The sequence below is a fragment of the Scyliorhinus canicula genome, chromosome 18 (assembly GCF_902713615.1).
Source record: "Scyliorhinus canicula chromosome 18, sScyCan1.1, whole genome shotgun sequence".
Taxonomy (NCBI): domain Eukaryota; kingdom Metazoa; phylum Chordata; class Chondrichthyes; order Carcharhiniformes; family Scyliorhinidae; genus Scyliorhinus; species Scyliorhinus canicula.
The window spans coordinates 105,445,463-105,512,085 of record NC_052163.1 but is presented as its reverse complement, the minus strand read 5'-3'; the positions used below and the strand labels follow the sequence as shown (position 1 = coordinate 105,512,085).

The following is a 66,623-nucleotide window of genomic DNA, read 5'->3' as shown; positions in this document are numbered from 1 at the left end:
CTCCATCTAGACCTCTGACACTAAGTGTATCCCAGTCAATGTTGGGAAAATTAAAATCTATCACCACCACCCTGTTGCTCCTACATCTTTCCATAATCTGTTTACATATTTGTACCTCTATCTCACGCTCGCTGTTGGGAGTTCTGTAGTACAGCCCCAACATTGTTACCACACCCTTCCTATTTCTGAGCTCTGCCCATATTGTCTCACTACTTGGGTCCTCCATAGTGCCCTCCTTCAGCACAGCTGTGATATCCTCTCTGAACAGTAATGCAACTCCTGCACCCCTTTTACCTCCCTCTCTATCCCGACTGAAGCATCGATATCCTGGGATATTTAGTTGCCAATCATGCTCTTCCCTCAACCAAGTCTCAGTAATAGCAATAAGATCATACTCCCAGGTACTAATCCAAGCCCTAAGTTCATCTGCCTTACCTGCTGTACTTCTTGCATTAAAACAAATGCACCACAGACCACCAGTCCCTTTGCGTTTATCATCTGCTCCCTGCCTACTCTTCCCCTTAGTCACAAAGACTTCATGATCTAGTTCCTTACAGGCTTCAGTTACTACCTCCTTACTGTCCACCAACCTCCTCATTTTGTTCCCATCCCCCTGCCACGTTAGTTCAAACCCTCCCCAACAGGGTTAGCAAAAGTACCCCCAAGGACATTGGTTCCAGTCCAGCCTAGGTGTACACCGTCCAATATGTAGTAGTCCCACCTCCCCCAGAACCGGTCCCAATGTCCCAAAAATCTGAACCCCTCCCTCATGCACCATCTCTCAAGCCACACATTCATCCTGCCTATTCTTTCATTTCTATTCTGACTACCACGTGGCACTGGTCACAATCCTGAGGTTACTACCTCAGAGGACCGACTTTTTAAACTCAGCTCCTAACTCCCTAAATTCTACTTGTAGGACCTCATCCTGTTTTTTACCTATATCATTGGTGCCAGTATGCAGCATGTCAAGTGGCTGTTCACCCTCCCCCTTCAGAATGTTCTGCAGCCGATCGGAGACATCCCTGACCCGTGCACCTGGGAGGCAACATTCCATTCAGGAGTCTTGTTTTCGACCACAGAACCGCCTATCTACTCCCCTTACAATTTAATCCCCTATGACTATAGCCCTTCCACTCTTTTTCCCGCGCTTCTGTACAGCAGAGCCAGTCACAGTGCCATGAAACTGGCTACTGCTGCCTTCCCCTGGTGAGCCATCTCCTGCACTGCCTTCCTGCTTTTTCTCTGCCTTTTGGTCACCCATTCCCTTTCTCCCTCAGCAATCCTAATCTGTGGTGTGACCAATCGCTAAACGTGCTATCCACAACCTCCTCAGCATCTCGGATGCTCCAAAGTGAGTCCATCCGCAGCTCCAGAGCTGTCATGCGGTCTAACAAGAGCTGCAGCTGGACACAATTCCCGCACGTGAAGGAGCCAGGGACATCAGCCACGCCCCTGAGCACCCACATTGAGCAAGAGGAGCATAACACGGGTCTGAGATCTCCTGCCATTTTTAATCTTAAGCTTAACTTGTTGAACTATAATATCAAATAATAGGTAAATGAAAAAAGAAAAATTGTTACCAATCACACGATTAAAAAAAAAAGAAAAAACCTTACCTTATCAACACACCTCCGGGAAAAGAAAAACTACTTACCAGTCACCAGCCAATCATTTACCTGCTGGCTGTGACATCACGGTTCAACTTCTTTCTACTTCTACCTGCCCTCAACTCTCCCTCTTGATCTTTACTTGGCTGGGATCCTTACAGTGATTGCTTTTTTTTTGGTTAGAGGAGGAGGTAGGGAGGGAAACACTGAAGAATTATTTGGGGTTTAACTGTCATTTGACAACAGTTCCTCCACAAACCACCTTCTGGATACAGTGACTGCAATGCACTAATGCAAATTTTCCCCGCAACAGCCAATCAGCGGCTCCGCTCTGCTGCCCTCTGCTGGATGCTTGCCTTCACTTGAACACGGAGGGTGTCTTGCTCAGGTGCACCTTCTGGATACAGCGACCACAATGCACTGATGCAAATTTTCCCCGCAACAGTCAATCAGCAGCTCCACTCTGCTGCCCTCTGTTGGATGCTTGCCTTCAGTTGAACAAGGAGAGTGTCTTGCTCTAGACTTTGGAGTGGTCCCGGCGGATTGGAAATTATCAAACATGACACCATTGTTTAAAAGAGGAGGTAGGCAGAAAGTGGGTAATTATAGGCCAGTGAGCTTAACTTCGGTAGTAGGGAAGATGCTGGAATCTATCATCAAAGAAGAAATAGCGAGGTATCTGGATGGAAATTGTCCCATTGGGCAGACGCACCATGGGTTCATAAAGGGCAGGCCGTGCCTAACTAACGTAGTGGAATTTTTTGAGGACATTACCAGAGCGGCAGATAACGGGGAGCCAATGGATGTGGTATATCTGGATTTCCAGAAAGCCTTTGACAAGGTGCCACACAAAAGATTGCTGCATAAGATAAAGATGCATGGCATTAAGGGTAAAGTAGTAGCATGGATAGAGGATTGGTTAATTAATAGAAAGCAAAGAGTGGGGATAAATGGGTGTTTCTCTGGTTGGCAATCATTAGCTAGTGGTGTCCCTCAGGGATCAGTGTTGGGCCCACAATTGTTCACAATTTACATAGATGATTTGGAGTTGGGGACCAAGGGCAATGTGTCCAGGTTTGCAGATGACACCAAGATGAGTGGTAAAGCAAAAAGTGCAGACGATACTGGAAGTCTACAGAGGGATTTGGATAGGTTATGTGAATGTGCTAGGGTCTGGCAGATGGAATACAATGTTGACAAATGTGAAGTTATCCATTTTGGTAGGAATAACAGCAAAAGGGATTATTATTTAAATGATAAAATATTAAAACATGCTGCTGTGCAGCGAGACCTGGGTGTGCTCGTGCATGAGTCGCAAAAAGATGGTTTACAGGTGCAACAGGTGATTAAGAAAGCGAATGGAATGTTGTCCTTCATTGCTAGAGGGATGGAGTTTAAGACTAGGGAGGTTATGCTGCAATTGTATCAGGTGTTAGTGAGGCCACACCTGGAGTATTGTGTTCAGTTTTGGTCTCCTTACCTGAGAAAGGGCGTACTGGCACTAGAGGGTGTGCAGAGGAGATTCACTAGGTTAATCCAGAGCTGAAGGGGTTGGATTACGAGGAAATGTTGAGTAGACTGGGACTGTACTCATTAGCATTCAGAAGGGTGAGGGGGGATCTTATAGAAACATATAAAATTATGAAGGGAATAGATAGGATAGGTGCAGGCAGGTTGTTTCCACTGGTGGGTGAAAGCAGAACTAGGGGGCATAGCCTCAAAGTAAGGGGAAGTAGATATAGAACTGCGTTTAGGAGGATCGTCTTCACCCAAAGGGTTGTGAATCTATGGAATTCCTTGCCCAGTGAAGCAGTTGAGGCTCCTTCATTAAATGTTTTTAAGATAAAGATAGATAGGTTTTTGAAGAATAAAGGGATTAAGGGTTATGGTGTTCGGGCCGGAAAGTGGAGCTGAGTCCACAAAAGATCAGCCATGATCTCATTGAATGGTGGAGCAAGCTCAAGGGACCATATGGCCTACTCCTGATCCTAGTTCTCATGCTCTTATGTACACCTTCTGGATACAGTGACCGCAATGCTCTGATGCAAATTTTCCCCGCAACAGCCAATCAGCATTTCTGCTCTGCTACCCTCTGCTGGATGCTTGCCTTCACTTGAACACAGAGGGTGTCTTGCTGAGGTACACCTTCTGGATACAGTGACTGCAATGCACTGATGTAAGTTTTCTCTGCAACAGCCAATCAGCGGCTCCTCTCTGCTGCCCTCTGATGGATGGTTGCCTTCACTTGAACACGGAGGGTGTCTTGCTCAGGTACACCTTCTGGATACAGTGACCGCAATGCACTGATGCAAATTTTGACCGCAACAGCCAATTAGCGGCTCCTCTCTGCTGCCCTCTGCTGGGTGACATTTTATGTCCCTCTAACTAATCTATCTGGGAGTGCCATGGTTTGCTGTCTCTTTGTCGGCTCTGTTGAGAAGGATGACAGACAGTTCACAATATTTGTGACTCGTTTGATCATTTATTCCGTAACTGCACCTGACCTGAAATGCACAGATAACGCACTGATGTAAGAAGTGAACGACACCCATAGAAATTTATCGTGGCCAATCCACCTAACCTGCACATCTTTGGACCGTGGGAGGAAACCGGAGCACCCGAGGAAACCCATGCACACACAGGGAGGATGTGCAGACTCCGCACAGACAGCGACCCAAGCTGAAATCGAACCTGGGACCCTGGAGCTGTGAAGCAATTGCGCTATCCGCAATGTTACCATGCTGCCCAGTAAATGTTTCCAGTCTGGATGGTTCTTTGACAACGAGTGTTGTGGCCAGCTGACCACATGCTGCTTTCCCCTTTTGAGGATCGCCACACCTCAGGTGAAGAGCAAGGTTGAAGGGGGGGAGGGGGGATGTTCATGAACATTACAGCCTCCCGGTCTTAACTTTGAGTTCAACAACTCTAGACTGTGAACTCTCTCCTCCGCCTTCACCCCATTTTTATTTCTATCTATTTATTTTTATTTCTTCCATTGATCTGTTTTTTCCCTCACCCCCATCCACACCACTCGACTCCTGGTCAACCTGGCTCAACTTTGTTTTGCCATTCACACATTCTAATCTCTTTATGTGCCACCACCAATACCCTTCTTAGTCTTAATCAACCCGATTTACATTCCTTTTGTGTTCTGTCCTCGACATCTTTGTCTATCTCCAGCTGCCCCTCCTATGCAGCCCCACCCCTCACTACAGTTCTCGCTAGCTTTGACAAAGTCATCCAGACTCCAAACGTGAGCTCCCTTTCTCCCCAGATGCTGTTAGACCTGCTGAGAGTGCCTAGCATTTTCTGTTTTTGTTTCAGTAATTTCCGCAGTAATTTGCTTTTACCTTCAATAACCTCAGGGGTACTGGAATTGAACCAACGCTGTTGACTTCGCTCTGCATCACGAAACAGCTGCCCAGCCAACTGAACTAAACCGGCCCCCAGAAATAGTCAGATGTCTAAAGGGCACTCCCCTTGGTTTAGAAATCCAAATCTCGTGTATGTGTGTGTGTGTAAAGCGGGCAGGGCACCTCAGTACACTGGGATATGAATGTTCAACATCACAACGTTGAGGGTCAGTGGCTGTGTTCTCAGTCTTGCAGAAGGGAATGAAGAGAAGTTCTTCTCGAGGAAACTGCTGCGGGGCAAACTCAGAGGGACGATGATTCACCATGGCCACTGTTTTATTAGATGGTTTATAACATTCTTGGCAGAAACCTAAAAAGCAAGGGCTACAAACCCAGACATTCCCGTGGGAGGCCGGGCAAGTCGAGGCGGTGGGGCAACATGCCTGCAGACCAAGACTGCAACTGCTGAGGCCAGGCCTCTGGGACAAGTTGCGCAAACGCACACGGCTCGCACTGCATAGCGAGGCAGATGTTATTGGCGTGTCGAGCCTTGCCTGTGCGGCGGGTTCAGCCCCCAGCTGAAATAACACTGCTTCTCGCTGCACACCACCTGGCAACCTCACTCTTTCGCATCACAGTCAGCTTCAGCAAAACACCAACGCACGCAGTCATACAGCGCAAACGCATTGGCGCTGACCGCAGGCTGGGAAATAACGAACACCAAAAAGTTTAACCTTTTCAGCAGGGTTTACTTTTGGGTTGTTTGTACGGGGGGGGGGGGGGGGGGGAGGAGACATGGCACGAGTTCCATAAATCTCTTTCAGCCTTTGTACAAGTCTGCAATGGTCAGAACACACCCAGTCGCTGGCTTTCACATCCACAAGCAGTGCACGATACCTATGCAGCAAATGCGCCCTCTGCTGTTCTGGCATTGTCGAATTAATATTATACTTAAACATTGTAAAATCCAGATAATGTAATTTTTATAGATTTACAGAATATTGCGCCATTGTCGCTTGTATGCACTGCTCGCCGTGCTGAAACTGCTTCTGCTGTAATTTCCACGCCTGCTTAATACGAGTCGAACTGCTCCATCACACGAAGATAAAATGCTCTGTTGATTATAGAGCAGTTTTCCTCCAAAATGTATACTCAAAATGGCCAAAATAAAAGGTGTGTTTTTGACTTACATGCATCTTGAGGTATCGGGATGGACTGATGTTGCAATTCAGAGGGCTGGAAGCACGCCTTGCTTTGGAAAGTTACTCCCAATCGGTTGGGGAAGGTGAATCCGCCTCTGCTTTCGAGAACTAATTTTTTTTAAATGTTGCATTAATTCCGGGTTTTCGCCCCTGGCAACATGGTTCTAAAGATCTGTAAACTGGCGAAGGGTCCAGTCTTCTTGTAATCATTCAAGTAAAATAATGTCTATTTGGGACTGTGAAAGACCACAATACAAATCAAATCACAATTAACTACAGTAATGGCTACAGGACCACAGTATATTTGACTTTGTCTGTCCACGTTCCTAAACTCCGAGAGAACGCCCATTTCCGAAAACAGCACCCCATAAGGATTTAACCCTATGAGCCGAATCCAGAAAAGTTACCACACATGATTTGTGCATTTATCTTAGGAAGCCTTTGTTCTAATTCAGTGTAGAATCTTTGAGGGTTTCAAACCAGCAGGTTCTCAGCAGTCTGCTTTCGGGAGAGTTTGTGTTTCCAGCAGGGCATGGTTATGATCCTGGTTGCTCAACACGGTACTTCTCTCTCCAGGTTAGAACTAACCGTGCCACTGATATATTGTTTATTCCTTTTGATCTTATCTAAGCAACTTCTTAGAAGTCAGTGCGACATGCAGTCTCATCTCTTTATTGTTCATCACTTCATATAAGCAAATATGTTTACCGTGCTGCTAACTAATTTGAAATGAAAATCGCTTATTGTCACGAGTAGGCTTCAATGAAGTTACTGTGAAAAACCCCTAATCGCCACATTCCGGCGCCTGTTCGGGGAGGCTGTTACGGGAGGCGAGGTTATTAATTTGCAGAGCTACCCCCACCCCCAAGCAGTTGAACCCTGGTCAATTCCCTTTTATCCAATTATTTAACCTCCATTTGATCCAAGCTCCCTGACAAAAAGCAAAGGGTTCTCCACGCATCTTAGTCAATCTTGGACTCTCAATTAACACTACCTCATTTGCTATTTGTGAGATCATGCTGTATGCAAATATTCCTTTTGCCACAAAGTAACAGGGACATTTCAAAAGTAACGTATTACTTTCTCAACTTCACACAATTTTAAAAGTGCAAAATAAATCGACCCTCTTACGCACCACGAATAAGCTCTCAAAGCTCTGCATAGTAAAGAGAGCACACCCATCCGTATTTCGGATCTGGTCATGCAAAACATCTTTCTCATATCCCAAGAATAAATCAAACTGACGTAACTAAAATTGTTCTGCATTTAATACTAGCGTTAGTGATTGATGAAGCAATTTGTTGAAAGAGAGGGAATTAAAAGCATATGGGGACAAAACACTCAAGGGATTGAGTCTCCCGCACACGTGGAGATTAGCATGAGCTGGCTGGCCCCAAATGTCCTTTTTCTCCTGTTGTAATTTTTATCTAATTATCTTAATCACCAAGGCTGCAGTCACTAATAAGGTTACCGATGTCTCATTTCTCATGTCACACACATTTCCCAGTTTATCAACCTTCCACGCTGGAAAAATATTCTCGCTATCTCTCAACTCTCTTTCAAATTACCCAAATCTCTCTCCTCTGGTCCTCCGCCAATCACAGTATCTCTAACACGGTTGACCTGTTCAATTGTTTCCAGGTCTCTACCTTTACCAATCTAGTCATGCACTAAAACCACGTCTGAAATTTCCCAATATAGTTCACACCTTCACTCACATATGTCCAATGGCTAAAAATAATGAACCTACCTGGTGCATTCCATTTGATGCCAGCTCAAGCTTGACCATGTTAAGCACTACCATGCCTCCTGCTCCTTAGGCAAAGCCTCTATTACTTAGTTTATTTTGGTGCAAGGAAGAGAGTCGGCATCTCAGTTCAAGTCTCCTCAAACCCCTTTCCCTCACCCCATCTACTCTCACCTCCAACACCATGGAAGTCATGAGTTCCCTTGTTTCAAAGATTGAGACCACTTGTATAACTGCCTTTTCTGCCAACTCTTGCTGCCCAACTATATCACAAATTCCCCATCATGACCCCATCCAGGGAGGAGACATCAGAAATGATCATCTTCCTAGATGCAGAGAAGGCCTTTGACAGAGTCTAATGGAGATACCTGATGTAGGTGTTGGGAGTTTCGGTTTGGGCCTGGGTTCACCTCGTGGATGAAACTACTGTACAGTACTCCCATGACTAGCATACGGATAAACACCACCAGCTCTAAATACGTCAGGCTGCACAGAGGCACGAGGCAGGGATGCCCACTGTCCACGCTATTTGCCCTGGCACTTGAGCCAGTGGCTATCTCTCTCAGGTAGTCGAAGGGGTAGAAGGCTATTCAAAGGGGAAACAGAGAGCACAGAGTCTCACTCTATGTCAATGACCTACTCCTCTACCATGCCTCCTGCTCCTTAGGCAAAGCCTCTAATACTTAGTATATTTTGGTGCAAGGAAGAGAGTCGGCATCTCAGTTCAAGTCTCCTCAAACCCCTTTCCCTCACCCCATCTACTCTCACCTCCAACACCTCAAACCCCCTAGTTAGCATGGTAGGATAATGGAACTCCCAAGTGAGTTTGGAGCCTTCTCAGGTTACAAGACTAACCTGAGCAAAAGCGAAATCATTACCGTGAACCACGGGGGGGGGGGGGGGGGGGGGGGGGATTAGAGCTGGAGAAGCTGCCATTCAAGCTAGCCCAAACCAAATTCCAATACCTGGGGATCCAAATAGCCCATGATTGGACAGAGATCCATAAGTGGAACCCATCAAGCCTAGTGGAAGAGATAAAGAGAGACTTGCGGAGGTGGGACTCGCTCCCATTCTCCCTGGCATGAAGAGTGCAGACAATAAAAATTAATGTGCGGCCAAAATTCCTTTTCCTATTCAAATCTCTTTCTATCTTCATCCCCAAACCTTCTTCATCAAGGTAGATAAACTAATTATGGTGTTTGTATGGGTGGAAAATAACCCCAGGATCTGTAAAAGCGGCTTGCGAAGGAGGAATATGGGGGGGGGGGGGGGGGGGGGGGGGGGGGGCTGACTCTGCCAAACCCCTTATACCACAGCCAATGCCGAAAGGGTGCGAGGGTGAATGAAACAGCCAGAGGCAGAATAGGTGTGAATGGAGGAAATCTCCTGTATAGAAACATCCCTCCGAGCACTGGCCACGGCCCCACTCCCATTTCACCCAGCCAAGTACTCAAGAAACCTGGTGGTGGAGGCCATGCTGAGGACTCAGAACCAGCACAGGCACCATTTGAATATTGCTGCAAATACTCACTATGGTCTCCATCTGCAAAACCCATAAATACACCCCGGCGACAATAAATGCCTCCTTTAAAACGTGGAAACAGGATGAAGGGGTACGACAGTAGAGGACCTGCACATAGAGTAGAGTAGCGACCCTCGGGGAACAAACAGAAAAGCTCCAGCTCTGAAAAGGGAACAAGCTTCAATGCCTGCAACGGAGGAACTTCCTCCACAAGGAGACCGCAATGTTCCACCAGCTACCCGGACCACCTTTCTGAAGCCATGCTCAGGGTTGTGGGAGTGAGGGTGAAGCCATGTCCGCTAGTGGCAGTCTTTGGGGTGCCATAACATCCAGAGCTCTTTACTGGGAGAGGGCCAGATGCCCTAGCCTTTGCCTCCCCGAGACCCTGGTTCGATTCCAAACTTGTGCCTGCATGGGTTTCCTCCAGGTGCTCCAGTTTCCTCCCTCCCACAGTTCAAAGATGTGCAAGTTAGGTTATGCTAAATTGTCCCTAGGTGGGGTTACAGGGATAAGGTACTCTTTCAGGGGGCCGATGCAATCTCGATTCTATGATTTTATAGAATGATGGCAGTAGGGAAGCAGCTGTTCTTGAGTCGGTTGGTACGTGATCTCAAACTTTGGTATCTTTTTCCTGACGGAAGAAGGTGGAAGAGAGCATGTGGAAGGTGGAAGGGTGCGTGGGGTCCTTAATTATGCTGGCTGCCTTTCTGAGGCAGCAGGAATTATAGATACGAGTCAATGGATGGGAGGCTGGTTTGCTTGATGGACTGGGCTAAATTCACGACCTTTAGTAGTTTCCTGCGGTCTTCGGCAGAGTTCAGTCTGCAGTTTGAAAGAGAGAAGGCAAAATCGGATGTAATGGTGTTACAGTTAAATAAAGGTAATTACGAGGGCATGAGAGAGGAACTGGCGAAAATCGACTGGAAGCAGACCCTAGTGGGGAAGACAGTAGAGCAAAAATGGCAGGAGTTTGTATGCATAATTGAGGACACTGTACAGAGGTTCATCCCCAAGAAAAGAAAGATTATCCGGGGAGGGATTAGACAGCCATGGCTGACAAAGGAGGTCAGGAAATGTATCAAAGAAAAAGAGAGATCCTATAAAGTGGCCAAAAGCACTGGGAAATCAGAAGATTGGGAAGGCTACAAAAACAAACAGAGGTTAACAAAGAGACAAATAAGGAAGGAGAGGATCAAATATGAAGGCAGGCTAGCCAGTAATATAAGAATAATAGTAAAAGTTTCTTTCAATACATAAGAAACAAACGACAGGCCAAAGTCGACATTGGGTTAATTCAAACTGATTCTGGAAGACTAGTGATGGGAGACGAGGAAATGGCTGGAGAACTTAATAAGTACTTTGCGTCTGTCTTCACAGTGGAAGACATGAGTAATATCCCAAAAATTATAAAGGGTCAGGGGGCTGAGTTGAGTATGGTTGCCATTACAAAAGAGATGGTGCTAAAAAAGCTAAAAGGTCTTAAAATTGACAAATCTCCTGACCCCGATGGGCTACATCCTAGAGTTCTGAGGGAGGTGGCTGAAGAAATAGCAGAAGCGTTGGTTGAGATCTTTCAAAAATCACTGGTGTCAGGGAAAGTCCCGGACGATTGGAAGATCGCTGTTGTAACCCCCTTGTTCAAGAAAGGATCAAGACAAAAGATGGAAAATTATAGGCCAATTAGCCTAACCTCGGTTGTTGGTAAAATTCTAGAATTGATCGTTAAGGATGAGATTTCTAAATTCTTGGAAGAGCAGGGCCAGATTAGAACAAGTCAACATGGATTTAGTAAGGGGAGGTCGTGCCTGACGAACCTGTTAGAATTCTTTGAGGAGGTGACAAGTAGGTTAGACCAGGGAAACCCAGTGGATGTGGTCTATCTGGATTTCCAAAAGGCCTTTGATAAGGTGCCACACAGGAGGCTGCTGAGTAAGGTGAGGGCCCATGGTGTTCGAGGTGAGCTACTGGCATGGGTTGAGGATTGGCTGTCTGACAGAAGGCAGAGAGTTGGGATAAAAGGTTCTTTTTCGGAATGGCAGCCGGTGACCAGCGGTGTCCCACAGGGTTCAGTGTTGGGGCCGCAGCTGTTCACCATATATATTAATGATCTGGATGAAGGGACTGGGGGCATTCTAGCGAAGTTTGCCGATGATACGAAGTTAGGTGGTCAGGCAGGTAGTGCTGAGGAAGTGGGGAGGCTGCAGAAAGATCTAGACAGTTTGGGAGAGTGGTGCAGGAAATGGCTGATGCAATTCAACATGAGAAAATGTGAGATCTTGCACTTTGGAAAAAAGAATCCAAGCATAGACTACTTTCTAAACGGTGAGAAAATTCATAATGCCAAAGTACAAAGGGATCTGGGAGTGCTAGTCGAGGATTCCCTAAAGGTAAACATGCAGGTTGAATCCGTGATTAAGAAAGCAAATGCAATGTTGTCATTTATCTCAAGAGGGTTGGAATATAAAAGCAGCGATGTGCTACTGAGCCTTTATAAGGCTCTGGTTAGGCCCCATTTGGAGTACTGTGTCCAGTTTTGGGCCCCACATCTCAGGAAGGACATACTGGCACTGGGGCGTGTCCAGCGGAGATTCACACGGATGATCCCTGGAATGGCGGGTCTAACATATGAGGAACGGCTGAGGATCCTGGGATTGTATTCATTGGAGTTTAGAAGGTTAAGGGGAGATCTAATAGAAACTTACAAGATAATACATGGCTTAGAAAGGGTGGACGCAAAGAAACTGTTTCCGTTAGGCGAGGAGACAAGGACCCGTGGGCACAGCCTTAGAATTAGAGGGGGTAAATTCAGAACAGAAATGCAGAGACATTTCTTCAGCCCGAGAGTGGTGGGCCTGTGGAATTCATTGCCGCGGAGTGCAGTGGAGGCCGGGACGCTAAATGGCTTCAAGGCAGAGATAGATAGATTCTTGATGTCGCGAGGAATTAAGGGCTACGGGGAGAATGCTGGTAGGTGGAGTTGAAATGCCCATCAGCCATGATTGAATGGCGGAGTGGACTCGATGGGCCGAATGGCCTTACTTCCACTCCTATGTCTTATGGTCTTATGGCTCCATACCAAGTTGTGATACAGCCAGAACTAATGCTTTCTATGGTGCATCTGTAGAAGTTGGTGAGGGTCGCAGCTAACATGCCAAATTTCCTTAGTCTTCTGAGAAAGTACAGTCGTTGATGCTTTCTTAACTATAGTGTCGACATGGGGGGATTAGGGCAGGCTTTTGGTGATCTTTACACTTAAAAACCTGAAGCTCTCGACCCTTTCTAATTCATTCCCATTGATGTAGACAGGGGCACTATGCTTCCTGAAGTCGATGAAAATCTCCTTCGTTCTGTTGACATTGAGGGAGAGATTATTATCGTCGCCCCAGTTCACCAGATTCTCTATCTCATTCCTGTACTCTGTCTCATCACTGTTTGAAATCCAACCCACTACGGTGGTGTCATCAGCAAATTTGAAAATAGAGTTGGAGGGGAATTTGGCCACACAGTCATAGGTGTATAAGGAGTATAGTAGGGGGCTGAGGCCACAGCCTTGTGGGGCACCGGTGTTGAGGATGATCATGGAGGAGACTGTACTTTCAGACAGAGGACAGGTAGCCTAGTTTTTAGTTTCATTAAACAGGATCTAGCCCACTATATTTCCTGCAACAAACACTATGCCTTTAAGAAGAACACTCTGAATGAACAGGGCACAAAGTCAATATTGTAGTTGTCTGGCTAATGAGACATTATGCTTACATAGAATTATATAGAAAGTACAACACAAAAAACTGGCATTTGTCCCAGTTAGTTCACTATCTATATAGCAGAAGCCAGTACCTTCAGTAAGAGAGAATTCTAATTTTAAATTATTTAGTGTTGTCAAAATGATAGTAGCAAACTTGTCAACTTTGGATAATGTCGCTATTGGAAACGGCTATTCGTATAATTATTCAAGTCATCAATGTCAACTGTAGAATTATAATGGCATTTTGCCATGAATGTTATGCCTGGATAAGAAATTGTACATAATTGCTCCAATTGTACAATACATTAAGTGCTTTAAACTGATAGAAGCCTTATCTGATTAATGGGTGCAGCCCTTCGAACTTAAATGCAAATGCCACTTTGATCTGGTGGAAAACACCATCTCGAATTTGTTAGAAAATCAGTGAAATAAATCCACAAGAGACATTGAAGGAGAAACACCCTATTCCATACACGTCACTCATCCCTTTTTTCACTTGGACAGTCAGCATATATAGGTCAGTTTCTACTTGTCGACATTCACAGATGAAAATCACTACTGCTCCCAAGTTCAAACCTGAAATATTTGCGTTGATTCTGCAAGATTAGGGCTTCTCTCCCATAGCATTTGCTAGAGAGGAAACTGTGGTGACAGTGAAGGGCTAGGGGAGAGAGTACCAGCATGAACTGGCCAGAGAGGGGGGAAAAAAGAACCAACTTAAACTAAGCAGGAGGCAGGCAAGCATGAATTGGGGAGGGAGGGCAACACCAGGATGACTTGAGAGGAGTGGAGAATTACAGTATGAATTAGGGAATGTGGGGCAAGAAGAACATCTCAATTAAATAGGGGAATAGGGCCAAAAAATGCCATACATATTCATAGTGGTCAACAAATTCTTTGCACAAAATGAGGGAATATAATGACATAAGTATATCTTCAGTTTAAATCCTGACAAGACCGGGCCCCATTGCATTTTCAGTGTTAACTACATGTCACAGACTAATACCCAGAGATGTTTTTCATAGAATCTTTACACTGCAGAAGGAGGCCATTCAGCCCATCGAGTTTATACCAACCCTCGGAAGAGACCCTACCCAGGCCCACTTGCTGCCATATCCCTGTAACCCCACTTAACCTGTACAGTTTAGACTGTGGGAGGAAACTGGAGCACCTGGAGGAAACCCAGCCACGGGGAGAATGTGCTAACTCCACACAGTCACCCAAGACCAGATCGAACCTGGGTCCCTGGTGCTGTGAGGCATCAGTGCTAACCACCGAGCCATGAGTGGTTAGCTTCTCAAATCTGTCAATTAGCCTAACAAATCACTCAATTCAAGTGTAATTAAGGATGGGAAACAAATGTTGGCCTTGCCAGCAACACCCACATCGTATGAAAGAATAAAGAAAAAAATGATTTTTTTTTTTTAAAACTGTTAATCAGTTTCCAAAACTTTTACTGTAACTTTGGAAGATTGGAAGAATCCCGATAGAAATTCTAACCTAGTTTCTAGTGTAAATATAGGTAATTTATTAGAATGAGCATAATTGTGGTTTAACTTAATAGAGTGCACAGGATTGGCTAGAAAATGAGAAAAATCATTCCTTTCATGGCACGCAGTGGCTGAAAATGAATATAAAAATACATGGTGTGACGCGAGGAAAAAATACAAGAACCAACAAGGTCTATACACATCGCCAGAGGATTCAACATTATTGCTTTCTCATTTTTCCTGTAACCATTGCTTAAATCCAAGTACATAAAACTTTGTATTCCTTGATTCAAGAAGTTTAAATTGTCATGCACTTAACAATTGTCCTCTCCCCCTAATTTTCTTAACTAGGTTGTGAAACATCTGATCTCTCTAATTGAGCAATTGAAACCAAGTTCCTTCAAGAAAACATTTTGAAAAAACAAACAATCTGAATAATTGTCTATTATTTTCCATCTGCCAATACCCATTTCTGCTTCTGATGTTATGCTCTTTCTCCAATACAATTATGTGTAAAACATTGAGCTTTAGATTCACAAATACAATTATTTGTACCTTCTAATTCTACAAGCCAACATTTATAAAGTAGACACAAATAAATTGTTTCATGCAATCACAAACTTCGTAAGCAAGGCACATTGGCTCAAATTCTAAAAACAGAAAGCAGAAAGGAAAACTACAGAAAAAATATTCTTGGCCCATTTTCCTCCAGCTATTTTCAGTGCAGGTTGCCTTCCATCTACTCTGAGTTCCTGATTAAAGGAAGGAGTAACATTTCTGAAAAAGGCACCTTAATCCTAAATTGAAGTGTAAAATGTATATTTAATTAAATATGTTATGATCTCAGTTCATGATATAACTGGATGGGAAGATCCAGAATGGAACCCTGGCTCAAAAGACCACAGTTTTTGTATGTTTTAATAACACCCGGAGGAACAGAGTTACAGGACCGCTAGTTAGTTTTAATGAGAACATTTTTTTTGTGAAAAAAAACATCAAAATATTTTTGCACTCCGCCCCCCCCCCATCTTAACAATGACAACAGATTTTAAGATTAACATGGACTACAAAGTACATCTCAAGCTACAATTGTCTCATTAACACAAAGAATCTTTAAGCACAGATTGGCTGTGGTCAAATACAGACTTTGCTCTGAACCCCATTAGTGTCATTGGCTTCTCCTTAGAATCGCATCAAAGGATTGTCACATGATAAGTTTGCCCAAATTCCACTCACAAAACCATGTTTTAAAATTTTCTCATTATAATGCTTTTCCCTTAGCACAGTAAGAAGTCTTACAACACCAGGTTAAAGTCCAACAGGTTTGTTTCAAACACGAGCTTTCGGAGCACGGCTCCTTCTTCAGGTGAATCCTGAATCCTGAAGGAGCCGTGCTCCGAAAGCTCGTGTTTGAAACAAACCTGTTGGACTTTAACCTGGTGTTGTAAGACTTCTTACTGTGCTCACCCCAGTCCAACGCCGGCATCTCCACATCATGGTTTCCCTTAGCAGTTTGCACAGAATCATAGAATCCCTAGTGCAGAAAGAGGCTATTCAGTCCATCGAGTCTGCACTGATCCATCGATAACCCTATTTAAGCCCAATCTCCCTCCCTGTAAACCCAGTCTAAAGGGTCAATTTAGCATGGCCAGTCAACCTAAACTACACGTTTGCACTGGGAGGAAACCCACGCAGACACGGGGAGGATGTGTAAACACCACAGTCACCAGAGGTCGGAATAGAACACAGGTTCATGGTACTGTGAGACTGCAGTGCTAACCACTGTGCATTCTGAAGTCCAGTCTAGGTGTTCTAAATTACACTTTTAAACAAAGCTTCCACTTTAACAGTCCAGGATTTTACACCAACCCCTTTTAGGATTTATTTGTCTTGACTATTGTACAAATTGTTCACAATTGCTTTAACTCTCGATTCCCAGATTGTATTAAAACAGCTTTAGATGTTTGATTTACCTTTGAAGTTTACTGTTCACTTTGTCTAGTTACTGATATTGTCTCTAACTCAGAACACTTTATTTACTCTTCTTTGAATTCTTCTGGACAATACTTTTGTCTCTGTTCTCTTAACACCAGTCACCTTAAACATTCTTTCTGTCCGAAATCCCCAATTATCTGGTCTGTATCTTGTACTTTAGGAAGCTTCTCTCTTTGCATTTCCCTTCCTGTTCAGTCTTTCTTCTGGCAGAGTCAAGAGATGTTCTCTCCCCCTCAGTCCTCTCTCCAACTGTAACAAATCCAGCTGAAACTATGACTGAAAAGCTTTCTTAACCTCACATGGGCCTCCAGTTGCTAAGCAATGCCTGCATACTTGGAACTTAACCAGCCCCCCCACACACTTTTGTCCAGCATGAATCTAGCTGTGGATTTTACCCTTCCAGGCACAGAAATATTCAACACTTTTTTATATTATTGCTTAAGTTTACAAAGACAAATATAAACCCCTGAAAACTACTGTTTTCCTAACAAATGCATCTATCATTCCCTCATAAAAATGAAGAATTCATGTTGATGTGTAGCCATTGTCTAGTGGTGAAGACAGTTATTAAATTGGTGGCACTTTCAAATCTTTCTACTTGTGGTTTTAAAATTATTATTAACCTTTTAAGTCAAAGCAGTTGTATTTTGACTGTTGCAAAACTGGCTTCTTTGCTCACTGCTTCTCATTAGCAATGCTTTTCTAAAATAAATTGAGTATCTTTTTTTTCCAATTAAGGGGCAATTTAGTGTGGCCAATCAACCTACCCTACAGATCTTTTGGGTTGTCAGGATGGCACAGGGAGAATGTGGAAACTCCACACGGACAGTGGCTGGGATCGAACCTGGGACCTCGTGCCGTGAGGCAGCAGTGCTAACCACTGCACCACCGTCCCACTCTAGCAATGCTAATAAGAATAGAAACATTAATGGAGAGCTGGAAATCAAATCTGAAGCATGTGATAAAAAAAAACTTGAAAGACTTACTTTTGAAAGTCACCAGACATCCCAAAACACTTTGCAGCTAATGAAATATTAGTGAAGTGCTGTCACTGTTGTAATGTAGGAAATGTGGCAGCCAATTATGTACTGCAAACTCTCTCAAACAGCGATGTTGATAATGACCAGATAATTTGCGATGTTGAATGAGGTAATAAATATTGACCAGGATACCCGAGATGACTCCCCTGCTCTTCTTAAAATAGTGTCATGGGATCTTTTACATCCACAAGACAGGGTAGACAGGGGGCTTGGTTTAAAATCTTATCCAAAAGGCATGATGGGCAATATTGGTGCTGCAACACTGTGATGCCAAGATTCAAGTTCAGACACAGGACTTATTTCATTACTTCTTACCTCCTGTTAATGAAGGGGCCCAGCTATTGCCAGCACTAATGTGATGGATTAATTTGGATCATTCTAACAAAGGTAGCATATTCCATGTTATAATCTGTGTATTAATTAGGTTCATATAATAACAGGCTGCAATTGGTAATATTTTGCGATCAAGTTACAGCACCTCCAATAGTAAGAACCGCCACACCATTCAGGCTAAAGCAGCATACTAATTTACACACCCCTCACCATCAGCACAGAGGCAGCAGTGTACCATAAAGAAGATGCACTGCAGCGCAGCAACATACCAGGGCGTCGACAACACCTTCTACACCGGTGACCTCTTCTATCTAGGATGAGGAAAGCATATGCATGGGAACACTATCAGCATGTTGCCCTAGTTTGTACACACCATCCTGACTTGTTTGAGGATTTTGACCCAGAAACAGTGAAGAAACTTTCTCCCGATTAGCTTTGTTGGTGCACCTTGAATATGCAAAATGCTGTTTGCTATGTAATTGTTCAATCTTGTTGTGCAACTTTGCACAGTAGCTTCCAAAGAGGCTCTGTAATCGGTGTTCTTGGAGTAAAAAGCACATGAATAACTCCGACATTGTTGGGCATAAGTTTTACTCCATATGCTCTCGTGGGGCATGCAAGTTTGAAGCCAAGCTTATCAAATATGTTTGCCTCCATAAAGCCTTCGGCCACTGGTGACATTTTGTAGTGTACGGGAACTGCAATCATTCCCAAAACCGTATTGGAGGAGTCATAAGATTGAAGAGTGACCGACAGGAATGATGGAAAGTTACAAAATATACCAATGGTTGAATTAGTCACTCAACATAGATTCTTTCATGTCAACATAAACTGAGAAACAGATGCCTGCAATCTCAGCTGAGCATTCCTGAAAATGATAGTGCTTTGTCATGGGTAATGTTATACACATGCCATACCTCCCCCTCAGGAAAGCACTCCATGTGTCAAACTGAAGACGACATATTTTTCAACTGGCACACCTTTGCAAAATTATTCAACTTTAAACACGAGGGACACTTTTGAAATGAAAATGAAATGAAAATCGCTTATTGTCACGAGTAGGCTTCAAATGAAGTTACTGTGAAAAGCCCCTAGTCGCCACATTCCAGCACCTGTTCGGGGAGGCTGTTACGGGAATCGAACCGTGCTGCTGGCCTGCTTTCAAAGCCAGCGATTTAGCCCTGTGCTAAACAGCCTTGCGCATGGTGACATAAATCAATGATTATTTAAAGGTATCTAACTAAAATGAGGCAAGTGTTGATGCGACTTCCGATGCCTATTTTTCCATAACCCCTCACTGAGCTGGATAGGCAAGATATGTCTGAAACCAAGCCTGAGGGTGCATTTTTATGTAATTCTTCAGATCTAACATGACAGATTTGATTTGGACTGCCAAAGTCACGTTTTTTTCCAAGCTTAGGGACCTAATTCGTAGAATTGAAGTATTTTCAATTAGTTTATCACAAATTATTTCAATAGTTAGTGTGTCAAATTTACATGTAGAAGCCAATTGTTACAATGCTGCCACATATTGTTTTATGGGCTTACCCTTTCCCTGGCACCTCTGGCAGAATTGTTCTATTTTCACACTTTGGCCCAAAGTATTTTTGAGCATTATTGCAATATCAAACATAGAACAAATACCATATAAACACCAAACAATTATAAACACCAAACAATTAAACACTTATGTGCAACTCAGTGACATGAAGTGCACAAGATGAATCCCGTTATACAAACATTTTTCATATACAATACCATATAAACACCAAACAATTATAAACACCAATTAAACACTTATGTGCAACTCAGTGACCATAGTCATGAAGTGCACAAGATGAATCCTACTGTTATACAAACATTTTTCATATACAAAACTAACTTTAAAGTTTTCTTGGGAGTGGGTGATGCCTGTGAAGGCTGCGTTCAGTTCTCCTCTACTTATAGTCCCTTGGGATTGAGGATGACTTGCTTCCACTTCAGTTAGATTGGATTTATTAGCCATCTCAGAACCAAGGCACAATCTGCAGACTATGGCACATGTGAGACAGGTAGTGCTTGGAGATTCAGTTAGAGGAGTTGTTTGGGGGTTTGTACACACTCTTCAGCACCTCAGCATGTTCCCAATGAAGCCTCTTGATGTGTTCAGTGCATTGTGAATGAACCATCTCCATTTTGGTTGGTCACAGGCCAAGAATGAGTTGGTGAGGACATTTGACCTCTTGTTGGGAGGATCACTAAAGTTTCCAGACTTCTCCCAGGAGTCTTACCATGACAGAGTTCATAGTACAGCAGATGCTTTGGTATTCTAGTGTCAGGGAAATGAACAACATGCCTTGCCCAGTGGAGCAGGTTATGAGTGATTAGCACCACAATTATATTGGACTATTTTACGTACCACTGGATTGTAAGGCCTTGCGCAGGCAATGTTGATGGTATTTTGCTAATGCTTAAGAGAAGCCTGTTGTACATTTTCCTAGTCTCCACGGCCCTAGGAGCACAGGAATCACTGTTGCATGAAGTTACAATGAGGCAGAGAGCCTTCTTCACAAGTGGCAAAGTTTGCAAATTGCATTGAAGCGGTGTCTCAGATTAGCAGGCTCCCTTTCACAAATTGGATTTTTAACAGCAATCAGCGTTAACAGATTCGTTCCCTCACCCCTTAATCATCCTATAATTGGCAATATAACCAAATTCAGTTCACAACATGGAATATACGCACACGAGATAGGAGCAACAACAGGTCATATGGCCCCATTAGCCTGCTTCACCATTCAAAAAGATATGGCGGATTTTCTCCTCCTATTTTTGCCAATTTGATCCGTTCGGTCCATATGAAGATCATTACAGCGTTAGTATTTATGCCTTATTTTCTGACTATGCAACTCCAACTCAGTACTGGGTCATCTTCCTGTTAGATAAGTTTTTTCTCAAAACATAGCCAATATTCCATTATTTTACTCTCATTGTATTAATCCGGTTTAATTTAAAATCAGCTACGTTCTGGGAAGCACTAAAGGCCGTAATAAGAGGGGAAATCATCACTTTCAAAGCGCAAAGTGATAGGGAGGAAAGGCTAGGCAGCAGCTGGTCAACTCCATACTGGAGGTAGACCGCAAATACTCAAGAGGCCCCGACCATAGAGCTCCTGGCGGAAAGGAAAGAGTTACAAAGGAACTTCGATCTGCTCTCCACCAGGAAAGCAGTGCATCAACTCCGCCAGGCACGTGGGACCCTATACGAACACGAAGACAAAGCCAGCCACCTGCTGGCACACTTGCTGAGAAAGCAGGTGGCCACCAGAGAAATTGCGCAATTCAGGGACACTCGGGGCACATTAGAAACGGAACCAGAAAAGATCAACAAAGCATTCAGGGCCTTTTACCAAGGGCTGTACACCTCAGAGCCCCCAAGGGGGGAGTCCGGGGTGAAACGGTTCCTTGATGGACTGGACATACCAGTTGTGGGAGAGGGCAGAAAACGGGAACTGGAAGCACCACTAGCACTGGGAGAAATCATGGACAGCATTAGCTCCATGCAAGCGGGGAAGGCGCCGGGACCAGACGGGTTCCCGGCGGACTTCTACAAACAATTTGCAACAGCACTGGCCCCGCACCTGCGGGAGATGTTCACAGACTCGCTAGCCAGGGGCACACTGCCACCCACACTAGCACAGGCCTCAATCTCGCTGATATCTAAGAAGGACCCAACGGAATGTGGATCATACAGACCAATCTCACTTCTGAATGCGGATGCCAAAATACTGGCCAAGATCCTAGCCAAAAGGCTGGAAGACTGCGTGCCAGAGGTGGTAGCAGAAGACCAGACGGGCTTTGTCAAAGGTAGACAGCTTACTTCGAACATTAGGCGCCTGCTGAACGTGATAATGACCCCATCGGAGGAGAGAACACAAGAGGTGACAGTCTCCCTCGATGCAGAAAAGGCCTTCGACAGGGTCGAATGGAAATACCTCAGAGGTACTGGAGCGGTTCGGGCTTGGAACAGGATTCACCTCCTGGGTAAAACTATATAGTGCTCCCATGGCGAGCGTACGGACAAACAACACCAACTCCCGAGACTTCCAGCTGCACAGGTGCACCAGACAAGGATGCCCACTGTCCCCGCTGCTGATCGCTTTAGCGATCGAGCCACTAGCAATTGCGCTCAGAGTGGCAAAAAGCTGGAGGGGGCTCCGAAGGGGCGGCAGAGAGCACAGAGTCTCACTCTATGCAGATGATCTGCTCCTCTACATTTCGGACCCACAAAGCAGCATGGACGGAATCATCGCGCTCCTGAAAGAGTTTGGTGCCTTCTCGGGCTACAAACTCAACATGAGCAAAAGCAAGATCTTCCCGGTACACCCACACGTAGGGGGGGGGCAGCACCAACGGGACTGCCGTTTAAACAAGCCCGACACAAATTCCGCAACTTGGGGATCCAAATAGCCCATGAATGGAAAGGGATCCACAAATGGAACCTCACCAGACAGAGGAAGTAAAAAAGGACCTGCAAAGATGGAACACACTCCCACTCACGGGGAGAGTCCAAACGATCAAAATGAACGTCCTGCCCAGGTACCCCTTCCTATTCAAATCCATTCCGATCTACATCCCCAAGGCCTTTTGCAAAGCACTAGACAAACTAATCATGGTGTTTGTACGGGGGGGGGGGGGGGGAGAGAAGAATGCTAGGATCCCAAAGAAGGTCTTGCAAAAAACAAAATCCGGGGGGGGGGGCTTGCCCTCCCAAACCTACAACTCTACCACTGGGCAGCGACGGCTGAGCGTGTAAGGGGATAGATCAAAGAGCAGGAAGCCGAGTGGGTGCGCGCAGAGGAGACCTCCTGCAGGGGGACCTCACTCCGGGCCCTCGCCACGGTGGCACTCCCATCCCCACCCAAACAACACTCCAGCAGCCCGGTGGTAACAGCCACCCTCCAATCATGGAACCAACTACGGCAGCAATTTGGCCTGACCGAAATGTCAGGTAAAGCTCCCATCTGCAACAACCATAGGTTCACGCCAGCGCTGACTGACGCCACCTTCAAAAGGTGGGGACAGGACAGAGGGACACTGACAGTCAGGGACCTATACACGGACGGCAGGATCGCAACACTGGGCGAACTGACAGAGAAACTGCAGCTAGCCAGGGGAACAAGCTAAGGTACCTGCAATTAAAAAAACTTCCTACGAAAGGAGATAAGGACATACCCACAACCACCACGACAGCCACTACTGGAAGAGTTACTAGACGCAAGCATACTAGATAAAGGAAACTGTAGCGACATGTACGACCGACTGGTAGAAGGGGCCGACACCGTACTGGACGCAACAAGAAGGAAGTGGGAGGAGGCCCTGGGATCGAAATAGGGTGGGGACTCTGGAGCGAAGCACTGCATAGGGTCAACTCCACCTCCACGTGCGCAAGGCTCAGCCTGACAACTAAAAGTGGTACATAGAGCTCACTTAACAAGAACTCGTACGAGTAGGTTCTTCCCAGAGGTGGAGGACAGATGTGAACGATGCCAAAGAGGCCCTGCCAACCACGCCCACATGTTCTGGTCTTGCCCCAGACTTGTGGACTACTGGACAGCCTTCTTCGAGGCCATGTCCAAAGTGGCGGGGGTGAGGGTGTTTCAGACCAGCCAGATCTATTCCTGGGGAGGAGGGCGGACACGCCCTTGCCTTTGCCTCCCTGATTGCCCGCCGTAGAATCCTGTTCGGCTGGCGGTCAGCAGCACCACCCACAGCTGCAGACTGGCTGTCTGACCTCTTGGAATCTCTCCAAATGGAGAAAATCAAATTCGCCATCCGAGGGTCAGACGACGGCTTCCACAGAACGTGGGAGCTGTTCACCCAATTGTTCCGGGACCTGTTCGTGGCCAACAAACAAGCAGAAGAGCAGCCAGGTAGCCAAGAAACGGGAAAGTAGCCAAAGCACGAGAGGGAGAGATAGACCCGGCCGGGGGGTGAGGAACAGCTAAATCTAAGAGGAAGGAAAGGCGAACCACAGGGGGGAGGCAGAGGGGAGAGCCAGGGAACAATAGAGGAGAGCCAGGGAAGGGGAGGGAGGAGGCAGGGAAACATTAACAAACTTGGCATCCACAGAAACAGAGAAAATGGGAAGACGGGAGGGCCGCAGAAGCGGAAGTGCGCACAAGACGACAACGTCAGCGAAATCCGTCCGGAAGAAGCAAGGGACAACACCACGAACGGATGCCTACATATGTGTGTAAATAACTTTGCCAAGGGTACAGAGCTGCAGCTGTTGAGCGGGGGCACAATACCGTCCGCTGACTTCGCGGGGAAAATTAACACTTCAGCAGCGACCCATAGTGTGTTGGGGGGGGGGGGGGGGGGGGGGTGAGTGCCCCGATGGGAAGGGGTGGGAGGATTGAGGTGCGTGGGGTAACGTCTAGTGGTTTGCTGATGTATATTCTCTTTATGCACTAGATTAATGTTCACTAAGTTGCTGTGTTAAGATTATTACTATTTAATATAGAAAATTTTGCAAAACCTTAATTTAAAAAAAAACAGCAGCAGCAACCCGGGGGGGGGGGGGGGGGGGGGATTTATTTTCCTTTTTTTAAGGGGCGCATGCTCTATCCTGTTTTGAATTTACTGTTAATTTGCTAAACTGTATCGTTTAGTGGGTTAAGTTGTTCTGTTCTGTTGGCAGGTTGCCCTTCTTTCTTTGTATTATTTTCCTTTTTGGAGGGTTTTGTAAACTTATTGAAAACTTTGAATAAATACATTTTTAAAAAAAAAATTAAAATCAGCACTTATTTGCCAATTGATTTGCACTATCATTCTCCAACTGCAATATTTAAATTATTTTAGTTTAGGTTCTGATGTCTGTTTGAGTGAGAGTACCACTACACTGAAGCAGTTTTGATTCCAGTTCCATGTTGCAGAAGTCAGTTAGCCATTCAGCCTAACTGGTCCATGCGGGCACGGAGGTCCCACACACCTCTCTTCCCATCCCTATCTTCCTCATGTACCTGTCTAGCATCCCCTTGAATGCAGTTTGGTAATATGGAATAGGTTATGAAAAACTTATGAACTTTTATATTTAAAAATCAGGAGCACAAGTTACATCTCAATTCACAAATCCACTCCCTGCAGTGCCTCCATTCGGTCCTCTGGCTGTGGTTTTTCAAAACAAAACGTGGCCGCCATACTCGGGTGTTGAGCTGATCTCAACCCAGAATGGTGGCTGGAGTGCTACAATTGGTTGCAACATTCCTAGATTAGGAAGATCAAAATAAGCAAATAAGTTACCGATGCTCTGTATCAGCCCTGCAGGAAAAGAACTGCATGCATCCCTGGAGACAACATCTTCAAAAGATAATTGGGGGGGGGGGGGGGGAGCTGGTGAAAGGGAGGAAGCCACAAGGGGACTGAGGGGACATGGGGAACTGAGAAGACATTTAAAAAAGGTCTAATGGATTTTTCAGCCTCCTTGCAGAGAAAAAAATAAGAGAAAGTAATTTTTGCAATTTTTTTTGTAACATCAAGAACTATTTAACAACTAATTCTAAACCAAAGACATTTCCAAGCTGATGAGTTGCACTTTGAACACACTTAATTGACCACTTACTTGCATGCACCTACAATATCATAACAGGCAATTATTTGCTCATTTTAAACATTTCATTAATGCTAGAGAGGTTGGTGAACAGAGCTCTATTTTACCATGGCTGAAGAGCAGTGAAGCCACCAGTTTAAATGCAAGGTCCCTTGCCAGGTATGTGTTCTCCCTTATGTACAATTAGTATTAATTTGCATTTCATTAAAGTGCCCATAAGCATTCTTCTTACACAAATATAGAATACCAGCACATATTTGTCAAAGTGTTATGAATACCTCTTCAGGTGAAGAATCCGATAGCACAATCTAGCAGTGGTTATTTTATGTTGCTTTAAACATGAATATAAATGGGTCGCATAAGTGAATAGCACAATATATCAACTTAGTTTATAATTAGCAGTGCAGGTCAAGAATAATTGGTGTAGCTTCAAAAACAAAATGGTGCAGGAATGTACAGTGGAGAAAGAAAATAGGTCTTCTAGTTTATTACAAAGAGCTCTTTATAGTTACCTCCGTGTCAGAGGTGACTTGCCTTCCTCAGTAAAAGTTAAGTCCCCATAGTCCCAGATGACCATAGGCTGCTTTTCCCTTTGAGGGGGAAGAGCTGATTGGTATTTTAACCTGAGGATCACACCTCAGGTGAGCGGCAAGGTTGAGATGGCAGACCTTCATGAATAACGTCAGCTGGTACAAGAATTGAACCCATGCTCTTGGCCTCACTCTGCATCACAAACCAGCCGTTTAACCAACTGAGCTAAACAGCTCCCCCTCACATGAGTTGTAAACAATTTTGCAGATTAGGTTAGGAGAGAGGAGGCAGGAAAAAGTATGACAAATGAAAAGTGATCATTTTAAAGTAAAAGAGAATAGATGTAACTTGAGAATATTTTTATTCCAGCACACTAATTTTATCATACAATTTTTTTTGGGGGGGTTATAGAACAGCAGTATGCAATGTGGCTTTGCTAGCAGAAGTATCTATCACAAGTTCCAACTACCAACAAGTCTATTGTACACCCAGAATAACTCAATTCACCTACCATCATGAATCTATACTAAATATTCTAGTTTCACCTTAAGAGTCATTTACAGAATTAGACATTTGCAACCTATGTATATAGAAAACTTATAAAAAGAATTGCAGCATTTTTGTACCAAATGTAAAAAGAAATTCCACAGTAAACTGTTTGCATAAGAAAAAAAGATTAGCATGTTCCCCATGTCCTGTACCATACATATCCCCGCCTAATAAATTTCTGTGGAATGTATTCTTAATCGGTAAAAAAAAGTGGTAGAATTTCTAAATTAGATCTCAGATCCCAAAGAAACTCACTCAATTCAGTCCTTTTAGCTCATCTTCCAGAATATATTATTTGTACAGGTGTAAAATATTATGAATTGCTGCTGACCTATTTTTGTCTAGCAATTTTTGCACTGGAAAGTAATGCATTTTGTAGAAAATAGTGTCTGAGACATTAAAAAAGACAAACTGAAACAGTAAGATCTACTGCATCATGTATAAATGAAATGCTCATGCATTTGGTTGTACAAAATACCAGAAACTATTCAGTTAGAATCAGAAAAAAATAATTCATATATATATATATATATAATATAATCTAAACCCCTGAGCTATGACAGCCAAAGGTTTCTATCTTTACACATAATTCAATTCATGTATTCTAGTTTACCATACATTAAAGGTATTCAAACATTATAAACATGCATACAAGACAGAGCAATATCTTTCAAATCACAGACATCCCAGTAGATCATAGGATTCTCAAAACCAGTGCACCAAGTATGTGCAATTGTCACAAGGACACTACAAAGTTAACATTTTGCATAATTCCCTAACAGTTTGTGGTGGAAATTAGCGATTTTTAAAATCCAAGTTCCACAAGTTGCAGCCCATCTCTGATCCAAAACCATGAATATGGTCATTGTGTTTTTATGAAATATTTCTTCATGTTCATAGCTTATCACTGAAAGGCAAAATGTAATAAAGTAAAATAGTCACAAAGCACATTTCAAAACAACAAACCATTCTACTTTCTAAATTATTCCGGGATAGTGACGAGTCAAATGTCATTCTCAATTTCAACTCGACGGAAATTCAATAAAGCTTTGAGACTTCTATTTTGGGGAGTTGTTGAGCAGCTGTGAGCAATTTTCCACATTAGACTTAAAGTGCCAGCAATCACTTCAAGATTAGATATATAGCCAGGATATCACTACTTATGCTAACCTCAGATCATTACCTCGAGCTGCATCAAGTTAATTTTTTTCCATCTCCTACTCATTTCCTAGCCTTTGAGTGACACTGCTAATTCAATGCGACAATATGGAGTGTGTATATGGAATAATGAATAAATGTTTAAATAATTTATGTAATTAATAAATCTTGTATGGTACTTTTGCACAGATATAACAACAGTATAGAATATGTTCCTGTGATTGTCAGTTTGCATGCTGGGCAAATAATTCCGTTTATTGCAACAAATATATAAGTTGGTCGGAAGGCTGGCTGTTGAGGTATGATGTGCAAGTAGCATATTGTGATTTTGAAATGATGGCATTATGTCTGTGTACAGTTGAATGTATGAAGGATAGAAGTTATGGGTCATGGACAAATGGTGGTGAGCAGGTATGACATGAAAGAGGAAGAAACAATGAAAGAGGAAGAAACAATGGAGATGGGAGGTTGGTGATTATATCAGCAGAAAATTCTGTTCGAGGCTTACAGCTGGGAACATACAGGATGCCAGTTTAGGGTCAAAAAAGAGATTCCAACACTGCTCCACAAGGCCTCGGGTCAATATAACTGTAAAGCACACACCACCTAACTTGGGAAAAGGAAAAAAGACCTGCATTAGTACTTTTCAGAGTCTCAGGGTATCCCATAGCTCTACAACTAATGAAGTAAACGGAACTGGGTAATTTCAAGGTGAGGTGTTTTTTTTTAAAAGTATGATGAAAATACCATGACTAGAGGAAGTAATTATTTGTTATTAAAACAGCAAGTACATACATGTGAATATTTTAATATCCTGTGATGCCACTAATGGTGAGCCAAAGTATATTCCATTTTATAACTGGTAATCAAAATGCTGCAGAATGTGCAAGCTATACACAAATCTTTGTGTATATTGCTGATGGATCTCTGTGGCATTGCACATAAGGAGCCAAACTAAAGAAAGCCTTATGCTCAAGCAGAAAATAATGACATGCAGAATCCCCCATTATAAAGCCTTTTTTTTTTTATAAATGTCCACTTAAAATAGAAACTGCCTATGTAAACTGGTCATGTTACCCTCTTACTGGTGGCAGTAAGGCAATACCTCCGCTGAAAGTGGAATTACAGGATGACATAATTTGATAGTCAGCCACCATCCACATGGAGGGACAAATTTTAAAAATGGAAAAGGTTGCCTAAAAGCATATCATAAAGAAGTGTATGATTAGGCTCAATGTGGCAACAGATTTCCTATTGGTACAGTAAAAAGTGATGTTCCAAGATCAGGGTTAAGGTAGTGGATTGAAAGACAAACAGAGCAGATGATGGATCAGCAAATGCAAAATCTGGCTGCAAAGCAAATCCTCGAGATAACTTCAAAGAATATTGTGGTAAAGGAATACAGCTACATGTGTGTGTACAAAAAAGACACCAGATTCACTGCAGATTGGAAATTATCCAATGTGTGACACAGTCTTTTAGAGAATGAAAGAATCGGTGAGACAAATATAAAATAGAACTGCTTACAGGTTAGACCAAGGTTGAATAACACATTTTCTACGAAGAAATATAAAAAGTGCATATTACCAAAATGCCTTGAAGTCAATCATTTTCCTTTTTTTTGGTTATTCCATGATTGGAATGATAAGCTCCTAACTAAATATTACAATTCATTTTCCATAGATTATCCCACAAGGGTGCATAATACAAATAACATTTTCCTTTAGGCGGAGGGCATCCCTATTAGGATTTAACAGAGGACAAATGTCACCACCCACTTGGAGACTTGATAAAGAGGCTATTATAATTCACGCTATAGCTGAACTCAGTGTCCACAGCAAGATAGAGTTCCTAAAGACAGACCAATTTCCTCATGACTCAAAACATATACCCTTACATGTGGCATGAACAGGAGCAGCATGACACAGAAGTGACAACATATTATTTTACATAGAGTTACTTCACATTGTAGGTTGAACATGCGCTGCACATATCATCCATTTCAGTTGGAAAATACCATGCTGTTAACCTGCATAATTCAGACTATAGCTAATGGTCAAATTTTAATTATACAGAAACAAAATGTTTACAGAAGATTAGAAATACAGGGCTGCACTTGCACAATAATTAATAAATGCTACGCATACATTTAACATTTCAACAGTGTACAATGTTTGTAGGCTATTCCAGCACAGCGGCTACCACAACTGTGCTCATTCTTATTTCTACCCATGTGTTGCTATCTAGCAAATGGAGTGGGAACCGTGGACAATCTTCCCCTCCCTATCTTTGGGGTCAAACATAATGCCCTACCACTAGCCTGATGGAGAAGAATTAATCCAGCAAAGACCAGGAGTCAAACCTAGCTATTAGTCTAGCTCAATATTGCTTTGGAATTCAAAACAATTTAATCAAAATTATTTGTCAAACCTTACCTATCTAACTGGCTGATGATCTCCTGCACCCTTCCAACTAGATTTTCATATTCTATGGGGCTGCTCCCGATGATATTGTGGAGTTTTGCCATGTATGTATCAAGTGTTCCTTCTGTCGGTGTTTCTCCAGTGCCTAGTTACAAAGAGAAGCGAGATGATATTGGACGTGATAGTATACGAGGTGAAAACACAAACAAACAAAATTGGGCAGAAATTCCAATCATTCTCTGATGACATAGGAGAGACTTACATTGCTTTTTTGAATTAAAAAATGTTCCACATTTACTACTACTAAAAGTAGTAAAATAATTACTTGGGTCCACAATATTGCTGATGAAACTAAATCTGAATGATGGGTGCTACCATTTCTGGAACTGTTGAAATCAAGTGAAAATAATTTGAACAGAAAAACAAATCAAGTAATTTACATGGTCAGTAATACACATCCTTGCACTTTACAAAAATTCTAATGAACATCAAATCACTGAAAGATACAATAGGCTAAAGTCATCATAGTCCCAGATGACCAAACGCTGCTTTCCCCTTTTGAGCGGGGAGAGCTGACTGGTGGTGATTTAACCCGTGGATCACCACCTCAGGCGAGGAGCAAGGTTGAGAAGGCGGAGCTGTCATGAACAACCTTAGCCAGTACGGAATTGAACCTGTGCTGTTAGCCTTACTCTGCATCGTGAACCAGCTGTCTAGCCAAGTGAGCCAAGGTAGAGGGTGACATTCTTCTATTCCGAGACTAAGTGCAATGGCGGGCGGCTCCAGCAGCACCTATCCACCAACCAGAACAGCACCATCCTGCACCAGATTCTGCGTTTGGAACCTCATTAATTTTTAAATAAATAGTTTTATTAAACTTTTCTTTTTATAAAACACAAAATTAGCAAGTCCATATAAACAAAATACAATTTACAAACCCAGACTCTGGAAAGAAAAAAAAAAGCAAACCACAAGCCCACCTCAAACCTCCCTCCCCGCCCCCCCCAAACCATGACCAATTCCTAAAAATAGAAGACAAAAGGTCACCAGCTCCGGTCACCCCGGGTCCAGGGATTCACCCAAGTCAGCCTCAAACCCCATCCCTAATGAGAGACAAAGCAAAGCCCTTAGTCCCAGTTAGATCCCTATCCACCCCACCCCCCACCCCCACCCCATTCCCTCCCATAAAAAAAAACTGAAAAGAGCTTACCAGAAAAATGACTCCTGACAAAGAAGCTAGGCTCACTGAACCTTGTCCAAACAGGTCCAAAAAGCCATGCTGCAGCTCCTCCCCGCACCTCACTCCCATTCACCAGTTAAAACTTTACAGAAAGCAACGGTAACCCCCACCAGTGTGTATGCTCAAAGAACAAAGAAAATTAACACTGCCCAGTCCATCCCAGTTCTTAAGAGTAACCAAAACCCTTACAATATTTAAACTCCCCCAGGGGCCCCATACTGTTATCCTCTGACAACCATAGCCCCCTCAGTCCCAAATGTACAACAAATACCCACTACAACACGACCGTAGCCCCTTCAGTCCCAAACATACAACAGATATCTACTACAACACATCTCAAACTAACCCCTCCCAACCATCCCCATTAAAGTCCCAATGAAATCCATTTAATCAAGTCCAAGTCCATGCTCCTTGACAAAGCCTTAGTCATATTGAAAAAATATTCTTTCAACGAATAAATAACTCAGCCTCACCAGGTACACTACTCCAAACCGGACTTCACTCCTGAACAGGGCTGACTTCGTCTTATTAAAAGCCGCATGCCGCTTTGCCAACTTCGCTCCGGCATCCTGGTGCCAACTCCACTCCAACATGCTGGCCCATTGCAGAACCTGTTCCTGTGGAATCCAATAATCAGCACCCGTGGCGGCTCACTCGCCGAGGCTTCTGCTGGAGTACTTGGTGGGTCCAATCCAACTCTAGAAGGGTCATTCGCCCATTCTTCGCTCCTCCCCTCAACCCCAAAGCTTTGCGAACATCTGAGAAAAATACTGTCGGCTTCTGGCCCTCCACTCCCTCCGGCAATGCCACAATTCTGAGATTCTGCCTCCTCAACCTGTTCTCCAAGTCATCCGCCGAATCTTCTCTCCCCCACCAGCAACATCTCAGCTTCCGAGGGGATTCGATCACCATGCCGCGACAAGGCCGCCTCCACACCCTTCAGCACCTCTCCATGTTCCTTCACCACCTCCAACGGCTTTTCGAGCTTCTCACAAATCGGGCCAAGTGCCTCCTCAATTGACCGCTTAAGGGTTTCCATTGTTACCCTACCCTGACATCAAAGAGTTTCTCAAACTGTTTTTCAAACTCACCCCAGTCAGCGTTTCCACCGTGATATAAGCAGCGTTTCCACCGTGATATGAGCAGCTACACCCAAGGCCAGGTCCGCCTCCTTCCCTCCTGCTGAGCTTCACGGGTTTTCTGGCTCCGTCAAAGGATGACCCCCCCTGTAATCTTCTTGCCAGCAACCTTCTACATAGATTGTCTTAGTTGACAAATTCCTTATCCCATACGATGGGCCAGTTTTGATGGAACCAGGTTTTAAAAAGTCCAAAAAACAAAACCCATGGCGGGAGCTACCTTATCTGTGATTTTTTTCCTGCGTGTCACCATGAGAAGTCCTGGACCCTCATTAATTTTACACAAGTGCGTTCCCTTCCTAGTCAACTGGTGGGCCGGCTGCTGATTTGTCCACCCTCTGTCATCTGGCGAATTTGAAGGCCCCTGCGCCATATTCAAATACCAGGCATCACACACGTACCTCATTCTCTCTCACCCACCTGCCTTCACCAGGCCATTCAGCATGTCAGTAATCCAGAGGAAAAGGCTTGCAGCCTCAAGTCTTCCTTAATTCAACCACCCTCCCTCTGAGCCCATCATCTGCAAAGCAACTATGCCCAATTCAGACATCAACACTCCTTACATGGAGTCTTCATGCATCCCCTTCCAGTAAACAATGTGGTACCCCTTTGACCTCCTTATTGATGAGCAGTTCAAGCAGGTTTGTACGGTCCAGCTTCCCAACCTTGGTCTTTCCTCTGCCTTCCATTGTTCTTCATCCACCTCCTTACCCCTCTGCATGTCACTGTGACCACCACTGCCCCCAGTACCTCCACCCTTGTACAGTGGTCCTTCCACATTGCCCCCCTCACCTTAGTTAGGCCACACACACCCCAGCCTTACCTTGTTCCCAAAACGTCAGTTGAACTTCTGCATGAGTCCCGCAGCACCATCCTGTCCAGATAGATGCTGGTGTGGAACCAGGGAGTAAGAAGACTCCTGTACGCCCCAACCCATGCGCAGCATTGATCAAACTTGGTGACACAGAAGAGTCCATGGATCCTGCAGCGTGGTGATGTCTATAAAGACCAGCTCCGCATGAAATGGAGGCAGGATCAAGCCTGTCCTGGCAGAGTGGTGAACAATGCATAAAAAGCATCCCTGCACGATGGCAGAGTTGTTGCACTCACCCTCATGACTTTGTGCCGCCTGCCAATGGGAAGTGCAACCCACCATTGTGAGAATTGCAACGTGATTTTATGCTGCCGGGTTTCCGACTTTTTGCCTCTCGGCAGATTCTCCGCACCAGTCGGCCAGCAGACTGGCTGGGGCCTGGTTGGGAGAATTGTGCCCAGTGTCCTGTGGGATTTAGAGGTCAGATCCTGGGTGGAGGAGAATGTTAGTGCAATACATTTATTTTTATATTAGGTAAAAGTCGATGGATTGAAGTCTTTTAAATAATAAAAAAAAGACTAAACTGGCCATCTGGCCCGACAATCTGAATTAAATAGAACAAGGAGAACCAAGAGTCTTGCATATAATTAACATTAACATGGAATTATATTAGATGTTGGAACAAGTTGATGGATCGAGCAGTGAGAGTCGCTGCAAGCATTCAAAAGTGAGCTGGATGAGATCCTAGTGATTTTTAACCTCCTTAAATTGACCCAGGGCTGTTGATAAGTTTTTGATTAAATCTTTGTCTTTGCCCCTCCCAGACAAATTAAGTGGTTGCTGTTTGTGTGTGGGGGGGGGGGGGGGGGGGGGGGGGGGGAGAAGAGATTGGGCTAATGATGCTCAGTACACTATGGGGAGGCACAGTGGTTGGCACTGCTGCCTCACAGTACCAGGGACCTGGGTTCAATTCCAGCCTTGTGTGACTGTGTGGAGTTTGTACATTCTCCTGTGTTTGCGTGAATTTCTGCAGGGCGCTCCAGCTTTCTCACACAGTCCAAAGATATGCAGGTTAGGTGGATTGGCTATGCTAAATGCCTGTTAGTGTCCAAAAGGTTAGGTGGGGTTACTGAGTTTCAAGGATGGGGTCGGGTGTTCGTTCAGAGGTTTGGTGCAGACACACTGGGCCAAATGGCCTGCTTCTGCGCTGTAGGGAATCTACGACTATATGGGTCATAATAGATAAACTTTATGTATATAGCCTCCTAATCTCAACCACCTCTATACTGTTTTCCAGGGAAGAGAATTCTATAAACTAATGACACTCAGGGAAAACAATTTAATGGAAAAAATTTTTAACAATGGAAAATAAGATACAAAAATACACTCTGAATGACACCAGTTATTCAGAATGCTCTGAAAACTATACTCAATAATTGTATAAATATTTCAATTATAATTCTCTTTTAAACCATTTCCTATTCTCACCTGGAATGGGAATAGAAGCAAAGCTTGCAGTCAGGGCCTGGCGTACAGCCTGTAGCTGATGCTGCAGTGTCAGTGTTTGTCTCTCTTCCAGTACCAACTCCTGCTCTAGTTTCTCTTTGGCACTATTCATACTCTCTATGTGTTTCTGCAAGATAACATTCTGTTCTTCAAATTCCACATTTGACTTCCTTAATTTTCGCAGTTCTGATTCACGAGCTTAAAAGAAAAACAAAGACTCAACTAAAAATTTACATTTCAGCACTTGCAAGAGAAAAAGGTGACAAGTTCATACTAGTCAGAATATGATTTCCTCAACATTTGACCCAAATAGAAAAGAGCATATTCATTTAAAACACTTCAGTTATATTCTGTTTACCAAAGATTAATGCACTGCAGTAACACCAACTTAAATCAGCGCGATCAGTCCCTTGTCAAAGTAATTAAGGGTGGATATTATTTCTTGTAAAATCTGATGAGCTTTTTACTCATTGAAAAATTCAGCAAAACACAAAACCAAGGCATACCACACATATTCAACTTAAAAATAGACCAATCATATAGACAATGTTTGGAAGAAAACATGTTCCAGGGATGCCCATCTCGTCCAAAATTACTCTAATGACTAGAAGAGTTCTAGTTTATGCAGTTCCATGAAACATTTATATGGAACAAGCACATATTTCAGGAAAAAATACTTGCTAATGAGTCACCTACATTAAAGGTATCATACAGTACCTAATGAACATTCTAACATTCTGTTACAGCCTCACCTCCTCTAGCTGTTTAGGGAAAAGTCCATGAGACATAGGAGCAGAATTAGGCGACTAAGCCCATCGAGTCTGCTCCACCATTCAATCATGGCTGATATCAACCGTGAGGGGACTGGTGAAATCAGTACAAGTTAACTGTTTTCTAGCAAAGTAATTCTATATCATTTGCTTCTTCACGAGGGTGGACTAACACATGTACAGCTCTTTCAGATGTAACTTCATTACTACCACCGCACATTAAAATAATTAAAACTTTAAGCTAAAATAAGGGTGCAGGAAAAGACTAAAATAATCGAAACAAACTGCTAAATAACTCTCATGGGCCTTGGCAACTTGCATTGCTCTATCAGCGGGTGGATTACTTACTTCATTTACTTATTAAGAAGTCTTACACCAGGTTAAAGTCCAACAGGTTTATTTGGAATCACTAGCTTTCGAGCGCAGCTCCTTCACCAGATGAGTGACTCACTTAATGAAGGAGCTGTGCACCGAAAGCTAGTGATTCCAAACAAACCTGTTGGACTTTAACCTGGAGTTAAGACTTGTTACTGTACCCATCCCTGTCTAACGCCGGCATTTCCACTTCATTTACTTAAGTTTTACGGAGAAGAAAAATGTTTTGTTTCCCTAATTTGTTGCACTCATGAATTGAAGGAGCCAAATTCTGCAATCCACTGGTCCCTGAAGCCATTCAGCAGATCAATAAACTGGTCATTTATCTTTGCTCATGAGCACTACAAGGAGATTTTGGCATGTTACTTGACTGTGAGGGAACACAAACCTCTATCATCCATTATAGGTAAAATGGGATTTTTTTCCACCAAATTTTACTTTTCACTAATTTCCATTTATATTCCCTGCTTTTATATTGTTGGGAATAAATGATAACAGTAAAACATTGATTAACAATTCATTTTACTTTTAAATAATATTTTGAATAATTCAAATGTTGGCCTAATTACCTTATTTAGTAGCTTAATGCTCATCTTGATGCCAAGTTTTTCCAGAGGCCCTTTCTAGCAAGAGGAGTGGGAACTGACAATTGTTTTGTTCCCTTCCCAGGAGATGGTGTAATAGTTCATCACCACGCCAGAGGCATGCCAACTAGTTAGACACAAACCCCCAAGCTCACCTCGCTCTGTATGTCTCAGCCTATATACCATGCACTGCATCTGTTCACTGAAATTTTTTTAATTAAGGCATTGTGTAGCATCAAAGTACCTTTGGTCTGGTCAAGGAACTCTTCTGTAAAAATTGGGGTATCAAAGATGGAAATCCTGTCTGGTGAATCATCAGTGGCCTGAATTACAAAAGACAGACACATGAAACATTGACCAAATTCACAGAATTCTTTGAAGATTCAACTGAAGAGTAGACAAGGGTGCAGGAGAAGTAATTTATCTAGATTTTCAAAAGGGATCCAATAGAAGATGCCAAGTAATAGACTGATGAATAAAGGTCAAGCCATGCAAAGCTAGGGAACAAGGGGCAGAATGAATGGCTAGATGAAAGACATAAAACAGAAGTAGGGGTAAAAGATTCAGATTCCAGAGATAGAAATTGGGGTTACATCAGGATTAGTGTTGAAACTATTCTGGTTAACAATTTATACCAATGTGTTCGACTTTGGCATTAAATACACAATCTCTAAAATTGCAGACAACACCAGATAAGGAAAGATAATCAACGATGAAGAAAGAGGGCTGCAACAGATTATACACAAGATAACGTTAATAAATTTGCAAAACAGGCATATCATCAGCAGGTGAATTTCAACATAGATAAGGTGCTACATTTTGTCAGAAAAATAACGTCACATAGTACTTAGAAAATAAGAATCTAAAAGGGGATAAAAGGAGCAAAGGGATCTGGAAGTACAAACACAAATCACTAAAAGTTAGAGTCTAACAAGGCCATTAACAAAAGCAAACCCAGTAGTTTGGTTTATTTCTAGAGGAAAATAATTCTAACATTTATGCTAAACTTGTATCAATCTTAGTTTAACCACACTTATTACTATCTACAGCTCTGGTCAGGAAATTGAGCTATTGAAGAGGCTGCAAAAACATTTATGATGATGATACCAGAACAGCAAGGTTAAACCCATCAGGAATGGATGAAAAAACTGGGTCTCTTTTCTCTTATTAAAAAAAAGACAGAGGATGTGAACTAATGGAAGTTTTAAATTATGAGAAGTTTTGATATTGTAGACACACGCATGGGAAATATAAATATAAAGGCCAATGTAAGATGAAAGTTTAAGAGGAAACTTAGGAGCAGCTTCTTTACCCAGAGAATGATTAGAATGTGCAACTTGCTAACTCAGGGTTCAGTTGAGCAAATAGTACAGATGCATTTGAGAAAAATTGAATATATATGAGAGAGGAGGGAACGTTATGCTGATGGAATTAGATAACCAAGGATGGGACGGAGATTAGAGTGGAGCATAAACACCAGCGTGAATTCAATGAGCTGAATGGCCAACATGTACGCTAGATTCTGTGCAATTTCAAGACAACTTTAGAGTTTCATTAATAATTTACATTCTTCTAGAATACTACACAAAACATTATTCTACATTAACAGCGTGTGCTACTTAGTTTAAATTAGGATTGTATGTAAAAATATTGGTAGAAGACAATTGTAACTTATTTTTAACATTTATTCTTGGCGTCACCGGCAAGGCTGGCATTTTTGGTTGTCTTGGCTGCCATGTGGTGCATTGGTTTGATACACGCAATAGCTTTCTAGGTCACTTCAGAGGGTACTTAAGAGTTGCATATACACCAGAGCGGGCAACAGCAGGTCATCGAAAAGACAATAGTGAACCAGCTGCATTTTCCCCAAAGTCGATTAGCTTAATGAACATTTTCTCCAAAAATATTTGTACCAGATTTTAAAAATCCGAATTCAAATTCTCAAAATGTCATAGTGGGATAATTAGACCAAGTTTCCAGTTACTGGTAAAATAAAGACATTCCCCAGCCAAGCTGCTCCAGTACAGCTACAACACTGGCATCTACCCAGCAATGCAGAAGATTGCCCAAGTATGTCCTGTACACACAAATACCGCCCTATCCGTCTACTCTCAATCATCAGTAAAGTGATGGATGGAGTCATCGACAGTGCTATCAATTGGGCAGCACGGTGGTGCAGTGGTGAGCATTGCTGCCTCACGGCGCCGAGGTCACAGGTTCGATCCCGGCTCTGGGTCACTGTCAGTGTGGAGTTTGCCCATTCTCCCAGTGTTTGTGTGGGTTTCGCCCCCACAACCCAAAGATGTGCAGGCTAGGTGGATTGGCCATGCTAAATTGCCCCTTAACTGGAAAAAAATTAATTGGATACTCTAAATTTTTAGGAAAAACCCCCCAAAAAAACAGTGCTATCAATTGGCACTAACAGAGTAATAACCTGCTCGTTGCTGCTCAGTTTGGGTTCTGCCAGGGTCACTCAGTTCCTGGCCTCATTACAGCCTTGGTTCAAACAAGGACATAAGAGCTGAACCTGAGGTGAGGTGAGAGCGACTGCTCTCAACATCAAGGCAGCATTTGATAGAATATGGCATCAAGGAGTTATTGAGAATTAGGGGGAAACCTCTCCACTGATTGGGGTCATACCTAGCACTAAGAAAGATGGTTGTGGTTGCTGGAGGTCAGTCATCTCAGTCCCTGGACATCACTGTAGGAATTCCACAGAGCAGTGTTCTAGGTCCAATCATCTTCAGCTACTTCAAAATGACCTTCCTTCCAACACAAGGTCAGATGTGGGAACGTTCGTCGATGATTGCACAATACTCAACACCATTTGCGATTCCCCAGAACTTGAAGCAGTCCACGTGCAAATGCAACAAGACCTCAACAGCATTCAGACTTGGGCTGACAAGTGGCAAGTAACATTCATGCCACAGAAGTGCCAGGCAATGACCATCTCCAATAAGAGAGGATCAAACCATTGCCCCTCGACATTCAATGGCATTACCATCACAGAACGCTTCACTAACAACATCCTTGGGGTTACCATTGACCAGAAACTGAACTGGACTGCCATACAAATTCTGTGGCTACAAGAGCAGGTCAGAGGCTAGGAATCCTGTGGCAAGTAACTCACCTCCTGATTCCCCAAAGCCTCCCCACCACTTACCAGTCAAGTCTGGAGTGTAATGCAATACTCCCCACTTGCCTGGATAAGTGCAGCTCCAACACTCAAGAAGCTCAATATTTTAGAACAGTACAGCACAGAACAGGCCCTTCGGCCCTCGATGTTGTGCCGAGCAATGATCACCCTACTTAAACCCACGTAACCCGTATACCCGTAACCCAACAATCCCCCCATTAATCTTACACTACGGGCAATTTAGCATGGCCAATCCACCTAACCCGCACATCTTTGGACTGTGGGAGGAAACCGGAGCACCCGGAGGAAACCCACGCACACACGGGGAGGACGTGCAGACTCCACACAGACAGTGACCCAGCCGGGAATCGAACCTGGGACCCTGGAGCTGTGAAGCATTGATGCTAACCACCATGCTACCGTGAGGCCCCTAAGATATCATCCAAGAAAAAGCAGTGCACTTGATTGGGACCCCTTCCAAAAACATTCACTCCCTCCACCATCAACACACAGTAGCAGCAGTACGTAGCATCTACAAGATGCACCGCAGGAATTCACCAAGGCTCCTTAGGCATATCCTCCAAATCCACGACCACTACCATCAAGAAGGACAAGGGCAACAGATACCTGGAAGTTCCTCTCCAAGTTACTGGCCATCCTGACTTGAAGCTATATCGTCATTCCTTCACTGTCGCTGGGTCAAAATCCTGGAACTACCTCCCAAATAGGACAGGTGGTGTATCTACACCACAAGGACTACAGCAGTTCAAGAGGCAGTTCACCACCACCTTCTAAAAGACAATTAGGGATGGGCAACAAATGCTGGCTGAACCAGCGAAGTCCACACCCCATTAAAAAAAGAGAGAAAAAAAATCTAAAACAATGGCTAAATATTTTGGTCTCTGGACAGTCGTAACCGAGATGTGTCCTGTCAGATGTGCTACGGACCCCTGGAAGTCCCAACAAAGACTCCACAGGAATTGCTCAGCAAGTTTCAACTTCCAATGGACAATTCCCCTGCTTCGCGTGACCCTCCGAAAAGGTCTCAAACTTAGGGTTGGAGACTTCGGATCGATCCAACTCACTTACCTGGGATAGACACCCAGGAAATGGTAAGACACAAAAAGGATCAGTTCTGACTTGGTTTCCTCCAATAATCCTGCACTACAAAAGTGGACTCCCAGAACAGGTACACTCAGATTTCCTGAAGAGGCCCAGTTTAGACATCTGGCCCAACAATGCAGAATTCCACTTTAGTGTAAAGATATGGCAGCAATGGGCAATCGCTGGCAATTGCCACTCCTCGGCAGATTCAATCCAATGTTTTAATTTACCAATATTCATTACCATGAAATAAGTGAGAATACATTCATTATCAAATTGTCTCCATCAGACAGCTGGACCAGAAGAGATGCACTCATCCCAGTATCTTCAAACAAATGTGCAACAAGGAAGTTAAGAATCTGGTCAATATCTTCAGGAGCTGCAAAATTACTAGGTTTGTCCTACTGCATTAAAAAGTAAAATTTGACGATGAACAATCTTTCCACCTTTCATGCTTAATATTTTAAAACTTGTGTAAGCAATTGTAAATAGACTATGATTTTTTTTTTAATTCAATCGGGGGGGGTTTCAGACTGGGGAAAAAGTTCATCTGGATAAGGGGGAGAAAAGGCCACTTCATTCGAAGTATTAATAATAAAAAGAAAGTGCTAGAAAACTCAGCAGCTCTGGCAGCATCTGTGGAGAGAGAAACAGTTGCTGAGGTTTTCCAGCACTTCCGTTTTTATTTCAGATTTCCAGCATCGGAAGCATTTTGCTTTTATTATAGTGAAGCACTAATGGTTACTTGCCATGCCTCTATTAAATATAAAAATAATTTTTAAATGACAAAATATTTGTGTCACATGTGTCCATCTTCCATACTATTTGGAGTACAGTTTCGAGAGTACAGTTATAACAACCTATATTAACACAATTTTGCAATTTTTCTTCTTACCAACATTTTTTTTCCAGCTCACCTTAGGGACTGGTCCATTAACTCCTGGCCACAACTCTTCTAAAAATTATGAAGTCAAAATGTTAGTTTTCTTTTAAATTAAAACCTCTATAATAACTTGCACTTACATTGCACCTTTGAAATAGAACATCAAGGTTCTTCACAGGAACAATAATCAAACAAAATTTGAAATTGAACCACACAAGATATTAGGTCAGCTGACCAAAGGCTTGGTCAAAAAGGAAGTCATAGAGGAAAAGAAGGTAGAGCCAGCATGGATTTTTAAAGTGGAAACCATGTTTAACTAAGTGTTTTTTTTTTGAATGGTTAACAGAAAGGGTCGATGAGGGTAATGCTTTTGAGGACTTTCAAAAGACATTCAATACAGTGCCACATAACAGATTTATAAGAAAGAAAAGTTATATAAAGTCATGGAATAAAGGGGACTGTAGCAATGTGGATACAAAATTGACTGTGTAATAGGAAACAGAGTAATGGTCAATTGATATTTTTCAGGCTGGAGGAAGGATTGTAGTCGAGTTCCCCAGGAGTTGTTTTGGGACCCTTGCTTTTCCTGATATTAATGATCTAGATAATGGGTTGTGCTGGGGACAATTTCAAAGTTTGTGGATGGCACAAACCTTGGAGGCACTGTAAACTGTGAGATGGACAGTGTAGAATTCCAAAAGGACATGGACAAGTTGCTGGGATGGGCAGTAAGGTGGCAGCCAAAGTTTAATACAGAGAAGTGTGAGCTGATGCATTTGATAGGACATGCAGCGACATTAGAAACCAATGGGGTGCAGGAGTAGAGGGACCAGAGTTTATATGTGCATAGATCATTGAAGGTAAGACAGTTGGAGGGAGGAGTTAATAAAGCATTAAATACCCTGGACTTTATTAATACGGGCATAGAGTACAAGAGCAGGGAGGTTATGCTAAACTTATACAAGGCACTAGGTAGGCCTAAACTGGAGTATGTGCACAGTTCTGGGTGCCACATTTTAGGAAGGTTGTGAACATATTGGAGAGAGTACAGAAGAGGTTTACAAGAATTGTTCCAGGAATTGGAGAAGTTGAGACTGTCTCCTTGGAGAGAAGGCCAAGAAGAGGTATTCAAAATCATGAGGGGCTGGTCAGAGTGGACAGGACTAAACTGTTCCCGGTCATAAAAAGATTGAGAATGAGGGGGCACAGATTTAAAATGATTTCCAAAAGAAGCAAATGCGATGCGAGAAAAAAGACTTTCACACAGCGAATGGTTCGGGTCTGGAATGCACCGACTGGAAGTGTGGTGGAGGTAGGTAAGAGGGCATGATATGATTATTTGAATAGAAACAATGTGCAAGGGTATGGGGAAAAAGGCCAGAGAATTACACTAAGCAACATAGATCATTTGGAGAGCTGAAGACATGATGGACCGAATGACCTTCTTCTGTGTCATAACAAATCAATGGTTGAATGTTTAAAATCAGGAATGCATTAGATGCTAGCATTGAAGTGCAGACCTCTGAGGATTGTTGAGCTGCAGGAAGCCATAGATTCATAGCAAGGATGAAAATTCTGCCGATCAGGAGCCAACATCGGTCAGTGAGCATAGGTGTGATGAGAAAACAGAATTTGATGCAGTTAGGATGGGGCAGTAGAATTTTAGATAAATACAAGCTTTAAGGAGGGTAAAGTGTAAAAGCCATACCAATGAATATAAAGGAAATTGCACTTATAGCATCGTACCTCATCAACCTAAACCAACTTGCACATTTCTCTCCTTCATTCTTAATTCTTCAGTTCACACAACTGTCCCACTGTCAGACCTGAACTTAGCATGAGGCCCTTTTCTCGCAATCAGGATGGCACGGTGGCGCAGTGGTAAACACTGCTACCTCACAGCACCGAGGACCCGGCTTCGATCCCGGCCCCGGGTCACTGTCCGTGTGGAGTCTGCACAATTCTCCTGTATCTGCGTGGGGCTCGCCCCTAAAGCCGAAAGATGTACAGGTAGGTGGATTGGCCACGCTAAATTGCTCCTCAATTGGAAGAAAAAGAATTGGGCACTTTAAATTGTAATTTATTTTCGCAAATCATTACTTGAGTCACTGTAAATTCTTTTAACCAATGCTATTACAAATAATGTGACATTTTCTATCGCCAACACATCACCAGCTTGTTTTACGGAAATTAGTTAATACCGAATTGAAGTGAATCTAAAAACTATTCAGAAATATTTTATCATGCCTCACTCCCCATATAGTCCACTCCAGAAAGATCATACAAGGCAAGGATCCTCTTCTCCCCAATTAATTCCTTTTTCTCAAAACCAAGCCAACTAAATGTGAAGTGCTCAAGGATTTTTTCATCTCCAAGGTAGACAATTCATGCAGCTTTTATTCTGTCCCATGACCCAACCCTCCAACAGTCTCCCTGCACTATAAACCTGATTCCCCACAATCCTCTTCCAGCTCATCTCTTTCACTACTTTTAAAACTAGCTCCCATTCAAATTCTGACTACTCAACCACCAGCCCCTAGCTCCCAGCAAGTTCCATGCTCCTGGTACCATAAATCTGTTCCTCAGGCACCATCTCATTCCCTTGCAAAAATCAATCATCCTCCTCTCTCAAAAAGTCAATATTTTAAAACTATTGCCAGCCCTAACAAGCAAGATCCTACAACATATTGTCACTTCCCAGCTCTAAGCCCTTCTCTCCCCCAAAACTACCAAGTTTCAATACTTCAAACTGGCTACTGCCCTCAACTGCCATAGCTAAAATCTCAAATTACATTCTCAGGTGACTGTGATTGCAACGAGTTTCCTGTCCTCCACCTCACATGTTTGATAGATTTGATTATACAAGCAAAACAAAATGTTCCTGCTCCTCCGCAGCACCAATTGTGAAATGGAGGAGGGAGAATACAGAGATTATATGTTGACAGTGCATGAAAGCCGATAATATCCTTCCTATACAAGATTTCAAAGTATTCCTCTGGTGGTATTGCATTTTCCCAAATTTGAACCAAGACATGGTGAAAGAATTTCAAATACTGTGAGAAGGCACATAAATACCAATTTTGCGTCAGTTAAAATCTGATAACAGCAAGAAGTCTACACTGCCCTTCTCTTAGTTGGAGCAGAATGTTGCAAGAAGGCATCCATTCAAAGAAATGGCAGAAATGCTTGTTTAAAGTATTTTTTATGTAACTTACTCTTGGACAGCAAGAGCACTAAAAAGGAGGGGAAACAAGTACAAAAATTGTTATTTAAACAAGGATGTTGGGCATGTTTGGGCAGCACGATGACACAGTGGTTAGCACTGTTGCCTCACAGCACCAGGGACCTGGTTTGATTCCACCCTTAATAATAATAATCGCTTATTGTCACAAGTAGGCTTCAATGAAGTTACTGTGAAAAGCCCCTCTTCACCACATTCCGGCGCCTGTCCGGGGAGGCCGGCACCCCTTGGGTGACTGTATGGAGTTTACATGTTCTCCCAGTGTCTGTGTTGGCTTCTTCCGGGTGCTCCGGTTTAAAAGGTGGCATGGTGGTACAGTGGTTAGCACTGCTGCATCACATCACCAGGGACCCGGGTTCAATTCTGACCAGTGTCTGTGGGTTTCCTCCAGGTGCTCCGGTTTCCTCCCACTGTCCAAAGAAGTGCAGGTTAGGTAGATTGGCCATGCTAAATTGCCCCTTGGTGCCCAAGTTAGGTGGGGGGGGTTATTGGGATAGGGAGGGGCTTCTTTCAGAAGGTCAGTGCAGACCCTATGGGTCGAATGGTCTCCTTCTGCACTTCAGGGATTCTAAGTTTCAGCAATGTTAGTTGGTGTAACGCTACTCCAACCTAGGATCTTACCTTTCTTTAGTTTCTTCTCCTGGATATTTTGTGTACTCAGTTTATAGGCTTCAGTTTGCTGAAATTCTTTAAGTTCCTTTAAGTATTGTTGCTTGTCCTTTTCGGCTTCATCCAAATAACGCTAAGTAATAAGATCAAAGAAAACACATCAGAATTTAAACTGTGAGCAAATAGTAGGCAGTGACATCATGAGTATTTCACTTATACCTGCGTACCATTCATTCCAATCTTATTCATATTAATATGTCGCACTAGGCTTTCACAAGGTTCTAGCGAGAATTGAAATGTGCTAGGAAATGACTGAAATAAAATCAAGGCTGCATGGAATTGCAAGTTGTGCAAAATTTCAGAATTCCCATTTCTTTTCAAACACTTCACAACTGCTAGATTGAATCCAAAATAAGTTTTAAAATGGAGATGTCTGTTTCCAACAGACCAACCAGCTCTTGACTTCTCAAAATTTACGCAATCACTTACTCTCAATACCCAAGCTCAGAGGTATTCTGTTTCTTTCAAACCCCTTTTCCCAAGACACTCTAGTGATGTGTGTAAAAAATCATTTGTTGATTAACAATGCATTTAAGAAAACAATTGAAGCATTGTCTACTATTAATATATTCAGATGAAATATATTCTCAAACCCTTCATCCAAGAATTATAGTAAAATGAAAATAACTGCCATCAGTTTTCATTACAAACGATTTAACTATGTTTATGTACTACACCACCTTTTATTTTTCTGAGAGACATAGGTATTAGTGGGTTATGTATATACATACACCACCTCGGACAGAAAATCAGCTTTTGAAGTTGAAGTTTGCACAGCAACAGATGATTTACTGCCCTTGGGGATCTTGCCTGAAAATCACAGATGAGCTTTAAATTGTTGGTCCTACTCTGCAAAGTGGTCATTTCAGGGCTGCTAGTGAAAGCTTTACTCATAAATCAGAAACTCCATTGACAGCGACGGTTAAATCCCTGAAGAAAAAGCAGCAGTAAGTACCACCTTCTGCTAGGATGCACAGTAAGGAACATATTAAGAAAGCAGAGAGTCTTGGGAAAGGGGACTTGGATATTGTGAGTAAGTTATTGTTTAAGTAAAGTTTGGAGAAGTCATGGGCTGGTTGGTCTTGTTAGAGATGGTCATTACCGGACACTTGTGTGGCACAAATTATACTTGCCGCTAGTATAATTTGAAGCCTGAATGTTGCCAGTCTTGCTGCATGTGGCACATGAGGAAGTGAAAATTAACAATGGACAATCAGAGAACATCCCCATTTTTGACCCATCAACAGATAACATCAAGTCACTTTTTTCTTAATACTTTACCACCCAAGTCATTTGAAACTTTTGAACCTTTTCTTCCCATGTCCCATCCCAACTGCTGAAGATCAGCAGAGTACAAACAGTTATTTTTCTATTTACACACAATAATGAAAAACACATCAATAAAAACACACACCTGTTTTTCTAAAGTAGGAAGTTTGCTCCACTCATTTCCAAGCATGCGTGTGATTTCTGGAAATGGCAGATCTGGGTATTGCATTCGAATTTGCTCTCGACGCTCATTGAGGAATCGGACATACCCAGTCACAGGTGCTTTGGGACCATTGGGTAAAACTTTCTTCCTTTTCTTTCCTTTTGGCCAACCTCGCTTTTTCACTACACGTTGCTGTAAAACAAAGACAAGCAAGTAGGGGCTTTTCTTTTTAAACTGACAATAGTTGACATGAATTCAATCTGGGATCACTGTGCTGCACCTCCAGTTAGAATACAAGAGGAAAATAGGCCAGTCAATACTTGCCTTCATGCACCACCCTCTGCCAATACTAATATTGTAAACAATTTTTGCAATACATGATATATAAACTCACCAGCTAATTTATGTCATTTTGAACTTTAAGAACTAAGACCCTAAACTTATATTCATTAAATGGCATTAGCACAACTATGGGTATGCATCTAATTAATTAGCCCCATTGGTGGAATCAAGTTCTATCACAAGATTAAAAAAGAAAAGGGTGGTGGGGTGCAGATATTAAGCAAAGGTGGCCATTTATATTGAACTAGGAAATCTAGCATAAAAATGATAATCACAAAAAAAAAGAGACACCAGGTAAATACTAATTTGCCCAAATTCCATTCTGACACATAGCTAACATTCTAAGTTGTTTTTCTGGGCTTTGACTAATTTAAAGTTAATTGCAATTATCACCCAAACAGAAATATCTCCCAATAATTGGCATCCCCCAACACAAACTGAACAATACCATATCATTAATTGTACCAACAATCTTCTATTAAGTCCACGGAGATTGATTTCCACGAATTAGAATTTTGTATCTTCAAACGGTGTGTTAACCTTTCACTTTGCCAAGTCACATCTCTTAATAAAATGGGAATTACTCATTAATTAATCGAAAACTGAAGAATACGCTTTAGCTGCTAAGACTATTACAATGTACCCAGCAAGAAAGTCAAGGCACAAAATGACTCAGTGGAAGGGCCAGCTAACAAGAGGATATGTTGTTCACGTCCATTCAGCATGGTTAGGAAAACTTTTCTTGATTTTGGCTTCCGCTTCCCTTATTTTCTTTCCCTGTCCCAAAATTTCTGACTCCCTGTATTACTAGGCACAGTGTGGAGGTGGGATTCTATTTCAGTGTGCAGGGTGTATCAGGCTGAGGGGAAAAGGCGAAGATAGTGTAGAGGGACTTTAGAAGGGTTTCACAGGACGGTGCAACATCGTGGGCCGAAGTGCCTGTACTGCGCTGTAATGTTCTATAAGATTGCTCGAGTGACTACAAGAGGTGTTGGATATGTTTGCGATTTCTTTCGATTTTTTTTTTTAAAAAGGGCATATAGTAGGACAGGTGTCAAATGGGCACCAAATAGTCACAGTGGCTATATGGCATGTAAATTTGAAATTTGTTCAGTCACTAAACAAAAATTACATTAGATATTACAGGTTTCAATTGGTTAAACTTGGAGGTCAATTACACACTGGTCTCTGTTTTTTGCGTACACTAGAATCAAATGGAAAATACAAGAACAGTGCATCATTAACTGTACAACATTACCAATACAACAATACAAATACAAAGTATTTGGTGAAGTAAGGGTTAAAAGCCCAGGTTAGCATGGTTGACTTCTGAAATCATGCTTTAAAAAATCCTCAAGTTGAAAGACAACAAAATTTTTGGGACCAAGGGGTATTACATCACATATTTTAGGCAGGCAAGACTTTGAACTACTCAGCTTTAAAATTTAGAACACAACAGAGATCATTTTCTTACCTCTTCCTCACCATTATTTGCACCACCAACTATATTTTTGTCAGATTGCTTGTGAGATGATTGACTTTTGGAGGTCTCAACAGCTTCTTGTTTAATAACAGTCTGCAACACTCCATTGTGATTAAACGCCTTAGAAACAAAACTCCTGTATATAAATATAACAAATGTACATTTTATTTTGAACCAAGGTTCCATTTATGCATGTACGTGGAACACAGAAGAGTTATCACATCATGTAATCTAAATGCTAATTTTCAGAATTTAACTATGCTTGTTCTGCACAAATTTTGGTACCAATTAGTTTGAGAAAGCATGATTTGGAAAACTAGAATTTGTAAGAGTTAATTATATACATAAAATATTCAGGTCAGTACAAAAGTATAAAAGTTCATTTTCCATACAAATGAAGGCGCACTGAAATTTTGTATGCAAATTTTAGTCCTTCCCAATTGGTCATCCTCTGTTAAAAATTCCACCAAACATAATACTCAGGAATAAGCATTAAACAATTTTATTTATTTTTTTAAAATCAAAAATAACAAATTACAATGATTAAATAATATCTTCTTTAAAACCTACCTCTTCAATAAAGCTCATTCACCTCTCTCAATAACTCCTGCCCGAGTTAAAAATGCAAGAAACAACCAGCTGAGATCAGATGTACAACCCTTCCGGTTGGAATCAAACACTTAATTAGATGGGTAACAGAATTACTGGATTTTTAAACTATTTATAACTTGCATGTTAAATGCCAGGGTCACTTTCATTGAATGTTTATGTTGTGTATTCATATTTGTTCCTAGTTGGAACAAGGTCACTTTAGGAGTTTGATCACATGACACAGATGATGTCATCAGCAGCTTGGGCAGGCTACCAGTAGCAGCCTGTGTGACAACATCTTCTCAATAAAGCTCTTGTTTGTTTTGTACCTTTTGTGGTCTGCAAGCTTCTTTTAAAATACCACTAAGAAAACTGGTGACCAGGTGGTTGAATCCACGCTGCAAGACAACTCGAAAAAGAACACCAAAATCCAGAGAGAGAAAAAAAAAAATTGATCCATGCTGCAGCCATCCAAAAAGGTTTAAGATGATAAAAACATCACTACACCAAAGCTGGAAACAGAGGGGCGTGGAATAATAGTAGAAACATCAAAGAAACCAAAGTTTAAACAGAGATTTTGGGAGGAACAGCAACAAAAAAAAAGAAAAGCTGCCATGTGCTCTTCTTGGAACATTCTGGAACAGTGCTCAAGTGTTCCCTTTACTGTGAGTAGCAAGTAAAATAACAAATTAATTGAGAGCAGGGAAAAGGAACAGGCTGGCTCAGGGTTACCTTGTTTAAAACAAAAAGCGAGGTATCATAGAATTTACAGCGCAGAAGGAGGCCATTAGGCCAATCAGGTCTGCACCAGCCCTTGGAAAGAGCACCTTACTTAAGCCCACACCTCCACCCTTTCCCTGTAACCCCACCTAACCTTTTAGGACACAGAAAATTTAGCATGGCCAATCCTTTTGATTTGATTTATTGTCACATGTATTAGTATACAGTGAAAAGTATTATTTCTTGCATGCTGTACAAACAATGCACAGAGGAAAGGAAGGATAGACTGCAGAATGTAATATTACAGTTTAGGAAGGAAGGTATAGAGAAAAGATCAACTTAATACGAGGTAGGTCCATTTAAAAGTCTGATGGCAGTAGGGAGACAGTGAGTAGAGACACAGGGTTCATTCAATATCACTCCCACCACGTGGATTGTAGCAGACTGGTTAGTCAGTCTGAGTAGCTATAGAAGGATTAACAGTAGCGGCGAACCAGAGTAGGAGAAGTGTAAATAGTCTAATAAACATGTTGAAGTTATCTCCATGTCTGAACCTTCCTTTGTCAAGTGCACCACACGGAAGCCGCTTATGCTAATGCCTAGAGCATAACAAGGCATGGTTCTTGAGTCAGTTGGTACGTGACCTCAAACTTTTGTATCTTTTTCCTGACGGAAGAAGGTGGAACAGAGTATGTCCGGGGTGCGTGGGGTCCTTAATTATGCTGGCTGCCTCTCCAAGGCAGTGGGAATTGTAGAGAGAGTTGATGGATTGGGGCTGGTTTGCGTGATGGATTGGGCTACATTCACGACATTTTGTAGTTTCCTGCAGTCTTGGGCAGAGCAGGATCCATAAACTGCGATGCAACTAGAAAGAATGCTTTCTATGGTGCATCTGTAGAAGTTGGTGAGTGTCGTAGGTGACATGCCAAATTTCCTTAGTATTCTGAGAAAGTAGAGTCATCGATGGGCTTTCTTTTTTTTTTAATAAACAATTTTATCGAGGTAGTTTTTGGCTTTATAAACAGTTACAGACATCATCAGAAAGAAAGCAAAAAAGGCAAAAATGTGCAAACATCCACGTACTTTCAATACTTCCATCGTAACATATTGCACAAGCCCGCTCCCCTCCCACCGGTACTACCCGCCATATTTTCCCTCCTACTCTACTCTACACCCCCCCCCCCCCCCCCCCCCCTCCCGACGCTCACTCTCCCGCAAAGAAGTCAATAAATGGTTGCCACCTCCGGGTGAACCCCTGCACAGATCCCCTCAAGGCAAACTTAATTTTTTCCATCCCCAGGAAACTCGACATGTCCGCAAGCCACCACTCAGCCTTCGGGGGCTTTGAGTCCCTCCACGCCAATAATATTCGTCGCCGGGCTATCAGGGAAGCAAAGGCCAACACATCGGCCTCTTTCTCCCCCTGGATGCCCGGGTCTTCCGAAACCCCAAAAATTGCCACCCCTGGACTCATCACCACCCTTGTTTTTAGCACCTGGGACATGACCCCCGCAAATCCCTCCCAGTACCCCCTCAGCTTAGGGCATGCCCAAAACATGTGAACATGGTTCGCTGGTCCTCCCGCGCACCAAGCGCATTTGTCCTCTATCCCGAAAAATTTGCTCATCCGAGCCACCGTCATATGGGCCCGGTGAACGACCTTAAATTGGATCAGCCCGAGCCTAGCACATGTCGCGGTCGAATTTACCCTACTCGGGGCCTCTGCCCACAGCCCATCCTCCATTTCCCCGCCTAGCTCCTCCTCCCATTTAAGTTTCAGTTCCTCTGTCTGGGACCCTTCCTCCCTCATGAGCACCTTATATATACCCGAGACTCTGCCCTCCCCTTCTTCCCTCCTAGAGACTATTCTGTCGAGGATCCCCATTGGCGGGAGGCGCGGGAAAGATGGGACCTGTCTACGAACAAAGTCCCGCAACTGTAGGTATCTAAAATCATTTCCCCTTACCAACCCAAATTTCTCCTCCAAGCTCGCGAAGCTCCCTTCCAGGAACATATCACCCACCCTTCCAGCCCCTGCTCGCCGCCATACTCGGAACCCCGCATCCATACTGCCGGGGGCAAACCGATGGTTGTCGCAGATTGGCACCCAGACAGACGCCCCCATCTCCCCCACATGCCTCCTCCACTGGCCCCATATCCGCAGGGTCGCCACCACTACCGGGCTGGTGGTGTACCTGGCCGGCAAGCAGCGGTAGAGGAGCCGTGACCAGGGCTTCCAAGCTGGAGCACCTGCACGAAGCCGTCTCCACCCGCTCCCAAATAGACCCCGTACCCACCATCCACTTCCTTATCATAGCGATGTTGGCCACCCAGTAATAATTGATCAGACTCGGCAAAGCCAGCCCTCCCTCGCTGCGGTTCCTCTCCAACATCGCCTTCTTCACCCGCGGGGATTTTCCCGCCCAGACAAAGCTCATGATCAGCCCGTTAACTCTTTTGAAGAAGGACTGTGGGATAAAGATCAGGAGGCACTGAAAAATAAACAAAAATCGAGGGAGGATTGTCATCTTTACAGTCTGCACCCTCCCTGCCAGCGACAGCGGGAGTGCATCCCATCTCCGAAACTCTCCCTTCATTTGCTCCACCACCCTGGCCAAATTTAACTTATACAGCCTGCCCCAGTCTCGTGCCACCTGGATTCCCAAATACCGGAAATTTTCCTCAACCAGCCTAAACGGTAGCCCTCTCAATCTGTTCTCCTGGCCCCTTGCCTGGACCACAAACATTTCACTCTTGACCGTATTTAATTTGTATCCTGAGAACTGGCCGAACTTCCTCAGCATTCCCAGTATAGTTCCCATCCCGGCCACTGGGTCCGACACGTACAGGAGCAGGTCGTCTGCATAAAGAGAAACCCTGTGTTCAACCCCGCCCCTCACCATCCCCTTCCAACCCTCTGCGGCTCTCAGCGCAATCGTCAGCGGCTCTATGGCCAGCGCAAACAGCAGCGGGGAGAGCGGGCAGCCCTGTCTGGTCCCTTGGTACAACCTAAAGTACTCCGACACTTCTCTGTTGGTCCTGACGCTGGCCCTCGGGGCCTGATATAATAATTTGATCCAATCCACCAATCCCTCCCCGAACCCAAACCGTCCGAGCACCTCCCATAGATAGTCCCACTCCACCCGGTCCCACTCCACCCGGTCAAAGGCCTTCTCGGCGTCCATTGCCACCACTACCTCCACCTCTCTACCCGCCGGGGGCATCATTATCACATTGAGCAATCTCCTCAGATTGGCCGCCAGCTGCCTACCTTTCACGAACCCCGTTTGATCCTCCCCAATCACCTCCGGTACACAGTCCTCCATTCTACCCGCCAGTACCTTGCCAGGAGCTTGGCGTCTACATTAATCAGGGAGATTGGCCTGTAGGACCCGCACACCTCCGGGTCTTTACCCCGCTTCAATATCAGAGATATGGTGGCTTGTGACATTGTCGGCGGCAGGGTCCCTCTGTCCCTTGCCTCATTGAAAACCCTCGCCAAGACCAGGCCCACCAGCTCAGAGAACTTCCTATAAAACTCTACTGGGTATCCATCCGGCCCCGGGGACTTCCCCGACTGCATAGCCTTAAGGCCCCCCAATACCTCCTCTACTCTAATCTGGGCCCCCAGCTCTTCCACTCGCCCCCCACCAACTGTTGGGAATGTTAACCCGTCCAGAAACCTTTTCATCCCCTCCGGTTCTTCCGGCGGCTCCGAAGTATACAGCTTACGATAGAAGTCCCGGAATACCCTATTCAATTCTGCCGGGTCCTCCACTTTGCGCCCCCCCTCGTTCCTCCCTCTACCTATTTCCCTGGCCGCCTCCCTCCTCCTGAGTTGCTGCGCTAACAGTCTGCTAGCCTTTTCCCCATGCTCGTACACCACTCCCCTCGCCTTCCTAAGCTGTTCCACGGCCCTGCTCGTGGATAGTGCCCCCAGTTCCGCCTGTAGTCTCGGCCTCTCCCTGAGTAAAACCTCCCCCAGGGACTCCGCGTGCTCTTCATCTATCCGACCCATTTCCCTGACCAATCTATCCATCTCTGCCCGGTCTGCCTTGGCTCTGTGGGCCCCAATTGAAATCAGCTCCCCCCGCACTACTGCCTTTAGCGCCTCCCACAAGGTCGCCGCTGAGACCTCCCCCGTGTCATTCACCTGCAGGTAATTTTTTATACATTTCCGAAGCCTCTCGCAGATCCCCTCCTCCGACAGCAATCCCACATCTAGCCTCCATTGTGGGCGTTGATAGCTCGCTCCCCCGAACTGCAGGTCCACCCAATGCGGGGCATGGTCTGAAATGGTAACTGCTGAGTATTCCGTGTTCTTTACCTCCCCCAAACAGTCCCTGCTTATTACAAAGAAATCTATCCTGGAATATACTTTATGGACGTGCAAGTAAAACGAGTAGCCCCTTCCTGTTGGCTGTCTATCTCTCCAGGGGTCCACTGCCCCCATTTGCTCCATAAACCCTTTCAGCTCCCTTGCCATTGCTGAGAGTCTACCCGTTCTGGGACACGACCGATCCAAAGTCGGGTCAAGGACCATGTTAAAGTCCCCTCCCATTATTAGCCTGCGAGAATCCAGGTCCGGGATCTTCCCCAGCACTCTTTTAATGAAGTCCACGTCATCCCAGTTCGGGGCATATATATTCACCAGCACCACTCTTCTCCCCTCCGGTCTGCCCCGTACCATCGGGTATCTGCCCCCCCTGTCTGCGGATATGCCCTCTGCCTCAAATTGCACGCGCTGGTTGATCATGATTGCCACCCCTCTGGACTTCGAGTCCAAGTCCGAGTGGAAGACCTGGCTAATCCAGCCCTTCCTTAGCCTGGTCTGGTCCGACACTTTCAGATGTGTCTCCTGCAACATAATTACGTCCGCCCTCACGGCCCGCAAACACCGGCCTCTTAACCGGCCCATTCAGTCCCTTGACGTTCCAGGTGCTCAGCCTGGTCGAGGGGCACATCCCCCCCCCAACCCACCGGTCAGCCATAGCCTTTCTCGGGCCGGCCCCTGGCCCGTGCGTCGCGCCATTCCTGGCCCGCCCTTTGGCTACCTCCGCCCTCGACCTCCTTTCCAGTGCCTATTTCAAGTCCCTCTCCCGTCAGCAGAAGAATCCTCCCCCTCCCCTAACCCCATCCCCCGATACCCCCACCCCTGCCATCTACTGGCTGTAACTCCCCCCCCCCCCCCCCCCATCTGACTCCCTTGACTAGCCAATCTGCTAGCCCGGTGACTCAACACTCCGGCGCCTTCCTGTCTCATTCCCATTGTTTCCCCATCCTCCTCCCCACCCACTGGGGCAAGCCGGCTCCAGTGTCTTCCGCGAGCTGCACAAAAAGCACAAACCAGCCCAAACAGGAAAAAAAAACACAGAAAAAAGAGAAAAAGCACATAAATATATACCCAAACCCCCCCCCCCCCCCCATAAGAAACAAGAGAGACCACAAAAAACAAAAAAACAAAAACAAACCAATGTCCATGAACAAAGGAAAGAGTCTCAAATGTTCCACTTGGCCCCTTTGGCCCAGCAAACCATTGAGCAGCAGTCCAGGCACATTCGGCGTTCCTTCCCACAGAAATCCTCGGGCCCTAACTCGCGTCCTTGGGGCTCCTTTCGGGACCAGCCCCAGGTCCCTCACAAAATCCATCGCTTCTTCGGGCTCGGAGAAGTAGTGGTGTTGACCCTGGTGCGTGACCCACAGCCGAGCTGGGAACAGCAGACCAAACTTCACGTGCTTCTTGAACAGCACCTCCTTGACATTCTTAAAGGCTGCTCGCCGCCGAGCCACCTCCTGGCTTAGGTCCTGATAAATGCGGAGAACACTGTTGTTCCACGTGCTGCTCCTGGCGCTCTTTGCCCACTGCAGCACCCGCTCCTTGTCCACGAACCTGTGGAACCTAATCACCATCGGGCGGGGGGGTCCGCCCGGCCGCCCCTGCCTTGCCTGCACTCTGTGTGCCCCCTCCAGCTCCGGCGGTCGCGGAAAGGCTTCGGCCCCCATCAGCTGCTTCAGCAAGTCTGCTAATCGATGGGCTTTCTTAACTATAGTGTCAGCATTGGGGGGGGGGGGGGAGAGAAGAAGAGAGGGAGAAGAGACCAGGACAGGTTGGTGATGATCTGGACACCTAAAAACTTGAAGCTTTCGACCCTTTCTACTTCGTTCTCATTGATGCAGACAGGGGCATGTTCTCCACTACGCTTCCTGAAGTCGATGACAATCTCCTTCATTTTGTTGGCATTGAGGGAGAGATTATTGTTATCGCGCACAGTTCACCAGATTCTCTATCTCATTTCTGTACTCTGTCTCGCATTGTTTGAGGTCTGACCCACCATGGTGGTGTCATCAGCAAATTTGAAAATAGAGTTGGAGGGGAATTTGGCTACAGTCATAGGTGTACAAGGAGTATAGTAGGGGGCTGAGGACACAGTCTTGTGGAGCACCGGTGTGGAGGATGATCGTGGAGGAGGTGTTGTTGCCTATCCTTACTGACTGTGGCCTGTGGGTTAGAAAGTTCAGGATCCAGTCACAGAGGGAGGAGCCGAGGCCAAGGCCACGGAGTTTAGGAGATGAGTTTCGTAGGAATTAAAGTGTTGAAGGCTGAGCTGTAGTCGATAAATAGGAGTCTCACATAGGTGTCTTTGTTATCTAGGTGTTCCAGGGTAGAGTGCAGGGCCATGGAGATGGCGCCTGCTGTGGACCTGTTGCAGCGGTAGGCGAACTGTAGTGGATCAAGGCAATCCGGGAGGCTGGAGTTCATTCGTGCCATGACTAAACTTTCAAAGCACTTCATGATGATGGATGTCAGAGCCACTGGACGATAGTCATTAAGGCACGCTGCTTGGCTTTTTTTTGGGTACAGGGATGATGGTCGTCTTCTTGAAGCAGATAGGGACGTCAGATTATTGTAAAGAGAGGTTGAAGATGTCTGCGAATACCCCCGCCAGCTGATCCACGCAAGACCCAAGTGCCCGTCCAGGTACCCCAGTCGGGCCAGTGGCTTTCCGAGGGTTGACCTTCGAGAAGGCTGCTCTGACGTCTGCAATGGTGATCTCAGATACAAGCTCATCAGAGTCTTCTGGGGTGGAGGGCGAGCTCTCGCTGACCTCTTGTTCAAAGCGTGCATAGAATGCGTTGAGCTCATCAGGGAAGGGTGCATTGGAGCCAGTGATTTTACATGCCTTCATCTTGTAGCCCGTTATGTCTTGCAGACCTTGCCATAGTCGGCGCAGGTCCGTACGGCTAGCCTGGGACTCGTGCTTGGTCAGGTACTGTCTTTTGGCATCTTTGATGGATCTCCTTAGATCATATCTGGCTTTCTCGTATAGGTCAGGGTCGCCTGACTTGAATGTGTCAGACCTAGACTTCAGCAAGCAGTGGATATCCCGGCTCATCCAGGGTTTCCGGGTGGGAAACACATGGATTTGTTTCTTTGGCACACAGTCTTCTACACACTTACTAATGAAGTTAGTTACTGTAGCGGCGTACTCGTTCAGGCTGGTCGCAGAGTTTTTAAATACTGACCAGTCCACTGACTCCAAGCAGTCCCGTAGGAGATCATCCGATTCCTCAGACCAACAATGCTCAACTTTCATCGACGGATTCTCCCACTTCAGTTTCTGCTTATAGGCCGGGAGCAGGAGAACAACCTTGTGGTCAGATTTGCCAAAGTGTGGGCAGGCGATAGAGCGGTAGACATGTTTGATATTTGTGTAGCAGTGGTCCAGGATGTTTGGACCGCTGGTGGAACAGGTGATGTGTTGGTGGTAATTTGGTAGTACGCTCGAGCTTGGCCTGATTGAAGTCCCCAGCTACAATGAACAAGGCCTCAGGATGTTTCGTTTCAAGGCTATTTGTAGTGGTGAATATTTCGTCCAGTGCGATTTTCACGTTCGCATGGGTGGGATGTAAACTGCCGTCGGGATAACGGAGTTGAACTCCCGTGGAAGGTAGTAGGGGCGGCATTTTAGTGTCAGGTATTCTAGGTGCGGGGAGCAAAAACTCGCCAGTGTTTTGGCGAGTCCACCTAACGTGCACATCTTTAGACTATGGGAGGAAGCCTCCTTCAAAGTCTGGTGCAACCAGAAAAACCCAGCTCGAAAACCTACGATGAAATTATGCAGAGCCAGTTCTCATGAAAACCTTTAGTCATTGCCGAGAGGTTCTGGTTTCTTAAACATAACCAACAATGTATTAAAATCCATAAGGCATCAGTTGAAATCCAAATATAGTCACATGTTCAAAATTGCCATTGATGTGCAAAAACTGGGCACAAAGTAGCAGATTGCTGGAGTAAAGATGCAAAATGCAAGAAGAGTGGTAAAAAAAGAGCACAGTGAACATGCTTGTTGGCGATAGAAACAAGTATTATAAAAAGAACTACATTAAGGAAAAAACTCAAAGAGGGAAAAGTATCCAATGATAAAGGGCATGCAAAAGAATCTGAATCACATGACAAACTAGGAGAGGGAAGAGAAGTTGGATGGTTATTTAAATAATCTACTTACCCAGCCATAACTACAGATTCTTTATTATTTTGTGACATCATAATAGGAGAATCTATGACAAGTTAAGAAATTTAAATATTAAAAACAAGCCCACATATTAATGCTGTAACAATCAGTAATAAGAAACAATTAATCAATCAGACATATTTACATTTCTTTCCTTCTTCAATTCCATTTTAATATTCTTACGAATGCAAAAATTGTCAACATGCTATGTTCTGCCTTAATTATATCAACATGGTGATCGAAGGCAGGGTTTTTCAAAATGGAGGTTGTGACCAGCAGGTTGGTCAAGAGCAGGTGTCGAGAGAGTCGCGGAGCTATTGATCACGGCCTTCCCGTGGTGGTCCCGATATTGTGAGAAGTGCCCAATGGCTGCGAACACCTTTTAAATGAAACGCTATGAGGCTGTGTGCAGTCTTCCGGCCAGAAGCGGCAGCAGAGAGCAGATCACTTGCCCTTGACGTCAAGCGCCCTCCATGTACATGCAATAACAGAGAAGAGCTGCTTCAATTTTTTAGCTGCTGGCAAGAGGACTGTGAAGATGGATCATTTTCCTGAAAGTAAGAGATGGTCAGACACTCAAATAGGCAATGTACCTACAGGACAGGATGTCACAACAGAATCTGCTGGAAAGAGCTGCTTAGGAGAGTCCAGTGCAGGACAGAGTGCTAGTGTTAGGTCTGTACAGAGCTCTCAGGTCTCTGGTTAACAGCCTACAAAGAAAAAACTTAGCTTAAGGGAACAAAACCATATAAAGATGATTTCATGAGGTATGGCTTCGCCAATTACAGCTGACTCCAAATTAAAAGACTACGCTGCTGTACCTGACCTGTGATACCACATTAAAAACACACCAAAAGCCCATGAGGCTGTCAGCATTGTGGAGTAGCATCTCCCAGGAGTATCCAATGTTGAGTAAAACAAGCATTTTATTGCACTTCACTACTGACTACATGCGAGAGGTTGGATTTTCCGTTTTCATAAAGGTGAAGGTGGCACAAAGGTTGTAGTCAGCACCAGAAATCCACATTGCCTGCTCCTTCTTTGAACCTGATCCAAGAAAGATTGTGAGGACCAAGCAGACTCCCCTTTCACATTAAAGGTACGCAAATGTGGTGTGCATTGCAAAGGTCAGCCGGTGTGGGTCCCTAAGGCTGGGGTTGGCCAAAGTGGGTCCCGGGGGAAAAAAAAAGTTTGAAAAACTCCGATCTAAGGTGCATATAAAACCTGGAGCTGGTGATCAATAACACATACAAGGGTTTCTGAAAATTCCATGATCAGCAGCAAAGAGTAAATTGGAGTGGTTATATAGGAGACTGGATCAGCTCCATATCACAGGGCAGCCTTCCTGCAGAAATAGATAACAAGAAACGAATAGTAATGGATGAAAAGGTAACTCAAACTGCCATAATGAAATCAAAACGTAGGAATTTTAGAAAAACTATTATAGGTATTTGGTGCTGTAAGGGAAGCCTGGGTTAGAGTGTGTTTGACTGGTGCAGTAGTGATTTTTTTTTTAAATCCTGGTTTGAAAGGTCGGAGCCAGGGATGCAATTGAGGCATCATAAAAAGCTTGGGCTCATGCAGCTTTGTTTGGATTAAGAGGGGGTTCCCCTTGGAGTTAATTAGATTCCAGCTGAAGATGATATAATCATAGAATTTACAGTGCAGGTGGAGGCCATTCAGCCCAACAAGTCTGCACTGGCTATTGGAAAGAGCACCCCACCTAACCTTTTTGGACACCAAAAACAATTTATCATGGCCAATCCACCTAACCTGCACATCATTGGACTGTGGGAGGAAACCGGAGCACCCGGAGGAAACCCACACACACACACTGGGAGAACGTGCAGACTCTACACAGGCAGTGACCCAATCCGGGAATCGAACCAGGGACCCTGGAGTTGTGAAGCAACTGTGCTAACCTATGTGCTGCCGTGCTCACATAATGACTAGGAGAAGCCAAGATATCAGGCATTGTTCAGAAAAGCGGGGTTTTTGTTGCGAGTTAGTTGGATGCAAGGATCCTCTTGTTTAATCAGTTTTCCTCCTTTTACTTTCCATTATTTTTTCACTATTACCATTTTATGTCAATGGACAATTAATGCCTTTAAGACCAAGCAGCTTACCTTTAATTTCAAAACAGGGAACTCGAGCAGATGTGCTGTTTGGTCTGACATTGATGATGACCCAGACTGCCTGGCTTGGCTGGTGGCCAACGAGCTGTCCCAAAAGCCAGGTTTTTCTCAGGGACAGGCAGTGATTAATTTTGCTGTCTCTGGTATGTTCCTTAGTGGGACCAGGTTTTACTTTTGTTTTGATGCCAGAGGCCTGGAGGGTCACAGCTCTGATTTTGCTCTCATTTAATGGATTATTTTTAAAGATCCGAGGTAAAAACCTTTCTCTCTCCACAGCCAAACTGAACTGCAAGGAAATCTAGTCCAGCCATCAGCTGCAGGCAGAGTTCAGATGTTTAAAACCCTTTTAAAAATCTTGTGTGGACAACTCTGCTCTTATCTCAGTAAAACTGGTGGTCATTCTGTGGAGCTGTAAACAACAAAGAATTAAACAGGCTTGAGGTTGTTCCTTTGAATGAAGGCCCAGGTTTATAAAAGTTAAAATGCCTCTCCAGAGGAAGTCCTACTGTCTGGAAGTACTGGCTGAATGCAACTGCCAGAATTCCATCTTTAACCCTATACCGCTTTGATCCCCAAGCATCATGGGAGGACAGCCTGCTACAACGACTTCAACATCTGAAGCAAGGACACTCATCTTTCATTTCATATTAAATCCCTCATTATTTTCACCCTCTCGAACATTAAAAAAAAAAGGGCGGGGGGGGAATGGTAGATTAGCGGACCATTATTCGGTTATAATTAATGCATATTTCTGCTATAAATAAGAAGTTGTTCAGCTTTCAAACCTGGTGGCTAAACATTTTGAGCAGTCAAAGGGTCAAAAGGTTCTGCAAATGTTATACGAATTATTGGTTAATTCATTTGTATTGGGATTCCAGGGCCTCGTAGGCTGGAATCGACCATGCACTAGCCCAGAGTGTTGTAACATGGAGATGTGAGCAGAAGTCAAACATCTCATTTCAATTAAAAGGTACATCTGCAGCTAGATTACTGGTTTCTTTCCAAACAGTTCAGCAGAGTGTAATTACAAGGTGAGTTGAAACAAGCTGATGCAGCTTTTGAAAAAATACAGCCAGAGTTTTTGCATGGTTTTGACAGGATTCAGATATTTTCTTTAAAGGAGTGTCAGAAGATGCCTGTCTCAAATAATGTCTCTGTAAAGCAGGTATTCCCGAGGGCTAACTGTATTTTAAATCGTGGATCGGGAGCAGAGATGGTTTTTCTTGTTGTTTGAGTGGGAATAAATTTAGCAGTCAAGGGTTACTGTATTAATAGCATTGTTTATGGGGCAATTGCAAGGTATTTTCTGGTGTGATGTTAAATATATTTTAATACTGTGTTAGTAATCAACCATATCCCTATTTTTTAAGAAATCACTCCTGGAGCGAGGTATCCTTTCTTTACAGTACTACAAAATTAAAATAAAATATTGGGGTTTCTGTCCAGCATCTTGCCACTGTTTGGTCTGGTCTGGGACTGTAATAGAAATCAGGAACAACAACTTTGTCAAATGAACAGTGCGTAAGTATCACCATTAATTTTGTTCTTATTAACATTGTACCATTTGCTTTCAAAAGTTAAATAATAAAAAATTATGATTTAGGAAATTGGAGAAAAGAAAAAGAGCAAAATGGATGACAACTGGCCAGGTAGAGTGCAAGTGTTCAAAATAAATTTAGTCCTTACTTTAGTTCAGGGATAATATTATAGAGCTAAAGTTTCCCCTGGACATTCAAGTAGCTAATTTACAAGAGTAATAAGTGTTTTTTTGGTGTCAATATGTGCAAGATAAATGTTTAGATGGCCAATCAGACCAAAGGTAAGAACTCCCTGGACCAAAGTTAAAAGCCTGCAAACTGCTGCCTGGTCAATATTTTGTGGTTAGAATCATTGATCTAAAATCACAAGCAGACTAAACAGAATACACAATAGCACTTGAATTTCCACTCTAATTAAATTACACTGCACCGTCAATAAATATGGTCTACAATAATAAATATTAAAAACAGAGTGGAAGATTCAAATACTGAATGGACAGACAGAAATTAAACACTAATTTTCATCAAATTGCACAATAAAGACACTATTTAATGGAGGCAACAGGAATCTCACCTGCAAGCAAGAACCCCCTCAACACCTATTTTATGTCTTGCCATATTAAGTGCCACTCAGTCACTTCACTGGACAACAGCAGGCTCTCTCCAGCATCCTTGATCCTGGTGAGAAAGCTCTGCTTGCCAAGAGCTGCTAGCCAATCAGGAACCCACAGCTCTATCAAATGGCAGTGCCACCGGGAAGACAGTGACTGCTGCCAGTGAGGCACGCAACCAAGGCCTGTTATCATCATTGGAACTTCAGGCCTCAAGCAAATCATGGTGAGAGGGGGTGAAGAATGCAGTGGTTAACCCAAATGGTGGCAGGACGACGCATAGCAGGAAGGCCATCCAACTAGTGTTGCCATCACAAATTTAAATGTGGTGCCAGTATCCCCACCTGCCACCTATTATATGCCACTCTGCCACCAAACTCACCAAGGGGAGGACATTAAATTCCAGCCAAAGATTTTAAATCAGTTTAATTGCTTTAAAAAAATAATTTGCTATTAAATCTTGCAATGCAAAATTGCTTCAAAATAATTTCCAATACAAACAATAATTTCAAATATCAAAATTCAGAATCAACATAAAATGATACAGTAAAGAGTTTGCTTCATTACCAAGTCTGTGCTGGCTCTTAAGGAGTTATCCAATGAGTCCTAGTTTCCACCACCCCCACACCATGGTCCTGCAACTTTTCCTCTTAAGTATTTATCTAATTCCCTTTTGGAATTCAATATTTTTTTATAGCAAAAAGAAACTTAACAGTTGCAAAAACCCTCCCCCCAGATTGATGATTTAGTGCAATAAATGTTTTCCTAGGCATCATGGTGGCACAATGATTAACATTGCTGCCTCACAGTACCAAGGTCCCAGGTTCGATCCCGGACCCTGGGTCACTGACCGTATGGAGTTTCATCTCCCAGTGTTTACGCGGGTTTCACCCCACAACTCAAAGATGTGCAAAAATGTGCCATGCTAAAATTGCCCCTTAATTGGAAAAAATGAATTGGGTACTCTAAATTTATTTTTTAAATTAAATAAATGTCTTCCTACAACAGTCCCCCTCTCCAAACCGGAAAAAACAAGCAGCTATTTGTGAGAAAGGCACTGCTCTCATCTATGCCCATGTTACCCGTGGAACTAATTCTTCCATTGCTCCCCTGGTTAGCCTCCCATTTTCCATTCTTCATAAACTTAATATAAAATGCTCTTACCCAAATCCCAGCCTGCATCTAGACCATCACCCTCATGCTCAATTGCATCCATGGCTCCCAGCCCCAGCACAACACCTCATTAAAAAAATTCTCATGCCCCTTTTCAAATCCTTCTGCGACTTTGTACCTTATTCCATCTCCATTACCCAATCCAGCCATATAATTCCCAGAGACCTCCACATTCCTCCCATTTTCACCAACTTGCACCTGCCCAGGCCCTAAGCTCTGGAATTTGCTCCCTAAACCTCTTCCACCCCAACTTCGCTTTGGTCCTTTGAAAAGCTAACCGCTTGAATAGGCCAACAGTTGCTTGCCCTAGATACCTCCTCAAGTGGGCTCAGTGTCAAACGTTATTTGATCGCCCCTTCTGTGAAATTCTTTGCAAACCCAAGCTACTGAGGCATTGTAGAAATTCAAGTTGTTGTTGTACTTTGCCATTGAACTCTAATTGTTCCTCAGGCGCTCGCCCTGCTGTACGCATGCGTACTCGGAGAGCCCCTGCCACTCACTGGCTTGGCCGTTAATTGTTTTTTTTAACCCTGCTCCATCGCCAGAACCGCAGATTAGACCCGCAATTTTAAAACAATAATTTGTTTTCAAGGAAACGAAAAATCCGAAATAAATCGGGCATTTCCCCAATTTGCAGATTCTCTCCCCCCGCCCCCCATTTCAATCCAGCCCGGCGCATAATAATCATTCGGAACTCGACACTTAAAGCGTTAGAGACATTCTGGAGACGGATGTTATTTGAAATACCTGATTCTTCTTTTAATTTACCAATTTGTCGCCGTTAAGCGGAAATTGCGGTGTTTTTTTCCCCCTTTCTTTCAATACACCCCCTCCACAATTACAATCCCCGGCCCCCTGAGCGACTTCTCTTGTGCAAGAAGGCGGCTCTCAACCAACCCTGCTACCGGAAGTCCTCGCCCGTCTCTCGTTCATTGGATGCGGCGGCGCTGAATATTTAAATCATCAAAATATCTCTCCTTGTGATTGGCTATTCGGTGTATCAACTAGAAACGTCACAAACTATTCTCAGCAGGTTAGGGTGTATCGCCAGCCAATAGGAAGGCTTCATGCAAATAGCCCCGGGCAGCTGTCCCGCCCATTGTCTGCTGTAACTTTTGCACTCAGGCATGTGGGGAAACAAATGCAAGTTTTATCGGAAGTAATTGCATCATATCAGCCATTCCCATTAGAGTTAACAATAAAAATATATTTAATTAAAAGCAATAAGTGGCAGTAATGCAATTGGGTCAATCACGTTTTGAAAGAGATATACTAGGGCTAGATTAGCACCAACCGAAACGTTATTGTTTGCTTATGGGCTACTCTTAACAATTTCCATTGCTTTTTAAATATCAATGTGTTTTAAATTAATGTATTTAGATTCAATATCTACAGAATCCCAAAATGGTTTCAGCACAGAAGGAGGCCATTCGACCTGTGAAGCCTCTGCCTAATAGTACTGTGTGTGTGTGTATAGTGGCGGACTGGCCAGGGTGTCAGCTTGTCCGATGGCAAGTGGGCCCCTCATGAAGTGGGCCCCCTATATCAAATAAAAATGCAATAAAGAAACAAACACAGACAACTGTTTTAGTAATAAAAAGGAATAAGAAAAAAAAGAGAACAGGACACAAATAAGCAGTGCATGAAAAGGAACGAAGCAGGGGAGGTAGTGGAAGGATGTGGAATAGGGGGGCCCGGGTCGGGCATAGTTAAGGAAATTCCATGTTTTCAGCAAGAGTGTGTGAATTTAAAGATAAAGTTACAATTCGTGATTTGAGATGGTCGGCAACTTCAAAGGATATCAAGCAGTAGTCTTGGTTCAGCCGGTACATCGGTCCGGGGCCCGGAGAGCCAAGAAGGGGCCTGTGAATCTCTGAAGGGCCCTTAAAAATTATAATTAATTAGATAAATAAATCTCCAACTTCTTTCCTGAGATTTGTATTCTAACTTAATAAAATATAATTGTTTTTAAAAAGACCAATACCAAATAAAAATGCAATAAAGAAACAAAAAAATAATCACTCAGTGTATGAAGGAACAGAGCAGTGTTAAACGGATGTGAAAAGGAGTGGAGGGGGGGGGGGGGGGGGGGGGGGGCTGGTTCACCCGGGTCGGACATAGTTGGAAATCCACGTTTTCAGCAAGAGTATGTGAATTTAAAGATAAAGTTACAGTTTGTGATTTGAGATGGTCGGAAAACTTGAAAGGATATCAAGCAGTACATAGGGTCGTAAGGTCACCGAAAAGGAGAAGCGGTACCTTTGACCGTGAATCATGAAGTCAAAGATATTGAAGTGATAAGCCATGATCGGTAAACTCAAAGGGTTGCGACTTGTAAC

The 66,623-nt window shown here is 43.8% G+C and overlaps 1 protein-coding gene across 2 annotated transcripts; it reads right to left on the bottom strand.

Moving 5' to 3' along the window:
- Window positions 1–26,499: 26,499 nt before the first annotated feature.
- hmg20b (high mobility group 20B) lies at window positions 26,500–65,187 on the bottom strand. 2 transcript variants are annotated; one of them, XM_038776802.1, is made up of 10 exons: window positions 65,032–65,187; window positions 58,822–58,873; window positions 48,995–49,139; window positions 47,161–47,370; window positions 45,699–45,819; window positions 41,871–41,908; window positions 36,958–37,036; window positions 34,967–35,182; window positions 30,298–30,430; window positions 26,500–27,611 (listed from the first exon to the last, which is right to left on the bottom strand). In XM_038776802.1, the coding sequence occupies exons 2-10, from the start codon at window positions 58,860–58,862 to the stop codon at window positions 27,599–27,601; spliced, it is 996 nt and encodes a 331-aa protein (XP_038632730.1). In that variant the 5' UTR covers window positions 58,863–58,873; window positions 65,032–65,187; the 3' UTR covers window positions 26,500–27,598. The 2 variants fall into 2 exon arrangements, with proteins under 2 accessions (XP_038632730.1, XP_038632731.1); XM_038776803.1 differs by having other exon boundaries at window positions 26,500–30,430.
- Between the last annotated feature and the right edge of the window lie 1,436 nt (window positions 65,188–66,623).

Excerpts from the sequence above, each read along its gene's own strand:
- hmg20b (XM_038776802.1), bottom strand. The coding sequence starts at position 58,862 with ATGATGTCACAAAATAATAAAGAATCTGTAGTTATGGCTGG. Across the intron at positions 41,909-45,698 it reads GGAGAAGAAACTAAAGAAAG|AAGAGTTGTGGCCAGGAGTT; the intron begins GTAAGATCCTAG and ends CATAATTTTTAG. Across the intron at positions 35,183-36,957 it reads GTTCCTTGACCAGACCAAAG|CTCGTGAATCAGAACTGCGA; the intron begins GTACTTTGATGC and ends TTTTCTTTTAAG.